The 51,180-nt window shown below is 38.6% G+C and overlaps 1 protein-coding gene across 7 annotated transcripts; it reads right to left on the bottom strand.

The window, feature by feature from the left end:
• Nucleotides 1-7,092: 7,092 nt before the first annotated feature.
• Nucleotides 7,093-44,209, bottom strand: LOC26531529 (uncharacterized). 7 transcript variants are annotated; one of them, XM_070210265.1, is made up of 4 exons: nucleotides 41,088-43,810; nucleotides 40,871-41,036; nucleotides 40,751-40,801; nucleotides 24,053-40,655 (listed from the first exon to the last, which is right to left on the bottom strand). In XM_070210265.1, exon 4 carries the CDS (start codon nucleotides 33,636-33,638, stop codon nucleotides 33,213-33,215), a length of 426 nt encoding a protein of 141 aa, XP_070066366.1. In that variant the 5' UTR covers nucleotides 33,639-40,655; nucleotides 40,751-40,801; nucleotides 40,871-41,036; nucleotides 41,088-43,810; the 3' UTR covers nucleotides 24,053-33,212. The 7 variants fall into 7 exon arrangements, 6 of the variants coding, with proteins under 6 accessions (XP_070066366.1, XP_070066367.1, XP_070066369.1 ...); XM_070210266.1 differs by having other exon boundaries at nucleotides 24,053-40,801; nucleotides 41,088-41,266; nucleotides 41,349-43,810; XM_070210268.1 differs by having other exon boundaries at nucleotides 24,053-40,801; nucleotides 41,088-41,198; nucleotides 41,349-43,810.
• Nucleotides 44,210-51,180: the final 6,971 nt, after the last annotated feature.

Here is a 51,180-nt window from a genome sequence, read left to right as displayed (position 1 = left end):
AAAATGAAAAAACCATACCACTTCTATTTGAAAATATGTTTAATTAAAAAACCAAATGTTGTTAAGTTTCCGCATATGTTACTGTTGAGATTTCGTTTATTAAACCTTTGACCCGCAGTTTTTATCTCACTTTGAACTTTGCGAAAACATATAAAATATATTCTCACAAAGACCTTAAAAAAATGGCTTATAAACAATATACGTTTACATATTCATTTAATTTATATGTAGGCCTTCAAAAGTTAGAAACCGATCGGAACTTAGAACTTTGCCCTAATAACCTTTCACCCGCATTTATCATTCGTCGGATGGTAAGCAAAGAAAGTTGAAACAGATGTTTTTCGCCAATTTGACGCAGGGGCTTTATTTCTTGTTTCTTCTCGAAATCCTAATATTGTAAGCACGATTACTTTTATTTAAAGTTCTTAAATTCACATCACGATCTTACAAAAAATATTATTAATTATAATTTAGTTTCTTCCCAAATACTTGAACTGCTGGCAGTTTAAAAATACGTCCCCACCGAGAGTATGAACGCGATCAATTTCAACTTCGCCGCCTATCTGGGCAGAAACTTAATCGAAATATGCACAGCTGCATATTTCGGTCATCGGCCCTATTGAAGGACAATGGCGCCGTAAAGGGTATCCACTTGGAACTCTCCCATTCTCTCGTAAAGCGAATCGCCGTTCGGTGTTGCCGTCCTTTCACCATTTGGGAGCTGATATGTGCTCTAGCGCCATATTTGTACACACTATCGACTCTTAGTACTTATGGTTAATCCATGACATTCAAGTTTCATATGCGAAAGAAAAGACTATCTTCGGTACGCTGAATATCTGATACCCTTGCAGACCCAATCTTTTCATATTGCTTATAGTGCTTTGTTGTGTCTAAGAAGCACAGAGAAAATAGTTAATGCCGAGTTTAGTCAAGATATCTTTATAGCCAAATAAGGTTTTTAGTCAAAAAACTAGTTTTCGACCGATCGTTCGTATGGCAGATATAGTAGTCCGATGTAAATAAGATTTGACAAACGTGAAGAGAGCACAGTGAAATCTTTAAATGCCATGTTTAATCAAAATATCTTGAATGACAGAAAGTTATCCACACAACAACTTAATATTCGACCGGCTGTTGATACTGATCAAGAATATATATACTTTATGGGGTCGGAGATGTCTCTGCAAGGGTATAAAAAAAGATATGAACATAAATTTTTAAGGCATACAAAGCGATTAAGTAATTTTATCACACATCGCTTCATAAAATGGTCCACGGAAATTGATTTTACCTTTATATCTGCCTAGTGTATATATTCTGGAAAGAAGTTGTGTCGAAGCCAAAGGCATGTAAGCAACTATGTTTTGATGTGTTAATTCATTTATTCCAAATAAATTCATTTTAAATTTTCCAATTTGTATTTGTAGATCAGTATTTTTAAGTCGATGCTAATCTCTGTATATAAAAATATTTATCTTGACTGACTAACATATTGACCGACTGGTTCCTAATCAACTCATTGCCCAAACCGTAAAAGCTAGGAAGCTGAAATTTGCACGCTAAGACAGGATTTCGGAAAATTCCACCCGCAGGTATGGAAAAATCTCGATAAGGTTTGTATGAAACTTTTTTGTTTACCATCCGATGGGCTTTAACTGAATTTCAAAGATCTTTGTTTAAATTAATTTGAGGAGTATTTTACACTTTTCCAAAAATGTATTGCTCCTTGGTGGAAGTGGGGGTCAAAGATATGGTAGATGATATTCGCGCTCAAGTTCATTTTCAAGGATCTATATGAAAAATCATTTTATACGTGTTTCACATTTTTCGTAAAATCTAAGCTCCTTCAGGGGAAAGTGCATTTCAAAGATTTGTAAGTTTGGTCCGATTTGAATCAGACTTATTTTCAAAGGGAAATTCCACTCGCAACAATGGTAAATTGCGATAACGTTTGTAGGAAAGATATTTCACCATTTGGGAGCTGATATGTGCTCTAGCGCCATATTTGTACACACTATCGACTCTTAGTACTTATGGTTAATCCATGATATTCAAGTTTCATATGCGAAAGAAAAAAATCTCGATAAAGTTTGTATGAAACTTTTTTGTTTACCATCCGATCGGCTTTAGCTGAATTTCAAAGATCTTTGTTTAAATTAATTTGAGGAGTATTTTACACTTTTCCAAAAATGTATTGCTCCTTGGTGGAAGTGGGGGTCAAAGATATGGTAGATGATATTCGCGCTCAAATTCATTTTCAAGGATCTATATGAAAAATCATTTGATACGTGTTTCACATTTTTCGTAAAATCTACGCTCCTTCAGGGGAAAGTGCATTTCAAAGATTTGTAAGTTTGGTTCGATTTGAATCAGACTTATTTTCAAAGGGAAATTCCACTCGCAACAGTGGTAAATTGCGAAAACGTTTGTAGCAACGATATTTGTTTACCGTGCGATCGGTTTCAAAATCATGTTTAAAGCTTTTTGAGAACATTGATTTTATAACATACGTTCCACGGGCAAGACCGTATATATATCAATTCTATATTTCTCCCTGCACTATTCGGTGACGAGCAGGTAACTCCAAGCAGTATGCTCCTAAACGTAACATAAATAGTACGAAGTGCCTATTTGTATCGAAGTACGAGCTCAGATTGTAATACTTTTCAGCGATGGAGATAGTTTTCTTCCCCTAAAACCATCTGTTTGACAAGACATCTTAGAATAAAGTTAAATATATTATGGATAAAAAAATTCACTGACGTTTGTGAGGCTTTTATGTTGGCGTTCTAGTCTTTCACTGAAAGTTTCAAAAAGCGAGAGCACTGCAAATGCAGTATATTTTGAGTTGGAGACTCTGAAGCTCGGTAGAGTCTCAAAACACTGATCTCGCCCCAGAGCTTAACTAGCAGAATCTGCTTCGCTGGGGAGGCTCTGCCTTTTATATTTTGTTGTCCGATGCTATGAATTATATTGACTGACCTCTATACATATCATTTAGTATTTTATTTTATTTTACATTGTCGGTTCGATTATGGCGACATTAGGTTGGAAAATATTCGGTGGAAAATGTATTATATTTTTACCTGCATTTTCAATTATCGCTTTAAATCTAAAAAATATCGCTTCAATTGATCGCCAGGTCGCAAATATGATTTATTGAAATATGAACAATTTAATTACTGTTTCAAAAAAAAATCCTGTACATATGCTAATGCACTGTAGTTACGTGATGTGCTGTAATTAGGAGAAAACCGCGGATATCAATTGTATTACCTTCTTGCTTTTTTTTTAAATATATTTTTTGAACTGGGTTTGTGCTGGAGAAGAAATGGCGCGTGGAGGAGTTGCGGGTCTCAAGATGCCAAAACGTTAGAGCCATCATCCTGGAGAGTCCTACCTGACGTTGGCGGACGGCCACGTTTTAAATCAGAGCCCGACCTGAGGAGCTCTCAACTGGCAAGCTCACGACATTCGAAGGGATAGAGTCCGCCCAACAACAACGATCGATCCCGAGATAGGACGGACCCTTGCTGATTCGGGTGGTGTCCCCTATGCTCCGCCGCATTCGGCCGCATCCGCAGTCGGTGGCTAGGCCACTTGCAAAAATTCCGGAGCAAGTTTAGAAGTGGGGCATGAGGTATGATGGGCGATTCGACCTTCTTGGATTCCTAGATGACCTCGAGGAGCGAGTCATCGTTGGTTTTTGAGTAGTGGGCTAGTGGGCCAGCCATGTGCCATGGTCGGTGCTTAGGAGGGTTTTTTTTTTGGAGTTTTTCCTGCCACCTCGCTATTTTAAAAGGCCTGAGGACGAAAACTGATATCCGGATGAAGTGGACATCATTTGCAGCGCGTGGGGAAGGAATTCAGGGAATATCTGATAGAGCTGAGGGCGCTAATACATCGCGCCAGATATGAGCCGGCGCAAGAGTTTCACCGGATATACGAGAGAGCCGCCCTGAACACACGCTCAACTTGCAACGGCAAAATTTCTCCATCTTGCCCCAGCTGACGCAGATGGAGTACGAGACGATCATAGGGCAGTTTGCGGAACAGTCGGGAACAAAGTCAGTGAATCAGGTGTCCTTTAGTCTGGTAAGTGCGGAATGGGGGAGGATAGTTCAAACGAAGGGGCGACACCTCCCAACATTCCGGTCTACTTCCAGCAAATCCGTAGCGAGCGCTGTGGACAGAAGGGTCCCCGTCCCGCAACGGAATCCCAGACCAGGTTCGGGTCGACGCCGACACACATGCGACCAGGTAATAGGGCACCCACTGAAGGTGGACTGTGGCCGAATCATCGCTACGGTAGAGACTGACGGGCAAACGATGCCTGCAACAATCCACACCGGAGCCACTCGCAGCTTCATGAACGGCGAAGAGTGCGTGACGTGCATTTGCGCGTTCGTCTGATGGGTCCACGCAGAAAGTAGGAAATGCATAGTGGTTAAATGTTGGCGTAGCGTGGAAGGTGATCAGCATGTCGATGCTGATTATGTCCTCTACGCCACAATCGGCTGTGGTAAGGCAGAACTGGTCCTAGAGACGGTGGTGGACCGGCCGTGGGGCATGTAATGAGTGAAGAACCGAAGAAGGCCTCCCATGTTAGCACAAGAATAAAGAGAGCACCTGCTCTGCAACAGAATGGAGATGACACGAAAAAAAACCGAAGGAAGGCCTCGCAAGTCAGCACCCGCTAGGCAACAGAATAGAGAAGACACGAAGGATTATCCGAAGGAAGGCCTCCCATGTCCAGAAAAAGGAAGCACGTGCTCGGCAACAGAATAGAGGAGACACGAAGAAGGAACCGAAAAAAGGCTTCCCTGTCAGGAAGAGGGAGCACCTGCTCGGCAACCGGATGAAGTGGACACACATTGGACAAGGTAATAGGGCAGGAAATGAAGCCTTATGCATTCGCCTACCTAGACGATTTCTTGGTGATAAGGACGACGGAAGTGCAACACATTGCGGAATTTGAGGGAAGTATTCCACTGGTCAACCTAAATAGGAGGTAGTGCAGCTTCTTCGAGAAGAAACTGGTCTATCTGGGATATTTAATTTGCAGGGAAATTTCGCGACTCGGAAAAAATGATCATGGGATGAAGAATCAATTGAAGGATACCTTGACGACTGTCCCTGTGCTCTTCCGCCCAAACTTTTCGGCAAATTCGTCTTGCAGACCGACGTGAACGAGTATAGCCTCGGCGCAGTGCTGACTCAGACGATATAGAGACACGAGTAGGTGATAGCGTACGCGAGTCGGAAGTTACTGAAAGCTCAGGTAAACGTTTCCACCACCGGGAAAGCGTGCCTGGCTATTGTGTGGTCGAACTGGAAGTTGTGTTCCTACCTGGAGGCGTGCTGGTTCGACGTGATAACGAATCATCTGGCTGAGAGCCCTTCGGGAAGGAACTGCAATAGTTTCAGTTTGATGTCCGACTACCGACGAGGAAAACTCCACGTCGTGACTGATGCACTATCAAGGCTTCCTCTGGCAATGACGGCCGAGTCCTCCTGCAAATGGGTCGCTAGAATATGTGCAGGATCGCCAAAGAGCAGATGTATAGGCATTTGATGGACGGACGACGAGGACTATATTCCTTGGAAGCTATGTGTGGTCAGTGGTCAACAGCAGAGGGTATTGCAGGTATGTCATGACGCTCCCAAATTTGCAACCAAATTCGATGGCTCCAATCGGGTTGTGTCGCCTAACATTGTGTATCTCGTGAAGCCAGGCGAACGGAAGAAGAGGGTGGCCAATGTCGCGCAGCTAAAGCATTGCTACCAAGAAATGACTGATGACGATGGAGAAAAACCAGGACCCATGACGCCCAACGGGTAAACGAAGAGTTAGATAAACATCCATCGCCGAAGCGGGAATCCAGGACGGAGGAGCCGCAAAATTATAATTATAATTATAATAATAATGATAATAATAATAATAATAATAATAATAATAATAATAATAATAATAATAATAAAATAATAATAATAATAATAATAATAATAATAATAATAATAATAATAATAATAATAATAATAATAATAATAATAATAATAATAATAATAATAATAATAATAATAATAATAATAATAATAATAATAATAATAATAATAATAATAATAATAATAATAATAATAATAATATAATATAATATAATAATAATAATAATAATAATACTATCATAATATCTAATAATAATCCTAATCCTAATCCTATCCTCATCCTAACCTCCTCCTCCTCATCCTCTCATCCTCCTCCTACTCCTCCTCCTCCTCCTACCTCCTACTCCTCCGCCTCCTCCTCCTCCTCCTCTCCTCCTACTCCTCCTCCTCCTCCTCCTCCTCCTCCTACTCCTCCTCTCCTCCTCCTCCTCTCCTCCTCATCCTCCTCTCCTCCTCCTCCTCCTCCTCTCCTCCTCCTCCTCCTCCTCCTCCTCCTCCTCCTCCTCCTCCTCCTCCTCATCCTCCTCCTCCTCCTCCTCCTCCTCACCTCTCCTCCTCCTCCTCCTCCTCCTCTCTCCTCCTCTCCTCCTCCTCCTCCTCCTCCTCCTCTCCTCCTCCTCCTCACTCCTCCTCCTCCTCCTCCTCCGCCGCCTCCTCCTCCTCCTCCTCCTCCTCCTCCCCTCCTCCTCCTCCTCCTCCTACTCCTCCTCCTCCTCCTCTCCTCTCCTCCCCTCCTCCTCCTCCTCCTCCTCCTCCGCCTCCTCCTCCTCCTCCTCCTCCTCCTCCTCCTCCTCCTCCTCCTCTCCTCCTCCTCCTCTCCGCCTCCTCCTCCTCCCCTCCTCCTACTCCTCCTCCTCCTCCTCCTCCTCCTCCTCCTCCTCCCCCCTCCTCCTCCTCCTCCCCCCTCCTCCTCTCCTCCTCCTCCTCCTCCTCTCCTCCCTTCTCCTTCCTTCTCCTTCTCCTTCTCCTCCTCCTCCTCCTCCTCTCTCTCCTTCTTCTTCTCCTCTTCTTCTTCTTCTTCTTCTTCTCCCCCCCCCTCCTTCTCTTCCCCTTCTCTCTTCCTTTCTGTTCCTTCCCCCCTTGCGGGGCGCTTTGTGGCGCGCCCCCCCTCCCTGTCTTCCCCTCGTGGTTGTGCCCTCCCCCCTCCGTAAACTGTTTGTGTTAGTTTCGGAATATCAGAACAGGACGCTAAAATTGTAAAATAAACATATTTATATAGCTCAGTAATAAATAAGAGATAAATAGATACTGATGGATAGAAACCTCGGGCTAGAAAATCTTGTTATAATTAGTGTAACCAAATTTATCAATGACAAAAAACTTAAAAGTTTTCATTTATGTAATGGCAGACCGCCACATATACATAAGTATTTTCCAACAAAAAAAATGCGCGCCGCAAATTATTTGACAAGAGGGCCCAAACAAGTATGCAAGTCGAGGATTTGACGAAAAGAGCGCTGCATTTAATCACGAATTGAAGAGGTCGAAAACTGGTCAAGTATATGTTAGTACATTTACGATGCCGTTTAATTGAACTATGCCGGCTGGACTGCATATCTAACATATTTCCATTTTTTATCGGAGCTTTGAGTGGATTGCACTTGATGAGTGGGAGTTCATTATAAACTGCCAATTGTTCGATTTATAGCCTCGTATCAGAAAGTGTCAGATTTTTGACAAATGTGTGAAATGCACCCTGTGCGTTTCCCCATAAGAAAACACATTTCACACATCTTTGAAAAATGTGTAAGTTCGCTTCGTGTTTTTTGCGATGATTAATCGAGATTTCTATCCATGTTGTGAAAAATGGATCGTAAACATAAACAGCTGATATATCAAAGAAGGCAAGCAGCAACTTCAATCCGACCCCATAAAGTATATATATTCTTGATCAGCATCAATAGCCGAGTCGATCTAGCCATGTCCGTCTGTCTGTCCGTCCGTCCGTCCGTCCGTCCGTATATATGAACGCAAGGATCTCAGAACCTATAAGAGCTCGACTTGAAATTTTAGATGTAGGTGCTCCTAGTTCCCGCGAAGATCGAGTTTATTTCCGATAATCGTTTCCACGTTTTCAAGCAATCGATATCGATATATCGAAAATCGATATCGATATCCTGTTTTTTGGGCAATTTTGGTAAATAATAAGAGCTAGAGTCACCGAACTTGACATATAGCTTCTAAAATAGAATATATATATGCATTTGATGTTGGAAGAAGAGAGTTAAGGGTATTCCCTAGTCGGGAGCTCCCGACTAGAAACTCTTACTTGTTTAATTTAAACATGGCGAAGAGTGCCTAAAATGGAGCCCTTACTTCGAGAGCGCAATTTTTGAGTTTTGGAAGAAAAACTCTACGGCGCTTATATAAATTAAAGAAACTTGATCAGCTGTCTATTTTATGAAGTGGTACTTTTGTCACTCACATGTTACCGACAACCGGTGGAACACCAATATGTGAAATTGAAAAATATGACATAAAATGCAATTTTAAATTTTTGTGAAACGCGTGAAATGGTGTACTCGCGCCGAGCCAACAGGCCATGAGGATATAGTGTTTAATGCGACCCAGTTTAGACCAGATGAAGTCTCACAACGCGCATGTGTGCGCATGGCAGACGGCAATTATGTACGACTGATGACTTGTCCCGTGGCAAAATTAGCCGCCGGCACTTAAACCATAAGCTCATTACTGACGAGAATATGCAGGCCGTATAAGAACAAAATGCAGTAAGATTCTGAGGAAAAATAAATAAGCCTTGCAGTGTTCGTTTGGCACGCCACACTTCAATTAAAACTTTTCGAAACAGATGTCCGATTTTAATATAATTTCGGTTTTATACTAGGAGAATCGTGTCATTTCTAACTGTTCATAAACAAAACGAGAAAGTCCCAACCTTTTCAATATTTTTAGTGTTCCGCCGTATCTAAGAAGACTAGAGAACATAGTTAATGCCTAGGTTGTTCAAAATACATATCTTGATAAACATAAAAAGTTTTTTTTAAAGCCCTAGTTTTCGACCGATCGTTCCTATGGCAGCTATGTGATATGGTATTCCGATATGAATAAGATTTTGCAAAAATGAAGGGAGCATAGTGAAAGCTTTAAATGCCGTGGTAATTCAAAATATCTTGAACGACAAAAGGTTCTCTATACAACAACTTCTCGACCGGTCAGCTTTGTGATATAACGGTCCGATCTTAATAGTATTTCATATATATGAGGACCACAGTAAAACTAATAAATGCTGAATTTGGTCAAGATATCTTGGTAAACAAATATATATATATTTCACGCAAAAACTTAATTTTCGACCGATCGTTCCTATGGCAGCTTTATGATATAGTGGTCCGATCCAGCCATGTCCGTCTGTCCGTATGCATGAACGCAAGGATCTCAGAACCTATAAGAGCTAGAGACTTGAAATTTTAGTTGTAGGAGCTCCTAGTACCTGCGCAGATCGATAACTTCTGATAATCGATAACTTACTCCGATTCCAAGCAATCGATAAAAGTCGATATCGATATCCTGTTTATTGAGCAATTTTGGTAAATATTAAGAGCTAGAGTCACCAAACTTGACATATAGTTTCTAATGTTAGAAGAAGAGGGTTCAGGGTATCCCCTAGTCGGGAGCTCCCACTAGAACCTCTTACTTGTTTTTTATAAAAGCCTTTGGATGAAGTGGCCTAAATTTTTCCTTATAAGCCGTACCGAAAAACTATTTCAGCCAGATTTTCTGTCGTACAGATTAGTGCAGCTTCGAACGAATAATACCTTCTTTCAATTAATCTATGCTGTAGTCTGAATTTCTTTGCTTGCACCCAATTCTCATAGCTCTCCGAATACTGACCATGGAGGCAACAGTGTCAACGGAGATACGTTTTAGATGAACATGGTACGTGTCTAGATGAACATGGTCATCCGATTGTCCGGCATTTCGATCTTATCAGAAATCATTGAATTATGACAGGTAAACAGTTTTGAACCCACGATGTCACATCCTTCCTCATAAATGATCATACGTATTTGCGTAGTATTTGATGATTGGTCAACTTGCTGCTGCAATTAGAGACAACGTGAATGGAAGCCAAAAAGCTATAGAGCATGTAGTATAGGCTGTAGTACATAAGACAAATTGTCGAATTTGATGATTTGTAATTTGATACAAGTGCTACCTAGTAATACATATTGAAGATCACTGTCATTGAAAAAGAATTGCTCATTGAAAAAGAATTTAGGAGAGACAATACATCGGACACTTTGATATCAGTACCACCTACATGTTTTATGTTTGTGGAATATTGCGAAATGAAATAAAGGTGACGCGTCAAGCGAGGCGATATTTTATCAGGCTTCTAAGAAAAATCATATGTAAATGGTTTGATATCTTTCAATGACAAGAACACTCGCCTCCGGGATATGTTTGACACATGGTTTGGCCTCGTGGATAGCTTTGCTATTAGGTTTGCGGTGCATATCATATTGGCATTAGGAGCCAGGTGTGCTATAGCAGCTGTAGCAATGGAACACTTGCACGCCTTAAATGCATTTATTATCAGCTCATTACATTCGACTTTGGGCTTGATGTTCTGTTTCATGCCCCGACGAACTTCTATGTCTGGTGCTTGAATTCTAGATGCATGACGAGTAACACCATATCAAGTTGATTGTAGTTCATAATGGCGTTGACTCGATCGTCTGATGACCGTATTTTATTTTCGACAATTGGGTAGCTCAGGAATTCAACTTCGAAGTTGGCTACTGGACATTTATTTATATTATTAACCAAACTATTCTTTTGATGTATGGAAAGCATGGTTTTTACATTTTTTTCCTGCTCGTCTGAGATTGTGGACATAATCAATATGTTGTCGATATAGCAATCGACAAAGTCAATGACTCTAAATATGCTGTCCATCAACCGTTGAGATGTTCTTGAGATTTAACAACTTATGTAGAAATCAACGCAGTACCCTTGCGCTCTCAAAGCTTAAGAGCGAAACTCTAAATATAGAATGTTCTTTCAGCCTCGGCTCTGTACATAGACCAAAACATATTTGTAAGTGTTGTTTGTTGTGTACATGAGGTTGATACGGTAGAAATTCAATATCTTTTAAATTATTATTATTTGGATTGCAGCAGCCAAATTGCAAACTCTTTGATGAGCAACATGTACCTTGATGGAATAGAACATTTACTTCTGCTTTAGCAATCGCTAGTTTATCACCGGAAGGACGTCGTGGTCGATAAACAATGAGCTTGCCATTAGTTTTAATATAACGCTGTGCGTTGTACTTGCCTGCAGTTCTCTGTGGGCACTTTCGTTATGTTGATAGCTGCTTCAATAGTCCACGAAAAGCATTGTCGCTGTTTAGCGTGATACAGGACCACACCATTAGACTTTCGTCATTGTTTCGTTTAATTTTTTAGCCTTAAGCTGATCAGCTATTATATGAGAGATCAGCTTCAACTTTTGTGATCAACGGCAATTATTGGTGATTATTGGTTTAAGTCAGCGTTAATGAAAGGCCACCTTAGTGGACGGTGGAGAGGTGTAAATTGCACATCAGAACATGCGAACGGTCCGAATCGTCGATTAATTTGCAGCGAATAGATAAGCATGAGCATCTAAAAGCAAATCTGACTTTGATTTACGGTCAAAAATGTGGGTTCACTTGTTATGGCATTCAAAGATGTGCACGCCATGCTGCTGTTATACAGCTGCAGCCTACCAACGATAACAGCAGCTTTATCAGGCCGTCATTTACGCGGAGCTGTATAAAACTCTTGGTGGAACCAGCATATATTTTGTTGTTTAGCTTCATGGTGCGTTGAATTTTTGCACTTTTAGGAGAGTGTGAGCGTGCATTGCACTTTTAATGTGAATTTTTAGGACTCTTAATTTTAAGCTGGATTCTGTTAGCATTAGTACGGTGGAATCGATGTCTGCTGAATTTTGCGATCGTGAATCAGACTTCACATTAGCGGATGCTAGAATTTGCAGCTGTGGTAGCAGACAGAAGGAAGCATCTCCGAACCCATTGAGTAAATATATTCTTGGTCAGTATCAATAGCCTAATCGATCTATATATGTTATGTCCATCTGTCTATCTGGTCGTCTGTCCGTCCACCCATCAATCAAAATCAATTCAAATAGCAACATACAACTGCAGATAAAACAATACAATCGCAATTGCAATGCTGTTGATAGAACTCAAAAATTCCTGCACTTCGCGCTAGCCACTGTTGACACGTGGGCTGCCAATATACTTATATATACCACGTTTGACCACGTGCTAATAACTTTTGTTTTTCTTAACCGAGCTTGATGAAATTTTCAACAGTTGTTCTTATTGTACTATAGAATATTTGTATATTATCAATATTCCTTATTGCTTTAATTGGTGGAAAATACCAATTGGTTTATTTACTTGATGTATAGTTATGTTGATATATATATACTATTCTTGAAGCTACATGTCAAGTTTCGGTGATCTAGCTTTTATTACTTTCGTGATTTTCTCAAAAAACTGAGTTTCAATTTATATTTTTGTTGATTACTTGAAAACGGGGCAAGTAATCGATTATCGGAAATAAACTCGTACTTCGCGGGCACTAGGCTATTATAGGCTCTGAAATCCTTGAGATCCTTGGACGGACAGACAGCGGATATATCTAGATCGATGCTGATCTAGATTATATGCACTATATGGGGTAGGAAATGCTTCCTTCTGCCTGTTACATACGTTTGCTCTTACACTTTTTATACCCTGAACCCATTAAAAATGGGTATAAGGGTATATTGTATTTGTGCGAAATCCAAATGTATGTAACAGGCAGAAGGAAGCATCTCCGACCCCATAAAGTATATATATTCTTGATCAGCATCAATAGCCGAGTCAATCTAGCCATGTCCGTCTGTCTGTCCGTCCGTCTGTATGTATGAACGCAAGGATCTCAGAACCTATAAGAGCTAGAGACTTAAAATTATAGATTTAGATGCTCCTAGCTCCCGCGCTGATCGAGTTTGTTTCCGATAATTGATAACTTACTCCGTTTCCAAGCAATCGCTAAAAATCGATATCGATGTCCTGTTTTTTGGGCAATTTTGGTAAATAATAAGAGCTAGAGTCACCAAACTTGACATATAGCTTCTAAAATAGAATATATATATGCATTTGATGTTGGAAGAAGAGGGTTCAGGGTATACCCTAGTCGGGAGCTTCCGACTAGAACCTCTTACTTGTTATATATATATATATATACATATATATAAATATTTATATTTTTATTATTGGGTCCAGGGTATAAAAATACCATTGCGGTAGCCTTGCCGTTTTATACACATGTGGTCTTTCTATTGTCCAGATATATCTGTGCTTATCGGGCTCCTACTCTAAGTGTTTGTAAAAATATTTTACGAAGTTCAGAAAAGAAAAACGACGTGTTAATACTAACAACTGCTGTTGTGGGATATAGGTGCTTTAATATTTGGATCTTGCAACCTCTATTATGTTCCAGTAAAATAATAGTTGTTTAGATTTTTGTTTAACGCGAATTCCGATGCAATGTACTGCATGCCGTCTCCCACCCAATCGACCAGTCGTGTAACGTACGACACGGGTTGAACAAATAATATTAAAACGAGAAAGAATGGCTATCTTCGGCACGCCAAAGATCTAATACCCTTGCAGACCCAACCTTTTCATAATGCTCATAGTGCTTTGCCCCTATCTAAGAAGTACCGGGAAAATAGTAAATGCCGAGTTTGGTTAAAATATCTTGATAAGCAAAATGTTTTTTCATACAACTTAATTTTCGACCGATCGTTCCTATGGCAGCTATATGATATAGTGGTCCGATCTTAATAGGATTTTGCATATATATGAGGAGCTTAGTAAAACTAATAAATGCTGAGTTTGGTCAATATATCTTGAAAAACAAAATGTTGTTTCATACAAAAACTTAATTTTCGACCGATCGTTCCTATGGCTGCTATATGATATAGCGGTCCGAACTTAATGGGATTTTGCATATATATGAGGAGTAAAGTAAAACTAATAAATGCCGAGTTTGGTCAAGATATCTTGATAAACAAAATGTTTTTTCATACAAAAACTTAATTTTTGACCGATCGTTCCTATGGCAGCTATATGATATAGTGGTCCGATCCAGCTGGTTTTCACATATGTGCTGCGTGCAACAGAAAGAGCGAGTTCTGCAAAGTTTGATTAAGATAGCTTTAAAACTGAGGGACTAGTTCGCATAGAAACAGACAGACGGACATGGCTATATCGACTCGGCTGTTGATGCTGATTAAGAATATATATACTTTATGGGGTCGGAGATGTCTCCTTCTATGCGTCGCACATTTCACGACAAAATTATAATACCCTCTGCAAGGGTATAATAAGACTATCTATTTGCTAAATAATTCCGATTCCTTGATACGGACTCGGGCTGGTAAATCAATGACCATTTCCAGAGTTGCTGAGATCCTGTGAACAACACTGTTAAGCGAATGCAACACGAAAATTAGATCAAGAGATCTGTTTCTTGAATTGCGCACTCGGTTAACCTGCCGTAAGAACATTTCATGGTCATCCGTATTTCGAGCGGTAAACACACATCTACTACTAGTCGCCATCTTTTGTCAGTTGAACCTGGTAAAGGTTTCTTAGGTATCAGCAAGAGTGAGCTGTTGTATTCAGATACAGATGGTTCAACGATTTTTTCGCGTATTAATTTATCTACCTGGAATCCTATAATTTGTATACCCTGAACCCATTAAAAATGGGTATAAGGGTATATTGTATTTGTGCAAAATCCAAATGTATGTAACAGGCAGAAGGAAGCATCTCCGACCCCATAAAGTATATATATTCTTGATCAGCATCAATAGCCGAGTCGATCTAGCCATGTCCGTCTGTCTGTCCGTCCGTCCGTCCGTCCGTATGTATGAACGCAACGATCTCAGAACCTACAAGAGCTAGAGACTTGAAATTAGATGTAGGTGCTCCTAGTGCCTGCGCAGATCGAGTTTGTTTCCGATAATCGATAACTTACTCCGTTTCCAAGCAATCGATAACAATCGATATCGATATCCAGGTTTTTTTGGCAATTTTGGTAAATGACAAGAGCTAGAGTCACCAAACTTGACATATAGCTTCTAAATTAGAATATATATATGTATTTGATGTTGGAAGAAGAGGGCTCGAATAGAACCTCTTACCTGTTTATGTATATAGACTCCTCGTCGTTTAAACTCAACTTTTGTTTATAAAGGTTATTTGTGAAAAATTGTTTCTGATTCTAGTTTGAAAATGTCACTATATTCAGTGCAAATAATAGTTCAATAGTTTAAAAATAATTGGGGAAAATTTTTATGTATTTTTTCTAATACATGATCGGTGTAAAATATTGTATTTATTCAGAGGCTCATGGGAAATATTTTCGAGGTCGGTTGTAAGTGTTTGTTGAATGTGTAATACACGCTCCAATAAATATATTATTTTTTATTTCTTGATTGGATATACAAATTTTTTTAACAATTGATTTTATTTTAATTTGTCCAACTACTTCAGGTCGGGCTGGTAGTAGAGTGGAATGGGTTCCGAGTGTATGCGTGATTTGTATATTGATATGCGCTTTAAGATTTGTGGGTCTGACTATTTACCAATTTTGTGGTGCTTGTTAATCTAACAGACATTTGTATCTCTTGAGGAAATCCAGCCGATTTTCGAACACGATATGAAAATCGTGAGGTATAATGTAGTTGTCTGACCTTATTTCGACATAGGCAAGTCCAATTGAATTTATTGTACCTTCGACAATTTCAGTTACTTGTGTAATACAGTATTGGTTTATGATGTGATAAGTATCTCGATTTTAAAATATAAATATCTGCACCTGTATCGATTAAAAGAGTGAGCTTGCTGCCTGTATTTTCGTTTTTAACGGTCATAAATAAACTATTGCTGAGATTGAGAATATGAAATTTGGTTGCTTTTAGTTTCTTTATCCTAAGGGTGTTTCCTGGTTTTCCGAGTTACTGTGGGATACTCTAACATTGTTGTTATTATTGTTGCCTCTACCTCCTAAATTGGCCTTGTCCCCTATTGTTGTTATTGTATTTTCGGTAATCATTATTATGGTTATTAACTATTAAACGTAAATTTCCACTGTTACCACTGTTATAACGTTGCGGAATGTGCCAGCCTGCATGATAAGTTTTACCTTATCGATTTTTTATACCCTGAACCCATTAAAAATGGGTATAAGGGTAAATTGTATTTGTGAACAATCCAAATGTATGTAACAGGCAGAAGGAAGCTTATCCGACCCCATAAAGTATATATATTCTTGATCAGCAATAATAGCCGAGTCGATCTAGTCGATCCGTCCGTCCGTATGTATGAACGCAAGGATCAGAACCTATAAGATCTAGAGACATTAGATGTAGGTGCTCTTAGGGCCCGCGCAGACCGAGGTTGTTTCCGATAATCGATAACTTACTCCGTTTCGCAATCAATAAAAATCGATATCGATATCCTATTTTTCGGGCAATTTTGGTAAATAATAAGAGCTAAGATCACCAAACTTGATATATAGCTTCTAAAATAGAATATATATATATATATATTTGATGTTGGAAGAAGAGGGTTCAGGGTATCCCCTAGTCGGGAGCTCCCGACTAGAACCTTTTACTTGTTTTTATTTTATTATTATTATTAAGTGTAGAACCTGTACAATCATAATAGTACCTTAACAACACATGGATAGAAAATCTAATTTAGAGCCGAACCCGATAGCACAGTATGAGGATTTGAATGCGGGTGGTCTTACTGGCACCCAATCGTCTTGGCAAAACCTTGCCGTTTGAGTTGACTGCGGTGGCTGAGCAATCTGTCGCTGTAAGCAGATACAGTCTGTCTTCCAAAATTTTCTTTAACTTTATACACTTTGAGGTCTTTATGGAGTGTAGAACCGCGTAGGTACCAGGGACAGTTGGTTATATGTCGTAGTACCCGATTCTGAAGTATCTGTATGCGTTTATAATTTGATTTGACTGTAACACCCCGAATCTGCACTCCATAGAACCATATCGGCAAAGTACAGTGCATCTTAGCGACAAGGTGCTCCTTTTATTGAAACTTTTGGAGTTATAAATGACTGCGATGTCATGCATATGTCTGGGCTGGGTATATCATAGGTATACAACGAGTAGAGCAGCGGAACAAGAACACTGCCCTGTGGCACTCCTGCTCTCATTGTACAAGTGGACGATTATGTGACCATTACCTTGACCTTGAACTCTCGTACTTCCAGATATGACCTTAAAAGGCTATAGAAGGGTGCCGAGAAGGTCTTTTATTTTGCACAGTAATCCATCGTGCCAGACCTTATCGAACGCTTTCTGCATGTCAATGAAGACAGCGTTTAAGAACTCTAGGTTGTCAAAAGCCTGCATGATGTGCTTCACCAATCTATAAACCTGTTCCACAGTGCTGAGTCCCTCTCGAAATCCGAATTGGTGATCCGGCCAAATATTGTATTGGCTTGTAATGGCAGTAATCCGATTGGCAATAGTCCTTTCCTATAGTTTAGACAGGGAGGGGAAGAGACTTATTAGCCGATACGACTCAGGATCAACTTCTGGTTTGCCTGGCTTGTGAATCATCATAATCGCTGCTTGTTTCCGCGCTCTTGTAGGCAAGGCTTTCAACGTGTATTTTGACTGGTTTCGGTTTAGTCTGATTTCACTTAGAAGGAGAATGTCGACATTGTTGTTGTGCGCGAAGAGCTCAACTTCACTGGATTTTCCTGCGATGCCATTAGCATTCCAGATATGGATCTTGAGTGGGCTCATTGGGATGCTGAGGCGTTGTTATTAAGCTGGGGAGTCGATCTGTCCCCTGTCCATTGCTTTATCAGGCTGGCCATTTCATGGGCCATTTTTTCAAGCCGTTCTAGTCGTTGACTGTTTTGCTTGTTTTGTTGTTGTTGTTCCCGTTGCTACTCCTGAAGCGGAATTGGAAGAGGAATTGGTGCTGCTGCTGTAGTTGCAGCTGTTGTTGCTATTTCAAAAATTGCTGTTACTGTTGTTCCAATAGTGACTAAACATCAACTGGATGCTGCTGCTGCCTGTTATTTTCTATTGGCTTAAGTAACTGTTGTTGCGCTTGCAAACCACGTAGACGGCGCCGTTCCTTGTTATTGAGCCAGTATTGACTCTAGGAATGTTAGGTATTTGTTGCTTTCAAATTGTTTGCTGCTGCTGCTGCTGTTTCCATTATGGTTGTTTCTGCTTTGGTCGATCTTGATTCCTCCTGATATGTCTAGACGGTTGCGTGTGAGCCTGTTGCTGCATTGAAGAGCCCATTGATCGTCGTAGATAGTCCTGGTACCATTGGCAACCTTTGTAGCTTGATTCCCTCCCAACCTTTGTAGCTTGATTCCCTCCCCACTTGATTCCCTATGATTCCCTCCACAGTGCAAGCAGGAAGGCTGTTCATCATGGGCACGTGCACATAGCTTGGTGAGATGATCTTGACCACATCCTGCACAGTTGGGATGACGACGGCTGTGTGTCCGTATTCCTGACATCGTGTGCATTGGACGATTTCAGATGTTTTGCGCATAATTTCTATCCTCACTTTTTGTCGGCAAAGAGTTTTGATATCATATATATCATTAATTTGGGCGCATGGGCTTATATTATTAAAAAATATATTGAGTTTTTCATCTGTGTTACTCCTTGGTCTTGGATTATGTACCTGCAGAGCACCAAAGCCATCTTTTTTTTAAATTGTCAATAATTTCGTTGTTTAAGGTGATGATGAAGTCCTTTAACTACTATCCTGTGTGGTTTCTTTTCAATTGCTAGGTATGGATCTCAATACCAATACCATCAAAATGATTAACAATTGCTCTGTGAGTGTCACTCTCTTTGGGAAATATTCTGGCAATTTCTCCTTGGCTGACTTTGACTGCCACGTTATCTAAACTAGTGACCTACATAATGAGTTCAAAAGCTAGTAACACACGCAACTATTTGCGATGGCTTCGGGGTACCTTAAATCTGGTCGTTGGTATTGGTTGCGTTATGTTGTGGGTTGTTGGCTATATCACTTTCATCAATACTGATGTTAGTATTGTTCCGCTGAGCAGCCTCAGAAGGGCTATGGGGCTTTCATTTGAAGCTCTGTAACTTTTGTCAATATGGCTATCGCTTTTTACATTCATGTCTATGTGCATGTCTAGCAAGGCAAACCTGTTGCCAGAGTTTGTCATATTTGTTGATGCTGACGGCAGCTTAGATTTGATTTCTTCTGGTCGGTTTCCGTTGATTTTGTCAAGAGTGACTGATCGAACGTTACCGGTGAGTTGAGTGCCGATGGCAAATATAGCTTGAGATCATACTTGTTGCTTAAGTTTACCAGATTAGCCCTTAGACGTTGTATGTGTGTGAAGTTTGGACTCTGTGTAAACTTTTTGTTCATCTCACTCGTTAATAAAATTTTTGATTTCATTGTATTCACATACAAGTATTTTAGTGTGTTTGATTATTGTGGTTTGTTAAACTGGTGCGCTTTTATTTAGGCACTCATATGATTCATCAAAACTTTCTCTATGCTGCTTTATTTTCTCGACTATTTGGGGTCATTCCATGTAGAACTTCCCCCACTTAAGTATGTTTACTTAAGCAGCAGCTTAAAACTTGTCTAAGCCGTTCGCCCGACTCATGTAACGTTTTCTCAGTGATTTTTTATGTACAAGATATATCTTCAAAAAGCAGTATGTTTGTGAACTGTAAATGGAAAATGGTGTCTAACACTTACACCACGTTTGCCACATTGGCAGTGTTAAACTCCTGATATATTTAATAACATTATGGAACACCTGTCATTGGCAAAGTTTTCCCACTCTTTATAGTTATTTTCTTTGTACTCTTCTTCTGTTGAATGAGTATTGATCGACTTGGAATATTTATATTTGGCAGCAAAGTCAACTAGGTACAAACTATTCAATTCATCCTGTTTTGGAACATAGTGATCTGAAAAGTAACCTTTTGAATCTAAAGGGAAGTTTCTAAATATCTGTTGGCTTTTTGATCATGATGCGAAGGGGTTACAAAAATCTGGCCATGGCTAGATCCTGAGATGGAGTCCATATTGTATGTTCTAGTTTTTGCTTAACTGAAAAGTTATTACTTATTATCTCGTTCATGGCAACTAGGCAATTATTGAGAAACTCCTCTATTTGATTTGTTCATGTACCTTATTTTATAACCACAACAATCATCGTATCTAAGATATATTGAATACCCATGTTTACTAATTATATATACTTAGTTTCAATATATTTTCATCAAATGTGTGCAACAGTTTGTGAGAGTATTTTCCCCGAAAAAATATTTGGGGCTTTTTAGGAGTCGATCTCAGTGCAAATTTATATTCAATATAATCAGTATTTATACCTGCATGAAAATATCAAAATGACTTAAAACTACACCGTCCGAAACCAAAATATCTAATAACATATCTTGATGCCTTCTAAGATTGGAATCTTTATGTTTATTAAATACCTGAAAACTTCAAGCACACGAGTCGGATTAATTGTCTCAGTTATTAAATTTTGCGCATATTCGAGCTTGCGCTTTAAATATATTTGTGCTACATAACTGTCTTCGATGGTGCGCGGAAAAGCCGTTATTCACAGTTCCTCTAACTTCATATTGCCACTTATAGCCATATGAAATTATCCGCATAAATGGGCATCTTGGCGAAATTAAACGCTCTTCAAGACACGTTAGGTCTTTAAGACAGTCCGGAGTCTCAGAAAAGTTGAATCCCTCGTGCAGACAGAGACCAGGAATCTTTCCGGACATTTATATCAATGGCGAATTGAGCAAAACAAATAGTTTTCAGAAGGACTTGGGAACATATTGGATAAATAAAATACGTTAAAAATATCTATAGTTGGAAACTTTGCAGGTAACATTATTTAAGTCAGTTCCTTTACTTGGGAGGGTAACCTAGTTCCGCTGTAAGATATAGATCTGTTGTATCTATTTTAATATTTCCAGGTATTTATCCCTGGCAGAAAAAATTCTACGCCCTCTTTGCAAGTCCCGTTGCTTACGCGCGGTCTTCAGGTGACATTCCTTCTCTAGCATCTCTTATTTCTTTGAGATTGCTCAGCTGTATAGCACGATTTTGAAAACTATTTATAAGCTAAACTTCTAAGTTAAACTTCGTTCTCTTTTATACGAGCCTGTTTTCTAGAAGCTCGTTTTTGAAATGAATTAACGTCTGGCTTACTGCGTCTTGCGATATTACTTTGACGAGCATTTCACCAATTTAAAGCGTCTCTTTCACGCTCGCCAATGCGACGAATGTAATGTTTAGTTGCATTAGCTTCATGCTCTAGTTGTCTAATATTATCATTAAGTCTGCGCGCTACATGAGCTGAAACAGGTCGTATACGCTTATCATCATTTTGTCAACGAACAGTGTGTTCCACTGTAATTATTTTCAGATCAAGCAACCTAATTTCGAAGTCCTGTCTTCTAGAAGAGTGGGCTTCTGCATCTCCCTTGAACACGGATTTAGACACTCCAAAACTTTGCCTTGCACAGAATGACCGGTGCTGACTGGTACGTCAGAAATTCAATCTTGCACAGAGAGTCTATAGACAACCAAGTCAAAGCATTTACCAACCGCTACAATGAACGCTTGCAGCGACACTGTAACCGGGTAGCAAGAGACCTCGCTGTGAGCTGTGTAGTCAGGAGGCTCAGGAAAAGTTCCTTTAAGGACCTCCTCCAACCACGACACAGAAGGCGGCCTAGAGCCCCCCGACCACATACAGTTTGTCAAGTAATTGTTTGCAAAATGAAAAACAGCACACAAATTCATTTTTAAACTAATATTTGACCGAATTAAACTATTTCTTCTTAATTTTTTTTTGCATATTATTATTATTCTAAGTATTCTTCATAGATATAAGGCACAAACATAACAAAATTCAAAACGCAAATGTAAAAAACAGACCAAACTAAAATATGGCAATTTTTGCGCTGTCAATTAATTCTTTGCAAAATGCAAACACAATTCGAAATAGAGCCCAAGCTACTTAACGGTACTTCAAATTCAAAGAAATTTGAATGCGTGAGTCATTGAGTGTGCGAACCTTCTGAGCGATTTTGCGTTTTTGACAGTTTACATCTTGCCTAATTTAGAGCTTTTTGCAATGCCAGGTCAACGAGTTAATACAAATCTAATTCAACTAGTTTATTTCCACTACCATTAGGGGAAATCTGCTAAAGAATTGGCGGAAATGTGCGCAATGAGCTAAGAACTATTTTTAATATTATTAACCGCGCCGAAAAAGAAAACAGATTGGAATTAAAGCACTCCGGAGGCAGACCAGCGAAGCTCACTAGACGCGATCATGGAAAAATTTTAAAACAGATCAACGATCAACCTCAAACTAGCCTCTGACAATTGGCATCTGAGCCACGAGACAGTTCGTAAAGTCTTAAAAGTGCATAAATACTCTTCGCAAATAGCTAGAAAGAAGCCACTACTGTCGGCAGTAAATATTCAGAGGCGGCTTAATTTTTCAATTGCCAATGTCAACAAGCCAACGGAGTACTGGGATGACGTTATTTTTTGTGACGAGACAAAAATAATGTTATATTATCATGACGGACCCAGCAAAGTTTGGAGAAAGCCCAAAGCAGCTCTGGAATCGAAGAATATAATACCAACAGTTAAGTTTGGCAAGCTTTCGGTTATGGTTTGGGGCTGCATATCGTCGAAAGGATTTGGTGAGCTGCGCATTTTCAATGATGTGATGACTAAAGAGTTTTAGTTGGTCATTCTAAAAAATGAATTGTCAAGGAGCGCAATAAAGTTTGGCTTCAAAGGCCCTCAAAACCCCAATAAACAGAGGTACAAGCTTTATCAGGACAACGATCCCAAACACAAATCGTTTTTGTGCAGGACTTGGCTACTGTATAATTGCAGCAAAGTCATTGACACCCCTGCCCAGAGTCCTGACTTAAATCCAATTGAAAATTTGTGGGCTTTTCTAAAGAAGCGCGTAGGGAAACGGAGCCCAACTAATAAAAACGCTCTCATCAAGGCCATTCAAGTAGAATGGATAAAAATACCCGAAATCTATGACCTGAATAACCTCATTCACTCAATGTCACGTCGTCTGCGGGCTGTAGTGGATGCTAATGTCCAATTAATTTATTTAATTCCTAGATGTAGTTATGTATATAGTAATATTTTACATTTTGCAAAGAATTAATTGACAGCGCAAAAATTGCCACATTTTAGTTTTGTCTGTGTTTTTTTACATTTGCGTTTTGAATTTTGTTATGTTTGTGCCTTATATCTATGAAGAATACTTAGAATAATAATAATATGCAAAAAAAAATTAAGAAGAAATAGTTTAATTCGGTAAAATATTAGTTTAAAAATGCATTTGTGTGCTGTTTTTCTTTTTACAAACAATTACTTGACAAACTGTACGTGACGATGCATCTTTACTCAAAGAAGACGCCTTTGATGTTTTTCCCCGATAAAGCCTGAGCATTAAAGTGTGATCGACTTTGGTACTTGCAGATTTGTGAATCTTGTTCTGGAAACTATTTCAGAGAGCAGTACATCTGATGATATTGGCTGGCATGCTAATAATCAGATTCTTATCATGTTGGATAAGATTAAGCAACTGTTAAATAGCATTTAAAAATGTTTTCGATAAGTCGATTTGCAAAGAATATTTTAAGAGGAGAATAGTTTTATTTCTAGCATCCATAAAGTCTAATGCGCAAGCACATCTTCAGTGGATTAAAAAAAAAATTGTATGTTTTTACATAAAGTGGGCCCGTACATCGCCGGAGAATATCTTGTAGTTTCATTAAATAGCTTCTAATATTCATTAAAGACCTTACCATAGTTGATGAATAGAATTACAACCAAATGATATAACATATTGATGAATTTATGCCTTTAGGGGGCAGCACATTAACAAATGTTTTTATCTGAAATAAGATATGTAGAAAGATTATTAACGTATACCAATGAATTAATCCCAAACATAATTTTTATATCAAATTGAATTCTACAATTTATAATTCTTTTGTGGAATATGGCAAGACACCCGTGGGGCTCACTCGTTGCGATGAATCTCTGATTAAAACGCTGTTTAGTGTATGTATGCATTGCATGGTTAGTGCCTATATCTATGAATTTATCGTATCATAAAATGTACACTTGGATCGTATAAAACGAGATTGTTAAAAGTGCCTAACTAGAAAATACTCTGCGCGTTACTTTCGCAAATGCGTCTGGTTCCCATAACCCTAGTCTATGGGAAACTCAATCTTAATTAACTTTGAATTTTATACTCTGTTTTCATGGCATATATAATTCATGTGAGTATTTATCATCAACAATACTGTATGATAATTTGATGTTCCCTGAACTTTTGAGATACAGATTTTATTTGATATAAAGGTTATCAATGATTTAAAACAAACTAGATCTGCGTGTGCCATCCATTGTGAATAGGCTAAGAATATATGAAGCAAAAGAAAGCATATCCGACCCATTATACATCCTTGGTCAGCATCAATAGTCGGTTGATCTGGCCATGTTCGTCTGTCTGTCCGCCTGTCCTTCTAACAGTCTGTCCGTTTTTCCGTGAGTATGTACGAGCGCATCGATCACTTCGGTCCCTTAACCTATATGAGCTATTTATCTATTTTACTGCTGTTACACTTTTCAAAAGAACCAGCGCCAAAAAATGATCCTATGATATGCAGGGACAATAAAGCAAGGGTCAACATTTTGGTAACTTTTATTTAAAAGATTGCCACCGAAAATTTCATTAAGAGATTACTACGACGATACAACAAATGACTGGATCAATGTTCATGGCGAAATTTGAATAGTACAGTTTACACGAAGATATACTTTTCAGCAACTCGAACAGGTTTTTAATTTTAATGGTTGGTGCTTGCCTATTATTACACTTGTTGTAGAGTTAAAGTTTTTAAACAGATATCTTTTCAGGTTGTTACTTTCGAACTAGTCTAAGAGCTGAGTATCTTTTCCCTGGCCTGTACTCAGGCTACTCCTTTCGTATTCGTCGAAGAGCTGAGTACTGTGTAACAGTCAGTATGAAGGCTGTTCCTTTCGTTCTGACTGCAAAGCTAAAATCTGTGTAACTGATGAGTACTTGCCTTGCAGCTCTACGGCGTCTTAACTACCTAACTAACTTACCTAAAAATTTATTTGAATATATTTCTCTGCAATCTTTAACACGGACGTGCTTTTTAGCTTTGTGTTGCGCCAGGTGGCACATCGGTTCTCAGCGGCAGTACCATGCCGCTACCTCAACCATCTTTAGCGAACGAAGTTATACTGCACTACAGGAAACTAACTACCAAAATTAACAAAATAAGTATTTGAGACTGAAAACAAACGAAAACAAAGATAATACTCTCATAACAAAAAAGACACTACAAAGGCCAGCAGTACACATTATCAGGTGGTAACAATTATTAGGAGAGCACAACAAAGTGCTAAACTTTGACGCTATAATAGCAAGGTTGCACTGTACGTATGCCGATAAAATATCGGTTTACTTTCTGCGACAGGGGCTAGATATGGTTAGGCAGAGCAGACCCTCCTAAATAATAAAATTGCATTGTCTCGTGATCGAGAAAGTGCTGACCTACTCAACAAAGAGATTAGAGATGATCCATTGCATGCATTCATCTCAGGCTTTTAAAAGGTTAGAGACGATGCATTGCATGCATTCATCTCAGGCCTCTAAAAGTCCCTAATAGCAATCCCATTTCCGGCACAGCCGAAAGATTTGCCATTGACCGAAGCATGTTTTTGACTTCGTACGCCAGAGCCTTCGAGGAAAGAGCTCAGCCTACTGAGCACAACAAAAATCGCCCAAAATAGGCAGGGAGAAAACAACAGGGAAGAAAAGGTTTAAGAAAGAAACCCTCATTTCGTCAAGCGTCAGCATAACAATACTAACCAAGAACAAAATAAGGAAGAACTACAAAATCAGACCCCGGAACCTATGGAAGTATAGAATATTCCTCACCAAATTCAAGTAACGCACAGAATTCGGGCAACCCCAGACCAATAGTGCGCCGGCGCATAACGCATGACTTATAGACACAGGGTCGGCAAAAAAAGGAATCAAACAAGGAATAGTTCACAACTCTAGAATTAAAGTTAGGGTATCTTCAAATTTATCTAACCAAACAGGACCAAAAAATTTGTACAACCTAAGATCATTCCTAGGTTTAGCGAGTTACTATATGAGGTTCGTTAAAGATTTTGCATATATATTGAAAGGCTTAAATGGGTCAGTCAGCGGGCACAGTTCCCGACAGATTGCAATTTATATTTTATAAAATTCAACGCCATGCATTTAAACGCCTACGAAATATTTTAGCATCATTTTCATGTACCCACATTTCAAACAGCCATTTTAGTTACCCACCGCTTCCTCCGCAAATGGCATTGGAGCGGTTATATCCCAAAGACCAAGAATCATGATTTCCCGATCACTTAAACAATGTGAGCTCAACTATGCCACAGTTTAAAGGGGACTATAGCCATAGTTTTGGGCTCTGGGCAAGCTATAGAATTTCCGAACGGTATGAAAGAAATAATGATCTTTACTGACCATCAACTCCTCACCTTTGCAGTCTCAGACAGAAACACAGTCACAAAATAACAGGGCCAACCCTGTATATTGCTCCGGGAACCAAATAATCCCAGAAGAGGCACACTAACCGTAAACTTACCAATGAAGTCGTTGTAAGCTGCAAAGTTTGCACCAAAGCCAAATATGATAGGCATCCCTAAGAACAGGCACTTGGGATAACACCAGTTCTTTCATATGCAGGCATATGCTACACTTCGATATATTCTCCACTGACAAGAAGTTATGCATCGACAAATTTTCAATAGGACAAACGGAAGGGTGGAGCGTTTTTTAGCACCTTGACAGAAATCGTCAGGTGCCTAAGAATCGACAAAAAATTGAAGACACAATTGATTTGATCATGAGGAAGACAATAGAGTACAACAGGGCAATACACTCGCCTACAAACCAAAGTCCCATCGAGGTCATACATTCAGCAAGCAGAGAAGAACCGGTAGGTTATAAAAGATAAAATAGCGACAGCACAATTAACTGATGCAACCTGGTTAAACAAAACAATGTGTTCGAAGTAGACGAAACGGTGTTCTTACAGAAGAATAGATGGCTAGGCTACAAACTGACCGCACTAAGCTTAGAAGAAAAAATTTAAGCAGACATGGGAACGTCGGTTTTAGTTAGGGGAGGGTGGTCCACAAGGACAACCTCAAGTTAAGCTTGCCTTTCGAAACATCAATTGAAATACCTTAACGTTAAAACTAGAATGTACAAGAGCCTCACCTTCCACTTCATTCCGTTACAGGTTTGGGGGAACGATCCTCTTTATAATACCCGCCCTAGCTGAGACGAATTCCTCTCATTTCCCCTTATATTGTCCAACAGTTGTTTCTAAAGCAGTGTGTGTCAGCAGTTTTGTTCTATTTTTCAACGCATATGACATTAGCTACTAAAATCTAACATCGTATCTTTTTCAGAATATTGGGTATTAATTGCGGACGCTACCAAAGGCTGTTGCTAATTGTCGCTCGCCAGAACATATAAGAAAAAAGTTGTAAATTTAATTAAATGCACAACTGGCTCACAAGCAAGTTATTTCTGCAAACATATATGTATATGACACTGAAACAAATATGTATGGTTTGGTCACATTAATTTTGTAAATCGCTTATAAATACCTTATACTTCCTAAGGAACTCTCTGAGCTGGAAAGGGCGATTAGGAGATATTTTTTAACTCCCTTCTTATACCATTTAACCCATTGTCAATAGAAAACAAGTAAGAGGTTTTAGTCGGGAGCTTCCGACTAGAGGATGCCCTGAACCCTCTTCTTTTAGAAGCTTCTATTTTAGAAGCTATATGTCAAGTTTGGTGACTCTAGCTCGTATTATTTACCAAAATTGCTCAGAAAACAGGATATCGATATCGACTTTTATCGATTTCTTAGAAACGGAGTAAGTTATCGATTATCGGAAACAAACTCGATCTGCGCAGGCAGTAGGAGCACCTACATGTAAATTTCAATCTTTTTCAATACCCTAGCTCTTATAGGATCCTTGCGCTCTTCTGAGATCCTTGCGTTCATACATACGGACAGACGGATAGAGAGACAGACAGACATGGCTTGATCGACTCGGCTATTGATGCTGATCAAGAATATATACTTTATGGGGTCGGAGATGCTTCCTTCTGCATGTTACACAATATACCCTCATACCCATTTTTGATGGGTTTAGGGTATAAAAAGAGTTAAATGTGTTTGTGTAGAATCTCACCATCTCCCCCCTAAAAGATATAAATCAAATAAATTAACCTATTTATATCGCCCACCAATATAAGCCACAGTTTAAATGCAATTTACTTTTTGAGAATATATAAAATTTCATCAAGATCGAATTTGGGGCAGGTAGCGCAAATTGCAAGAATTTCTCTATAGATATACAAGTTAACAAATAACCCTCGGTTAGTTGTTAAAGTAATCCTCGTGTGTGTTGACCCACAATATTTAAGTTTATCGTACTAGCTGCAACAGTCAGCGGCAATAACCAGACACTTTTGTTTTATCGCAAATGTTTTCGTTATCGCCTGCGATTATGCTGAGTCGGAATTGGAATAACCCTGGAGGATTTCATATTCGAAGAATCAGCCACTAAACTGCCTTCGAATTCCTGCAATCTCGCCCAGCGACGACGACTCCTTAAGGAAGTGGGGACTTACGTAGCCAATTGCGTAATTGGCACACAACAGTTATAGAAACTACACCTACTGCTAATACCCTAACCAAAACACAGTGCCTTCAAATCAAATTGCATCTGAAATACAAGTTGATAGCAGTAGAGTGATTGAGTAAATCCAATTACAATATATAAAAATAAAGTGTAAATTTGTTTCCATTGTCGACTGTGAATAATCGGCAGTCAACATAAAACTGTAAACATACGTGAAGTGTCAACTAACAGACCTTTGGGACAAGCTGATGAGTTGGTCAGACCCATACAGGGAAGTAAAAGTTGAATACGATAGTGACGACGATTGGGAAATAGAAGCAATTAATAATAATCAAACACAAATAGAAACAATCAGGGACGTATACAAAGTGCAAGCATTGGTAGTAAGCGGTGTTAGCCAAGCTTTGATCCAACAAGAAGACTTCGAACTCAGCTCAGTACTGTGGAAGCCCATATAAGTAGTATCCCCACCCCAAATCGAAACATACCAAAGTATATTAGTGGATTCGGACATAAAATGCAACATTAGATATTAAAAATCCTTGGCTTTGACGGCACCCAAGCCACTGACGCATACGAATTGTTCAAGCCATTTAAGGGCAGCAGTACACATTATCAGGTGGTAACAATTATTAGGAGAGCACAACAAGTGCTAAACTTTGACGCTATAATAGCAAGGTTGCACTGTACGTATGCCGATAGAATATCGGTTTACTTTCTGCGACAGGGGCTAGATATGGTTAGGCAGAGCAGACCCTCCTAAATAATAAAATTGCATTGTCTCGTGATCGAGAAAGTGCTGACCTACTCAACAAAGAGGTTAGAGATGATCCATTGCATGCATTCATCTCAGGCTTTTAAAAGGTTAGAGTCGATACATTGCATGCATTCATCTCAGGCCTCTAAAAGTCCCTAATAGCATTCCCATTTCCGGTACAGCCGAAAGATTTGCCATTGACCGAAGCATGTTTTTGACTTCGTACGCCAAAGCCTCCGAGGAAAGAGCTCAGCCTACTGAGCACAACAAAAATCGCCCAAAATAGGCAGGGAGAAAACAACAGGGAAGAAAAGGCTTAAGAAAGAAACCCTCAATTCGTCAAGCGTCAGCATAACAATCAGACCCCGGAACCTATGGAAGTATAGAATATTCCTCACCAAATTCAAGTAACGCACAGAATTCGGGCAACCCCAGACCAATAGTGCGCTGGCGCATAACGCATAACTTATAGACACAGGGTCGGCAAAGAAAGGAATCAAACAAGGAATAGTCAACAACTCTAGATTTAAAGTCAGGGCATCATCAAATTTATCTAACCAAACAGGACCAAAAAATTTGTACAACCTAAGATCATTCCTAGGTTTAGCGAGTTACTATATGAGGTTCGTTAAAGATTTTGCATATATATTGAAAGGCTTAAATGGGTCAGTCAGCGGGCACAGTTCCCGACAGATTGCAATTTATATTTTATAAAATTCAACGCCATGCATTTAAACGCCTACGAAATATTTTAGCATCATTTTCATGTACCCACATTTCAAACAGCCATTTTAGTTATCCACCGATTCCTCCGCAAATGGCATTGGAGCGGTTATATCCCAAAGACCAAGAATCATGATTTCCCGATCACTTAAACAATGTGAGCTCAACTATGCCACAGTTTAAAGGGGACTATAGCCATAGTTTTGGGCTCTGGGCAAGCTATAGAATTTCTCGAACGGTATGAAAGAAATAATGATCTTTACTGACCATCAACTCCTCACCTTTGCAGTCTCAGACAGAAACACAGACACAAAAACACAGAAACACAGGGCCAACCCTGTATATTGCTCCAGGAACCAAATAATCCCAGAAGAGGCACACTAACCGTAAACTTACCAATGAAGTCGTTGTAAGCTGCAAAGCTTGCACCAAAGCCAAATATGATAGGCATCCCTAAGAACAGGCACTTGGGATAACACCAGTTCTTTCATATGCAGGCATATGCTACACTTCGATATATTCTCTACTGACAAGAAGTTATGCATCGACAAATTTTCAATAGGACAAACGGAAGGGTGGAGCGTTTTTTAGCACCTTGACAGAAATCGTCAGGTGCCTAAGAATCGACAAAAAATTGAAGACACAATTGATTTGATCATGAGGAAGACAATAGAGTACAAGAGGGCAATACACTCTCCTACAAACCAAAGTCCCATCGAAGTCATACATTCAGCAAGCAGAGAAGAGCCGGTAGGTTATAAAAGATAAAATAGCGACAGCACAATTAACTGATGCAACCTGGTTAAACAAAACAATGTGTTCGAAGTAGGCGAAACGGTGTTCTTACAGAAGAATAGATGGCTAGGCTACAAACTGACCGCACTAAGCTTAGAAGAAAAAATTTAAGCAGACATGGGAACGTCGGTTTTAGTTAGGAGAGGGTGGTCCACAAGGACAACCTCAAGTTAAGCTTGCCTTTCGAAACATCAATTGAAATACCTTAACGTTAAAACTAGAATGTACAAGAGCCTCACCTTCCACTTCTTTCCGTTACAGGTTTGGGGGAACGAACCTCTTTATAATAGGAAAAGCGAACGCAAGGATTACCGACTATTCACACTCCAACTAAATACCCATACTAAATGAAAATTCACTGGTATGGAAACAGCGAGGTTTTCGTAATTAACACGGAAAAATTGTCCGAATTAGTTCCACAATCGCACATGCGAAAATTATTAGACATTGATGCAGAGCACACTAGAATTCAGTCAGTACTAAAAATACACCGTAGAATCGCCAGAAGTTTGCCTTTTCTAGACACAGCACTTAAAGTAGTATTTGCACCCCAGATGCCACAGAGTTGAAAAAAATCAGAATGTCCGAATCACAACTAACCGAATCCAACAATAGACAATTAGAGAAGCAAAGCAGATAAGTCAGCTCACAGAAACCATTAATTGAATAATCAAGGCGATAAAAGTGTGTTAGTCGACACTGGCTCAAGTCTCGTCACATTCGAGAGCTCGGCTGTAATCAACGCCCAAATATGTGAGCCAACGCGAAGCTCTAAATAAAGCTCTGGGCATAGCGTGATCATCATCATGTTTAACATCATAGGTTCGACCCGGTCGTCTGTGTCACCCAAGGTTTGGTTCGCTCCTGGAGTAGGAGTCAACCCTATTTTCACCGGCTCTTTTTTCCGATTCCAAACGTTAGAGAAGAGACGAGATTCAAATGAAATTTAGTAGGTCATTGATAAATTTAGTACGGCCGAGAACGGTCTTAACATTGAGGGGGGAGAAGTTAACAAATAACCCTCGCTTAGTTAAAGTAATGCAAGTGTGAGTTGACACACAATATTTGAGTTCAGCTGCAACAGTCAGCGGCGGTAACCAGACACTATTGTTTTGTCGCAAGTCGGCTTGCTTGTTGTTTAAAGTTATGCTTCAAATCATTGTCTTTAGCTTAAGCTGCAACAATATTTTAATTGCAATTTAGTTCTGTTCATACTTTCATCAAGCATACTGCTTATTAAATACATTACTGCGGCATTGCCGTATTGACATCATATTTTTTTATTGGTGCGCCATAAAGCCAGCGGTTGTAAAACTTCAACCCACAAATTTAGACTCCAGCGCTCCGTAAATGGAATAATTCCTTCACAGACCGAATCGAGCAGGCAATCGCCAATCTTTTCTCAAATTTCCCCGCTCATCAAAGTGGATCTTGAGATCACCATTACCACCAGCTCACTATTCAGGCAGTCCTACGCGCTTGATCCAATACGATTATAGCACAACGAACGAGTATCATCGCTGCCGAAAATGGCAACTCCAATATCAACATTAAGCAAAGAAACAAAACAATCAAAAATAATCGAAGTGCGCATTTCTAACATTTTCCCAACAAGCTGACTAATCGGAAACGCCCAAAGTAGGCCACACCCACGAGCCGGAATGAAAGCACCGGCACCTCACCCGCCAGGGGCGTTCGAAGAGGTGATATAGCCGGTAATCTTTTGCGGGAAACACGCGTGAGGCACGTTAGTCGTAGCATTAGCGGCTTATTTTATAAGCGGTCTTCATTTGTTGTCTGACTTGACCTCGTTTCCACCCAGTCTGTCCTTTGATAGTGATCCACGAGTTATCCTAACTTCCTGGTCAGCTTGTAGCTCGAACCATCCAGATACTTATGTTGACCAAATACCAAGAGGAGCGCATCGCCACCTCTAGCTCAGGTACGGATCCAGTTTCCCTTGGTCCCAATCTAAATATGTTCTGATCGCAGAAAGTCGAAGTCAACAACATCGTAAAAGTGGTATACTATGAATATCCACGCATGCCTTCATGGTATATAGATCTTCTGAAAGAGACGATCGGTGCGCACTTGATCTTCAATGCCAACAGTCACCCGATAAATGTGCTCATTGGTCTCATTACATATGCATTTCAGCACATACTCTCGATGCCAGGGAAATAATACAGCCTGCGGAGCGCGCGCAAAATTTTGCCCATGCCAGCAAGTCTCGGCAGCGTCCAACTCCAGGGTCTGGAACCTTACCAGATCCTCCACCTCTTCCATGCTCCTGGACAACGTGTCAGCGGCAACGCTATTGGCTTCTTCCGGTATCGCATCTAAGAGGGGAAAGCTAACAATGGCCACCTGGTCAATGGCCATCTTAAACCCCGATGTATGGCGAGTTTGGCTGCTAGTCATTCTATCACGCAGTTTCCCGTACGTTGTCAAACGCTTCCTCCGGCTGGAAGTCATCCGCTATCTGGTCCTCTACTCGGAGGTTTAGATTATTGGGGTAACGGCAGTACCTCGCCTGACCATCTGAGCTGGACGAATTATCTGATCCACGCGCGCCTGCCTCTGTGACTTCCGCGGCACTGGCGGAAAAACGTTCCACACTGGACCCCACCGCTATCCTTCGGTACGGCGCCTGTTCCCGGGTCGTCACAATAGATTCTCAGCACCAACACACTGAGGCGCTCTTCGGCGAGTAACTTTGACGGCCTAAACATATCGATGATGCGTTTGCCCCCAACAGTGAACAAATATTTAAGCAACAGTCCAGGGCTCAGTTCGCCAGCTCGACCTTTGAACGGCATCCAGGAAATGCTATTCATTATCTTGCAGGCAATTTGGTTTCTATTGTACTTCTGGATACTTTTGAGATTTGCTGTCTTACAGGTGCAGAGCAGGATCAAATCTATATCGTCCCGAGTCATCTGTCCCCGAATCTCGTAACCACACATAATTCAATTTTTATCAAAGAATTCTTTTTATTACTTTGCAGATACCACCAGACTATGATGGGCAGTCGAAAACGCTTCGCCCAAATGCAATCATGTTATACTGCTACCAACCACGATAAGAAAACACCCCGTAATCACGTAACTGTCGCGGTTCTCAAATCCAACTTCACGCTGCGCTATTATAAGCCACGTAAGACATCACGTGAGTGGATCCTAGAGCCGATGGAACCCTTTTATGTAAACGCATTGATTGTTTTCCTTTTTTTTTAAATCAGTACTGACTTCAACGAAGCCGTGACCTTTTAATTTGGGCGCCATATTTTCAGGGACAAGCTATTTATCTTTGAGCTACGGCGGATGGCTCATCGGTTCCTAGGGGCAGTTTCATTTCTCGCAGTAGGCAAAATCCATATTAACGCCGCTACATTAAACATCTGTAGCGAACGGACTTATACAAATCTACAGCAAAACGAACTACTAAAATGACATAAACGTCTGAGACTGAAAATGATCCTCGACTTTCTCCTGCGTCGGCAGTCATGTCTTCCATCCCTCTTTCAACAAAAATTATATCTTTTATTTTTCTTTATATGCGCAGTAATTTAATTACTCATGTTCAGATTGATTTTTAAGTTACGCTTTTGTGCCCCAATAATTTAAGGAAAGTCTATCGGAATTTTTTAACGTTTTATATTTTTTTGCTCGGCACAATACTTCTAATTTATTATTTGTATTTTTTAGTTTTGCTCTACACAATATATTTTAAGATTTCCTTTTTTTGATTTGCCTGTTGAAATATCCTTTCGTTAAGTAATGCTTCTGCGCCCGCCGTTGACCGCTGACAAAGTCCTCGCTCACTGTTCATCTGAGCTGCAACATGATCGGTTAGGAATTTCGGCACACACATACATTAAAAAGTAGTCACCGTCGCTGACCATATGCATAGCTTCATATTTTGGGTCAATAGCTCAGTTGATGGTCAAGAGCATTAATAGGGCACCCGATTCGATTAACTAGGAGTAGGAAGAGATCGAGGGGCCGATCCCCGAAGCTCTGCCACTATCTACCGTTCAGTGTACCGAATCGTGTATATATACTTATATATAGTATATAGAAGTTTTTCTCAATTTGTCTTGATTCCGTTAGCAACCGAATTATTTGCCCCCGGCTCTACGACGAACAAACCAACAAATCGCTTTCGATGAAAATAAGATGAAATAAAACAGCAGCACATAAACATATCACAATATACAATGCAATTATAATTGCAATGATGCCTGGATGCATTAGCATATTTAATTCTCATTGTTCGATTTGTAACCCCCTGAACAGTTGCGGATATCAATAAATCCGCAGCTAATCATGGGCTTGCCGTTTTGAGGCGCACATTAAAAGCCATATGCCAAATAGTTGGCGCGTCAGTAGAAATATACGAAGACGCGGAAGTTGAAATAACGGATCCGTGCAGTGAAACTGTAGACATTGTTAAATTTAGGCCGGACTTTGAGGGAAAACTTAAGAAAAATACAACGGTAGTTGAAAATATTATCAATCTTTTAGTATATTGATAAGCAAAATGCAGGGTTCCGCGGGAATGTCGACGCTCCAAAAAGAAAATATGACACTTTTGCAGTACTATGTGGCAAGCTACTAACGACCAACATGATCATGGCCTACGACAACAGCATACATGCCACACTGAATGTAAAAAATAGAAGGGGCGACCTAAGGGTACTTATTTCGGCAACTAAAAAATCGTTTACAAACGTTCTGTTTTCGGCAGGCCGAATCACACCACATCAACAAAACGGTCAAGAGACCAGAGACACTCAGCAAAAATACCAAACAGTGGCTTTGCACGGTTACGGACTGAAACATAAAATATTAAATCATCTGCCCTACTTGACCAAAACAACTTGAATAAACGATTATGACAAAATGAGAGGCTGGCGATATTAACGATGATGCGACAATAAATTCACGCCTTAGAAGCAGATGAGCATCTGCACTACAATGTTGCCGAAGAACAACTAACATTGTTGATGCTTGTAGTCGAAATATTCCCAGATCTCGACGCAGAATTAAGAATTACTTAGATGTCCGATAGCTAAATATAATTTTCTTTTCTTACGGAAACCACAGGGTTTGAACTATGCTACTTTTTCAAGTTAACAACGGCTAGGCTGACTGACTTCTCGAATGTGGACTACATTCCGGCTATCGAGAAAAAGACGAAAATTTTCAAAGACTTTGAATATTTAAAGTACTCGACTTACTTAACGCGGAATTGTTAAGCAAATGAGAAAACTATCAACATGAAGCATTAATATATTAAGCATCGTTTTAAAGGTAATCGCTGGGACTACAGAGTTTTATTACTTTAAAAGACCAAAAATGACAATATAAACTCATACAATTTTAAAGTGTTTCGGTAGATATCAATACATAAACTCAAAAACATATAAATATACTTACAAGCACAGTAACCATTCTACTAAAAACATTCCTTTCAAGAATAATTTCAATAAATAAAACTCTAATGATATTCGCTACACTTTTAGAGACTAGTATTATTAGTATATAAACACGTAAGAGGTTCTCGTCGGGAGCTTCCGACTAGGGGATACCCTGAACCCTCTTTTTCCAATATCAAATGCATATATATATTCTATTTTAGAAGCTATATGTCAAGTTTGGTGACTCTAGCTCTTATTATTTACCAAAATTGCCCAAAAAACAGGATATCGATAATCGATTTTTATCGATTGGTTGGAAACGGAGTAAGTTATCGATGATCGGAAACAAACTCGCTCTGCGCAGGCACTAGGATTTTTCTAGCTCTTATAGGTTCTGAGATCCTTGCGTTCATACTTACGGACGGACAGACAGACAGACAGACGGACATGGCTAGATCGACTCGGCTATTGCTGCTGATCAAGAATATATATACTTTATGGGGTCGGAGATGCCTCCTTCTGCCTGTTACATACATTTGGATTTTGCACAAATACAATATACCCTTATACCCATATTTAATGGGTTCAGGGTATAAAAATGAGGGTTCGTCTAACAGGAGATCAAGGTTCCATTATATAACAATTTTTAACTCTTTTATTTAAATATCCATAGCCAAATTTATTTTGTCATAGCCTCTGTCCACTGAACACATTTCTTAAAATGTCAAATTTCTGCAAAATGTGTGAAAAGCGCCTTGTGCGTTTCCCAATAAGAAAAAACATCTCATACATCTAAATTCGCCCCGAACATTTCGTGTTTTTTACGATGATTAATCGAAATTTCTATCGGTGTTGTGAAAAATGGTAAAGTATCATAACCGTAAACAGCTAATATATAAAAGAAGGCAAACGGCAACTTTAAAGATGATATTTAGTATTAAAATAATCCCACAGTTTTTAGAACTTAAACACTGCGAAATCTCGGAAAGAGTACCTAAAATGGAGCCATTACTTTGAGAGCGCAATTTTGAAGTTTCGGAAGAAAAGCTTAACGGCGCTTATGTAAATTAAAGAAACTACATCAGCTGTTTATTTTAAAAGCGGTACTTTCCCCACTGTTACCGCCAACCAGTGGAACACCAATATTTCAAATTGGAAAATGTGGCTATAACAAACTCTTTTCCATCGAGATGAATTAATAGAAGCAGTAGAAAAAGCTCAAATAATCTCATTTTACACGATTATAATTAACATATCTTCGACTTTTCTTTGCCTTTGTTAGATCGATTTACACGGTTATCAGGTTAATTAAACATATCCGGTTACTTTGTATGAACTCTGTGTCTCGATTTACACGGTTTTGTTTTGCACGGATTTTCCAAGAACCAATCTACCGTGTAAATGGAAAGATAGGTGTATTTGAATTCCGTCTTCACACCGCTGGTGATCAAAATAAGTGAACAATTTGTTGCCCATGATCATAATATTTCAGATACCATGAATAACACAAATCAATCTTGTCTCTCAGTTTATAAACTATCGTGTTTAAACTTCTCATAGGTTCGTCCTTTTATTGCAAGCATTGTGTTTGATTTGACAGAAATTATTATTTTCTAAAAATGCCGTTTTTTTTTTTTGGAGCTGTGTTTGCAATAAAGTTAGCTCTTCAACTGAACATATAAACTGTCAGCATATAAATATAATTTCTTTTGGGTTTCATTCTTAATAGCTTAATTCCAACATCTACATTTTTTACAAAATGTGTACGATTTGCCATATGAAAACACATTTCTAAAAGTGTGTAGGTTTCAAAAAATGTTTATATTCGTTCAGAACAGATCGTGTACTTTGCGATGATTCATAGAATTTTCTATCGATGTTTTGAAAAATTTTGAAGTATCGAGTGGGAAAAATACCACTTCTTTAAATAAACAGCTGATCAAGTTGCTTTAATTTACATAACCGCCGACAAAGGTCACATAATGCGATCTCGAAGTAAAGGTTTCATTTTACATACTCTTTTCGACATTTCACCATGTTTAAATGTTAAAACTGTGTAAGAAATGGGCCAGTGGACAGAGGCTTAAGGCTATAACTTTATATATTTTTTGATAAACAAATAAAAGAGGATAAGGTGTTTTTTAACTAAGGATTCAGTATTGAAAATGAACATTATTTAAAATGTTCTTGCCGCCAAGTTTCGCAAACTCAATGCTACATACGTGTACTTGTAAATTTTCTTTGTGCATTAATTAAACAACAACAACATGAAAATAACAGTTGGTTATTTTCTTCTAGAAGAAAAACGCATCTGATCAGTTGGCATGTGCAGAAGATGTGTTAAATAGAGAGCTGCATGGCTTCACTCACAACATTCGTTGAATTGAATGGACTCGAAATTAATTGAATTGAGTGAGTGCGAGGGTCACAATGAAACGAATGAGTACCAATGTGAGTGCGTGTTGTGTCTTATAGCAGATGGCATTCAGCGAAATGAGCGAGAATAAATAAAGCGTAAAGCGGAATGACAAATTTGGCACAGCCGAAGAAAATCGAATTACTCGAATGCCTGCCTTCATTACGTTCGGTACAACGGACGCAAGCAGTCAAAAGAAATGAATGAAATTTAGTTGTTTTTGTCTTCTCTTTATCCTTTCTTCTTCTTAATTTTCGTCTTTTTCTTTATGCGCGACAAGACAACAACAATTAAAAAAGCGGTTGGTCATTAGAATGGTCGAAACGGAATCTCTTATTCCAACGCATTCCCACTCATTCAATTCGGTTTCTTTTGTTTCAATGTTGTGCGCCCGAGTTGTATGTGACCGCACTGACTCAAGCATATTCGGCGTTGCATTCAATTTCACTTAACTCATTTCAGGCATTGTTTATTTGAACGTGTTTTTATACCCTTGCAGAGGTTATTATAATTTTGTCGTGGAGACATCTCCGACCCCATAAAGTATATATATTCTTGATCAGCATCAACAGCCGAGTCGATAGAGCCATGTCCGTCTGTCTGTTTCTATGCGAACTAGTCTCTCAGTTTTAAAGCTCTCTTAATGAAACTTTGCAGAAGTCCCTCTTTCTGTTGCACGCAGCACAAATGTGAAACCAGCTGGATCGGACCACTATATCATATAGCTGCCATAGGAACGATCGGTCGAAAATTAAGTTTTTCTATGAAAAAACATTTTGTTTTTCAAGATATCTTGACCAAACTCGTCATTAACTATTTTCCCTGTGCTTCTTAGATACGGGCAAAGCACTATAAGCATTATGAAAAGGTTGGGTCTGCAAGGGTATTAGATCTTCGGCGTTCTGAAGATAGCCAGTTCATTCTCGTTTTTTTTTTTTTGCCATTCATGCAGCTCTCTAGTGTAAAAGGTAATTGAATTGTCTTATTTTTTACAATTCTTTGGGTTCGGCTTTTTGCAGATAGAAATTGGCATTTTCTAGGTAAGTCGTGTGCAAAATAATTTGATTAATAATTCCAATAATACAAACTTCTAAGGCACAAGTTGATGAAAATAATACAATATGTAAAATGAGTATTGAAGTCCAAGAGCCATTTTTATATCTGTGAATTAACTGGAGTGAACAAAGAGTATATTGACTTTGTGCAAATGTATGTTACAGGTATCTGAGACTCCATAAAGTACATATGTATATACATTCTTGGTCAGCATCAATACTTGAGTCGATCAATAAAGTAAATATATGCATATGTTGACTCTCTCATTGTTCGCACTGATCCAAAACATTTAATTTTTTGGAAATCTCACCCATTTTCCAAATAAACTTTAATTGGCAATGAAATCGTACAAAATTTTTTATTTTCTTAAAGAGTGAAGCTATTTTTTTATATAATTTATTTCTAATTAAAATATATTTGGTATTCATTTAATAGCTGAGGTGCTTGCGCAAGATGTTTTCTCAGCCGATATGAACAGACTTCGCGCATATCCTTGAGATCTATGAAGACTGTCTTCTCCCAAAGAGAGGCGTCGTTTGTGCCCAATGATGTTCTGGGCACATCAGCTATCTATTTTTTTTTTTAATTTTATCTTAATCTGAAATTCAAAATTCTAGTAAAAAATCACTTGGAAGGCATGATCAAGATCTTGTAAAGATTGATGACAAGGGCGATGAGAGCTGGTCCTCTCACCATTTTATGTGCTGCAATCTTCTCTATTGATTGTCTCCAATTCTACCATAGCTATTAATTATAAATTAATGCATTAATAATGTAAAACTACTTTTAAATGATACAATTTCATGGCGTTACCCTTCGTCAGCCTTACATGACGGGCCCAATGCATTCAGCTCTGGCATCAAGTCTACTCAGTCTTTTGACAAAGTTCGCTTTTCCTTTCCTTTTCTTGTGTAGTTACAAGAGATGCGAAGCTCCTTAATAAATTTGAGAAATTACTTAAGGCGTTCGATGCTTTTCCCTGCAAAGCGAAATTGGTTTTTACATTTATAAAAAATAAGAAACTACTCACATTTTTCCATGAATTCTGATTTTAAATATATGCGAGTTTTTCATCTTCCAATAACCATTCACTCTTTTTGGGCTTACCAGCTGGCAGTGCTGCCAACCTGTAGCAAACGATCTTATTGTCCATGTTAACGTTAAAATTCATATTGTACGATTATTTGAGAATCGAAGCATATGCACGATCTTAATTTAAGGTGTACTTTATTATAATAGGAAGGTCGGGTACGAAAACAGAAGTTTAAAGCGAGACAACATATAAACATACATTTATAAACCAGGCTCTATGTCTTTGCTTAGCATCGTGTCGTTTGTTGTTCTTTCAAGTGGAGAAAATAGCACGTTACTTGTTGCTGTTAAGAATAAATCATCTTTTGGATAGGGGATCCTGGAAGCTGTTTTTATTTGAATTCCATTTTTTGAATCTTTCTCCTCAATTAGCATGAAGTTTTCTTAAAAAGCCTTAAAATATATAACGATTTTTACTTCTACATTCGAATGCTACACAAACAGTTATAGACATAAAGGTATGACAAAAATATTTGTATAAAAATAAACGCCTTTATCGACCACTTGAATTTTTAAAGTATTCGATAATTCCGTCTTATAATGTCGCGTTAACAACTAGTTACTTATTTCAAGATATAGTTTTTGCGTTTTCAGTGAAACATTTTATGTGATTTATCTATGATTTTATCACACTTGCGAGAAGAGATTCCGTTAGGAATGTTATCATCTTATGGTAAGCAGCATTATATTGTTGGAGAACAAATGCTCGCCCAATAAGTCTATCGCCAAAGGAAATTAAAATATCATTAAATATTGATGTTGATTTTAGAACAATTTAATGGAAGTAATTACCCACATCATGAAATCAGAAAAACCCTCAGAACATAAAACGTGCGACTTCACGAATTTTGTTATATAAGCAAATAGAAACGGGTTTTTCGATCAATGGCACTAAAAACTACTCTCATTTGTCCAGAGTACATAACGCTAAACTGAAAGAGGCTTATCAATATTATCATTGGCGACTTAAAAGTGCTGAATTTTTTTTTTCATGTATTAATTTTTAGCATCGGTTAAGCTTTTGTGAATTTCTATTTCATTTAGTCTCATAAGTAACCGGTATTCCTAATATTGAGAAGAATTTAAATTTTTGTGTGTTTCGGGAGAGAGGTAAGGGATACCTTACAGTTTGTAGTCTAATGTTTTCTACCCGATCTGAACAATTTGGTTACTTGTTCATTTTTATTATCACTGAGCTTATTAGTGAATACTTTGGCACAACAAATAGTATTTCGATGATTATTACGGAAATACAATAGTTGTATGCTGTCACGATTACTCCTCTAATCAATATTATAAATATATTTAAACTCAATAATGAAATAGAAATGAAAATCAGCATCGGGAACATTGGTTAAGCCCGCAGTACAGTGATATTATAACACTTATAACACAATAGAATCGTCGGTCTTACCCGCTGCAGAAAGAAATGCATAATTAACTTAACGAAAAGTTTACACACTTTTTGCTAGGTCTAGGCAAAAATAACAGTTTCCTTAAATAAGGCTGTAACTTAAACTAGTTCCATAGGTCCCGACCCTTAAGTGTTTATGAGAGAAATTTTTGTTATAAGTATTTATAGCAATATTACAAAAGAAAGTTCAACCCAAATGTCAAAACAGATCGTTGCCCACAAGCTAAAATTGAATGTTAAGACAGAGTTGCTCATAAATATACTATTATTAAAATTTGGTTCTGGTAGGCTTGGATTTTAAGGAAACGTTTAACAAATAACTTCGGTGTACTTGTAGATTGATTAAACCCCGCGTCCAAAAATTCTATCTGCCTTCCATAAATATATATATATCTTTTTGCAAATAAATTCCCCACCAGTGGAATAATTAAATATCATCGGTGCTCATGATATTTTAAGGGCATAATATCTTGAACTCAGACGTTTGCAAACACCTAAGGGAAAAGCTGCATTTTATATTATATTTTCATTTTTTCATGTAGTAAAAACTCTTCATGGAGATAAAACCAGATTTGGTGTATCTAGCTTATTGGACTTTTGAGTTACATATACCACTAACCATACAAACCATATTTAAAAAACCATGTCTAAAAACCGATTCTTATCGATGTTATCGATATAAGGCGAGATAACGGCAAATATTTTTAATCACGTTTTGCGTGTTGTTTAAGAGTACATATTTATATTCTAACGTATTTAGCTTTTGTGGAGACCTCGGCTCGTTCATACGGACAGACGCGTTCATGGATCGATTCATCTCATCGTCCTTAACACGTATAAAAATATTTTAAGGTATGGCAGTGTCCGCTTGTGCCTGTTCCATACATTTGCACAACTTCATTACACTCCCTATTACCCATTTTCAATGGTTCCAGGTTCGAATCAACTTTGTATATACATACATATTTGTATGTAGTATTTTTTTGTTAAACAGTATGTGTGTTTCATATCTATGCATACATATGTAGATATGTACATATGCATAAACATGAATGTATGCTTCGTAAATGAATAATATACATATGTAGGTGTATATGAAGGGCACATTAGCATATTAAGTCGTTAACTGGTTTATAATAATAAATGGATGGTAATTAAAAACACAATATTTATAATTGTTCGATCTTGTTTATGGTTGATAAGTAATTTGGTTAAAACCAATTAAAAATGTAAATGCCTATAATGTAAGTTACCTGTTTGAGTTGTTGCTCGAGTTGATGCGCTCATAAATAAATTTTATTATAAATATACACTGGGTAACAACAAACAAAAAGGCATAAAGCGCCCCAAAAACTGGATATATGTTCACTAAAATAAGTGCACACAGTTGCCAGCGCTTAAGAAACAAAATAATGGAGTGATCAAGTTACATATGTATGCTTGAAAAGAAGGGTTACTCATGATATGAATTACAATTTTTATGTTGTATGCAAACAAATTTGCGATTCTAATGTAAAAACTGTTGACTCCTCAAAGTAAGAAGCCGCACAGCAAATATTTTTTAATTTACACCCATTTTGTGGCCGGTTTTGGCAGCAAGCTGCCATCTGAAATCATGTCCTAAATAGACGTGTTAATATCCTACAAAATCTAATTCATATTTTTATACCCTTGCAGAGGGTATTATAATTTCATCGTGAAATGTGTAATGCATGGAAGGAGATATCTCCGATGCCATAAAGTATATATATTCTTGATCAGTATCAACAGCCGAGTCGATATAGCCATGTCCGTTTGTCCATCTGTCTGTTTCTATGCGAACTAGTCTCTCAGTTTTAAGGCTATCTTTATGAAATTTTGCAGATTTCCCCCTTGCCGTTGCACGCAGTACATATGTCAGAACCATCTGGATCGGGCCACTATATCATATAGCTGCCATAGGAACAATCGGTCGAAAGATAAGTTGTGTGGAAAATTTTTTTGTTTTTCACATATCGTGAAAATTGGCATTTATTAGTTTAACTATGCTCCTCATATGTGTGCAAAATCAATATCAACATCAGACCACTATATCACATAGCTGCCATGGGAACGATCGGTTGAAAATTTAGTTGTATGGAAAACTATTTTGTCATTCAATATATTGATTAACTATGTTCCCTTCAATTTTGCAAAATATTATTTAACTTGCTTAGTTAACGTTGACTCGGTTGATATGAATTTTGCTTTTAATCTGTTTTATAACAGCCTGAATTCGCTCTTAGTTTATATTCCCAACTGAATTCCTTTAATTTCTTCTTCAAGCCATCCTAGTCTACTCCCAGACTATCAAACCTGAACAATATTTAGTCGTTATATTTTTAAAAGTTTAATATGTCAGATGCGAGTTTTGCTTGGTTAAATATTCAAAATTGAAATCGAACTTCTTTTTACTGAATTCTCCGTGCTAAAGGCAATTTGCCCAAAATGCGAGATAGTTCTATAGTGTTGTAAGCTTGAAGCGTAAATCTTCAAATATGCCATTTTTTTCTTTCGGGATGGTTAAAGCAAGCTATGATTCCAATTCTACTAACCTCCTTGCTTTCTTTTCCAATCAATTTACTCTTCGGTTCTTCCTAATATTGATTCTACCCCATATTATATTACTCCCTCTAGTCCAATACTTGCTCCTATTATTTCAGTTTCTACGACCAATCTGCTTGAAATAACTTCCTTGGTAAATGATTCTTTCCTTTCTTAAGTGCATGCTCATGGCATTTTCTGACTTCTGTAACTCCGTGCACCATGATCTTTTACTCCTTAAACTTGACCTTTTCCGTTTCCCTTCATCTCTTTTGCGTTTTATTTCTTTTTATTTAAAAGGTAGGATGCAAAGAGTAATGCTAAGGCTGACTACCTCAAGTCAAGTTCACAATACTTATGTTGTTCCCCAACGCCCGTGTACTTATGTATGCGGGCGATGAGAAACTTATGCCTTCATACCGTAACCCTCTACATCATTCACAAGATGATTGTACGTTATGCAACTTTGGTGTTCGACCAAATATTTGCATCTTAATTGTTTAAAGTGTATGCTTATAATCTTCAATCGTACTAATCCTTATATTGTCAGTTATAAAATCGCAAATACTCCATTGCAACATAAAGGAAATATTTAGGGATCTAGACGCTCATATCAAATCTTAGGTTGCAATCCTACTCCAGCTGCCTTCTATTTTTTATCTTTAGTATTTACCAACGTTTGCCAATTCTCGATATTGTCCTCATACATAAGTTGATTAGCGACATAGATCTTTCTTTTCTCTTAGGGCGTCTACCTAACGGCAATTATCGCCACTTATTCCAACCTACGTATACTACAGATTACTATATGTAAACAGGATACCTTGGGGAAGTCACTGACCATACCCTGCTATGATAAAGGGCATAGCTTGCCGGACAGGCTATAAATTTCAACCACTGGTTCAGTGATTTCCTATCACTATCTTTCTTATCCTATCTACTAAAGACTCTATATATCTAATATACTTATATTAATTCTATTAATAACCTATTTTATCCTTTTTTTCTGAAAGAATATAGTAAATTAAGATTATTATTAATTTTACTTAAGAACACTTTTTTTAACCTTCCTTCTTATCGCTGATACATCATGTGATAGCCAAGGATAGCTGTCTATCGAAACATTAATTGTGAGATGAAATTGGACATAATAAAGATAGCTCTGGAATTCGATGTTTCCCACGACGAATGCGTATGTTGGAGGCTATCACCCGTAGATGCATATTTAATCGCTATACCTTAGATAGTGTTTCAAACAATCAAGCCGTTACCTTCATAAGAAATAAGATCAGTGGGGCGGCAAGAGCATTGTTTGTGCAACATTATACGACAATTAATTTTGTTGCAATAATTGCTAGTTAAACAATACCTACGAAGATGAAACCTCCCCACGAATCCTCCAGCAGGGACAAGAGATGGTCAAGTGATTTGAGCCTTTTGTAATATTTTGATGTGTTCGAGGCTAATTCATTCTGAGCCTTACACGTCTCAAAGGTTCGGAGTTCTCCCAGGACACCTTAAAGATCTGCCATGCACTTTAGCGCTGCCTCGAGCGGCTGAAGGCCATTGAGGAAAGAAACCAGGCAGCCGACTACTATAGGTTGCAAAACCGCCCTCATTCAAATATAGACACCATACTAACGTAAAACACCGCAGTACTTGCGTGCATGCCAAAGCTCATTAAAATCAAGAAAGTCTGGACAGTAAGTCCCGGGGACCCAAAACGAATGTTTCAAATAACTTGTACCGAGAAAAAATGAATAAATGATTGATTTCTGCCTATAGGCTCGAACGGTTTTGTGACGTTTCCCATAAGTCCCAGTGCAGTAGGCAGTCTGCGGCCTTGGGTGTGCTCCTTGCTTAGTCTCCTCTCATTTTATACTGATCAAACTGTGCTTGACTTTGCCACAGGACCAGCAGCGGTTATTGCTGCGGAATAAGCAACGTGAATGCTCGCGTGCCAGGCAGTTGCCGGAGTTCTGTCCGGAGATGTCGGCACTGCCTTGCATCGATACAACCCCACTCCACAGGGCTGTTGGGTATTGTTGTTTGGGCGAGGAGCCATGTCGCTGAAGTAGGAAGCTAAAGGCTTTAAAATGTGGTTGTATGGACACAAAGGACAACACTTGCGTTAGCTGGGAGGTTCGTATCTATGGAATTGTAGCCTCGGACAATGTCATCCTTGTATGGATGCGTGGCTTGGACTCGGCCGAACCGCCATTCGTTGGATGGAAGTTTAGCGTCCTTGACGATAACCATGTCACCGTTTCGAAGGTTTCTCATTACATGCTGTCATTTGTTCTTATTGAGCAACTTCTTGAGGTTATCCTCTTTCCAACGGCAACAGAGCAGAACGGTACACCCACTTTATTTGCAAGATCAGAAATCGATATGAGGACCATCAGCTAGAAAATGGCCTGGACTGAGTGTCAGTAGGTCAGCCGGGTTCTCTGATAATGGGGAGATTGGCCTCGAGTTGAGGCAAGCTTCTATTTTGAATATGAGTGTCATCAAATCGAGACGTCAGACCACTTGCGGACGAAGCTTTCTCGGTACAGAGGAATTTTTAGAATGCCTGACTATTGGACAGATCAAGCTCGACGATAATTCGCCACTCCTTTGAAAACGATGTTTGGATGGGTTGTGTCTGGCAAATACGTCATCAGGAGGAGCCAATTGACATTAACCTTCAACTACTGGGGAACATTAATACTATAAAAAAATCTCCAAAGTCAAACAATCCGGTACATGGGCTCTGTGAAGATAAGATTTTCCAGGACAATAAACATGGACAACAGCAAGATTGTTGGGCTTCTACCTTCAAGAGAGATCCAACGTGCCTTGTCGTCGTTTTTTAACCCTCAAGACGCTTTAGTCGGTAACCAGCTGCTTAATCGCAATAAGTGACTTTGAAAAGATTTGACGATCCCGGCCATATAACTTTAGTGGCGTATCAGAGATTAAGCCAGCCACACTTTTACATAACTCACCATTGTGTAAGTCTAGCAGAATAACAACGCATTTACGAGTTTGACGCCTCGTGCACTACATCATCCCAATCTTTATTGAATGATTTGCTACTTGTTGGCCCAATGCTGGAAGAGTATCTGTGTATATTCTTCACCTTCTTTTTCGATTGGCTCGTTACGATAACAAAGCCGACATTACTAAAATGTATAGATAAGTTTTAGTCAGGCAGGTGAATCGAAAATATCAAGGGGAGAGCATACCCTCATCTGCCGATCTGCAGCCATTTGAGCTAAATACAGTAATATATACAACGGTCTCGGCACCATACTCTATCAGATCTGCATGTGAACTATATTTACCAACCGCGCATCAATTGGAAAATCATCGGCAAATTGCAGAATTACATTGGTTGAGTGGCATTCCAATCTTCCCGCCGTCAAAAGTGACGAATCGGTAAAGGATTTAAATTTGGATAAAAATACTGTCTCTCTAGCACTTGGCGTAGCTTGGGATCAACGTCCGAATGTTCTATTATTTGAATTTAGATCGAAGAAAATGGTATTCCTCAGCCAGAAAAATCCGTTAGGTTTGCTGGCACCAATCATAATCGTTTTGAAATTAATATACAGAAGTTTAGGTAAAACTCGCCTGGGATGAACCTGTTTTGCAACCGATCCTCTAAGCATGGATTAAATACGTAACGTTTCTCAAAGAATTGTTGTCGATTCCCACGATTGTTCCCGCTTACCTGTCTTTCGTTGATTAGATGTGATATAGTTCTTCGACCTCGGGTAACTGTGGATTGGTTATATGGAGTGCCGAGAAAACGTCTCAGGGAGGAAGACTGCAGCCTCTTGGTTGCGGGCTGGGCGCAGAGCCGCGATGAGCGCGATTGCACTCTTTTTTTTTTTATTTACATTTCTCACACACTGAACACATTTCAGAAAATGTCACATTTTTGACAAATGCAAACGCCCTGTGCATTTCCCCATAAGAAAACACATTCACACATCTTTAAAATAAAGGAACATTTTTGAAAAATGTGTAAGTCCGCCCCGAACTTTTCGTGTTTTTAGAGATGATTAATCAAGATATCTATCGATGTTGTGAAAAATGGTAAAGTATCGTAAATATAAACAGCTAATATACAGTATGTCAATAAAGTGTTTTTACTAACAAAAAAAAACTAATTTTTTGGGTTTAGTTGAAAATAAATGTACCTAAAAGTGAGAATTTTTTTTCAATTATAATTTATTTCGATTCTATATTTCTCCTAGAACTTAATGGCAAAAAGAATTGTTAAATAACATTACCCAAACATTTTATAAAATTAAAAAACTAAAAACATTCACATTTTATGCTGTCAATAAAGTGTTTTTACAGCTACGGTAAATTGTTTTGCCGTTCTCTTTTGGGTGATCCCGTTAGATTTGGGCCCATGCGTTTTGGCTTCTCTTGTGTCTTCGACTTTTCTTGTCATTTTCTATTGCAATTTATAACGTTTTGCTTTAATTTTATGAAAAATAAAATGCCAGGAAAAAGAACAACTTTTGAAGTCGCTCAGCTGGTGTATTATAACCATCAGATGGGACGTCAAGTCTCGGAACTGGCTGATATGTTTAATTTATCAAAAGCAACGATATACAACATATTAAACAGAGCCAATAAGGAAGATAGGCTAGAGGCAAAGCCAGTATGTGGTCGACCCTGCAAAATTTCTGACAGAGATAAGCGAAAAATTCTGAGAAAAATTGAGAAAAATCCACAAATTTCGCTTAGGGATATTGCTCAGGAGTTCAAGGAAGAAAGTGGTGTTGATGTGTCACATGAAACTGTCCGAAAATTACTGAATTCCAATGACTACACATCACGAGTTGCCAGGAAAAAACCTCTACTATCGGCGGCGAATATTTTGAAGCGGCTATCGTTCGCTCAAGTCCATGTAAATAGTTCGAACGATTTTTGGAGTAACGTCATATTCTGTGACGAAAGCAAGATGATGCTATTCTACAACGATGGGCCATCCAGAGTCTGGAGAAAGCCACTAACAGCGTTGGAAAACCGCAATATTATTCCAACCGTTAAATTCGGAAAACTATCAGTGATGGTGTGGGGGTGTATTTCGAGCAAGGGTGTAGGAGATTTGACCTTCATTGAGAATACCATGGATGCTAGACAATATCTGAGCATTTTACAGACACATCTCGTCAGTAGTGCACAGAAATTTGGATTCTATGAGGACAATAAGCCAATTTTTAAATTTTACCAGGACAATGACCCGAAGCATAAAGCTCATATGGTAAGAGTTTGGCTGTTGTACAACTGTGGAAAGGTGTTAGACACTCCACCACAAAGTCCAGATATGAATCCAATAGAAAATGTGTGGTCATATTTGAAAAAAAAAGTCGCAAAGCGGAGTCCAAAATCAAAAACTGATTTAAAAGCTGCTGTACTGGAAGAATGGCAGAAGATTCCAGAAACATACATACAAAACCTTATTGTTTCAATGAAACGGCGATTGCAGGCTGTATGTGACGCTAATGGCAGCCACACAAAGTATTAAAAAAAAATATTCCTGTTTTTTTAACATTGTTATTTAGTAATAAAGTTTCGTGTAAAAACACTTTATTGACAGCATAAAATTTGAATGTTTTTAGTTTTTTAATTTTATAAAATGTTTGGGTAATGTTATTTAACAATTCTTTTTGCCATTAAGTTCTAGGAAAAATATAGAATCGAAATAAATTAGAATTGAAAAAAAATTCTCACTTTTAGGTACATTTATTTTCAACTAAACCCAAAAAATTAGTTTTTTTTCGTTAGTCAAAACACTTTATTGACATACTGTATCTACGAAGGCATGCAACTTTAAATAATAAATTTAAAATTAGAGTGATCCACAGTTTTTTAATCTAAATATGGCGAAATGTCGAATAGAGTAGCTAAAATAGAGCCCTTACTTTGCGAGCGCAATTTTTGAGTTTTGGAAGAAAAACTTTTCGGCGCTTATGCAAATTAAATAAACTCGATCAGCTGGCGGAACGCTAATATTAAATTGGAAAATGTGACATTTCTTAAACCAGTG

This window comes from Drosophila virilis, chromosome 5 (genome assembly GCF_030788295.1).
Source record: "Drosophila virilis strain 15010-1051.87 chromosome 5, Dvir_AGI_RSII-ME, whole genome shotgun sequence".
NCBI lineage: Eukaryota > Metazoa > Arthropoda > Insecta > Diptera > Drosophilidae > Drosophila > Drosophila virilis.
The sequence above is the reverse complement of the archived record's forward strand: the minus strand, read 5'-3'. Positions and strand labels throughout refer to the sequence as shown.

Coding starts and splice junctions, on each gene's coding strand:
- LOC26531529 (XM_070210269.1), bottom strand. CDS start 33,638: ATGACTTCCAGCCGGAGGAAGCGTTTGACAACGTACGGGAAACTGCGT.